The sequence below is a fragment of the Dendrobates tinctorius genome, unplaced genomic scaffold, assembly GCF_039654945.1.
Source record: "Dendrobates tinctorius isolate UK_male_01 unplaced genomic scaffold, ASM3965494v1 ptg000126l, whole genome shotgun sequence".
In the NCBI taxonomy this organism is placed as follows: Eukaryota; Metazoa; Chordata; class Amphibia; order Anura; family Dendrobatidae; genus Dendrobates; species Dendrobates tinctorius.
In genome coordinates, this window is record NW_027361794.1 from 107,327 (window position 1) to 179,415 (window position 72,089).

General features: G+C 47.3%; 1 protein-coding gene across 4 annotated transcripts; it reads left to right on the top strand.

Annotated features, from left to right (window-relative positions):
- Window positions 1-2,390: 2,390 nt before the first annotated feature.
- On the top strand, window positions 2,391-40,998 carry LOC141047028 (uncharacterized). 4 transcript variants are annotated; one of them, XM_073541939.1, is made up of 8 exons: window positions 2,391-2,466; window positions 27,970-28,119; window positions 28,249-28,428; window positions 28,507-28,630; window positions 28,714-28,811; window positions 29,010-29,100; window positions 34,409-34,885; window positions 39,366-40,998. In XM_073541939.1, exons 2-8 carry the CDS (start codon window positions 28,039-28,041, stop codon window positions 40,277-40,279), a joined length of 1,965 nt encoding a protein of 654 aa, XP_073398040.1. In that variant the 5' UTR covers window positions 2,391-2,466; window positions 27,970-28,038; the 3' UTR covers window positions 40,280-40,998. The 4 variants fall into 4 exon arrangements, with proteins under 4 accessions (XP_073398040.1, XP_073398038.1, XP_073398039.1 ...); XM_073541937.1 differs by lacking the exon at window positions 2,391-2,466 and adding an exon at window positions 2,513-2,723; XM_073541938.1 differs by lacking the exon at window positions 2,391-2,466 and adding an exon at window positions 23,448-24,291.
- The last annotated feature ends 31,091 nt before the right edge of the window (window positions 40,999-72,089 follow it).

A 72,089-nucleotide genomic window follows, 5' to 3' on the forward strand; every position in this document is an offset into this window, starting at 1 on the left:
CGACACGTTAACCCCTTGCACACCGCGATCAAACACGATCGCGATGTACCGGGGGTTAAAGGGAAGCATCGGCAGGGAGGGGGCTCCCTCCGTGCTTCCCTGAGCCCCTCACAGCAGCGCAATGTGCAGCGCTGCTGCGGGGGGCTCCATCCTTGCAGGTCCCCGAATCCAAGATGGTGACGGGGACCTTCGGGGGCCTGCAGGGAGCTGGCTTCCTCAGTGCCTGCAAAGTACAGGCACGAGGAAGCCTTATGCAGTGCCTGTGACAGATCGCTGATCTGTCAGTGATCTGTGATGTGACAGATCAGCGATCTGTCATATGACAGTTATGTCCCCCCAGGGACAATGTAATAAAGTTAAAAAAAAAAAAAGTGTAAAAATAATTTTAAAAAATCGCTAAATAAATTAAAAACAAAAAATATTCCCTAATAAATTCATTTTTTGGAAATGAAAAAAAAAAACAATAAAAGTACACATATTTGGTATCGCCACGTCCGTAACGACCCGCCCTATAAAACTGTCCCATTAGTTAACCTCTTTAGCGAACCCCTTAAAAAATAAAAATAAAAAACGAAGCAAAAAATAATGATATATTATCATACCGCCAAACAAAAAGTGTAATAACGCGCGATCAAAAAGACGCATATAAATATCCATGGTACCGCTGAAAACGTCATCTTGTTCCGCAAAAAACAAGCTGCCATACAGCATGATCAGCAAAAAAATAAAGTTATAGCTCGCAGAATAAAGCGATGCAAAAATAATTATTTTTTATATAAAATTGTTTTCATTGCATAAAAGCGCAAAAACATAAAAAATGACATAAATGAGGTATCGCTGTAACCGTACTGACCCGAAGAATAAAAGCGCTTTATCAATTTTACCGCAGGCGGAACGGTGTAAACGCACTCCCCCAAAAGAAATTCATGAAACGCTGGTTTTTGTTCATTCTGCGTTCCAAAAATCGGAATAAAAAGCAATCAAAAGATGTCACGTGCCCGAAAATGATACCAATAAAAACATCAACTCATCCCGCAAAAAATAAGACCTCACATGACTCGGTGGGTCAAAATATGGAAAAATTATAGCTCTCAATATGTGGTGATGCAAAAACTATTTTTACAATAAAAAGCATCTTTTAGCGTGTGACAGCTGCCAAACATAAAAACCGCCATAAATCGTAAATCAAACCCCCCGTTATCACCCCCTTAGGGAAAAATAATAAAATTAAAAAAATGTATTTATTTCCATTTTCCCATTAGGGCTAGGGTTAGGGCTAAGGCTGAGATTAGGGTTAGGGGTGTGTTGGGGTTAGGGTTGGAGTTAGAATTGGGGGTTTCCACTGTTTGGGCACATCAGGTGCTCTCCAAATGCAACATGGCGTCTGATCTCAATTCCAGCCAATTCTGCGTTGAAAAAGTCAAATGGTGCTCCTTCCCTTCCAAGCTCTGCCATGTGCCCAATCAGTGTTTTACTCCCACAAATCGGGTATCAGCCTACTCAGGACAAATTGCAAAACAACTTTTGGGGTCCAATTTCTCCTGTTACCCTTAGGAAAATAAAAAAATTGGGGACAAAAATATCATATTTTCACACCCGGTCGTTATAAACTTCTGTGAAGCCCTTGGGGGTTCAAAGTGCTCACCACACATCTAGATAAGTTCCTTAGGGGGTCTAGTTTCCAAAATGGGGTCACTTGTGGGGGGGGTTCCACTGTTTAGGTACATCAGCGGCTCTCTAAAAGCAACATGACACCCGCAGATCATGCTTTCAAAGTCTGCATTCCAAAACGTCACTACTTCCCTTCCGAGCCCTGACGTGTGCCCATACAGTAGTTTTCTCCCACATATGGGGTATCAGCGTACTCAGGACAAATTGGACAACAACTTTTGGGGTCCAATTTCTCCTGTTACCCTTGGGAAAATAAAAAAATGGGGACTAAAAGATCATGTTTGTTGAAAAAATACGTTTTTTTTATTTTCACACCCGGTCGTTATAAACTTCTGTGAAGCCCTTGGGGTTTCAAAGTGCTCACCACACATCTAGATAAGCTCCGTGGGGGGTCTAGTTTCCAAAATGGGGTCACTTGTGGGGGGTTTTCCACTGTTTAGGTACATCAGGGGCTCTCCAAAAGCAACATGACACCCGCAGACCATTCCATCAAAGTCTGCATTCCAAAACGTCACTACTTCCCTTCCGAGCCCTGACGTCAGGGCCGCCATCAGGGCATGACAGCCCTTACAAGTGTATGGGGCCCCAGTGATTAGGGGGGGCGGGCCCCAGTGATTAGGGGGGGCCCGCCCGGCGCCCGGCGCCCGAGCACACTGGCAGCCCGAGCTCTGTCTGCTGTGTGCGCACAGGACCTGTGATGAGGTCACAAGATGGGAGGAGTCCACTGTCACATGATCAGGGCCCTGGACGTATTCAGGACTCTGCTGTGCTTGTTGTCGTGTACTGCTGGATGAGGTAAAGTTTCTGTGCGGGGACCCCGGTGATTAGGGGGGCCTGGTGCCCGCCTGGCGCCTGAGAACAATGGCAGCCCGGTCCACGCTCAGCCCCGGGCCCCCCTACGTTTTGTTCAGGCTCCTCCAGCTCCGTCTGCTGTGTGCGCACAGGACCTGTGATGAGGTCACAGGAGGGGTGGAGTCAGGGGTCACATGATCAGGGGCCTCATGTCTGCAGGACTCTGCTGTGCTGGTTGTCATGGTGTACTGCTGGATGAGGTAAAGTTTCTGTGTGGGTTCAGGAGGGGTTTACAGGGTGGATGTAGCAGAGCTGTGTGTAAGAGGTGTACGGAGCGGAGCCGTGTGTGTACGAGGTGTACGGAGCGGAGCCGTGTGTGTACGAGGAGTACGGAGCGGAGCCGTGTGTGTACGAGGAGTACGGAGCGGAGCCGCGCGCGTACGAGGTTTACGGAGAGGAGCCGCGCGTGTAAGAGGAGTACAGAGAGGAGCCGCGCGTGTAAGAGGAGTACAGAGAGGAGCCGCGCGTGTAAGAGGAGTACAGAGAGGAGCCGCGCGTGTAAGAGGAGTACAGAGAGGAGCCGCGCGTGTAAGAGGAGTACAGAGAGGAGCCGCGCGTGTAAGACGAGTACAGAGAGGAGCCGCGCGTGTAAGACGAGTACAGAGAGGAGCCGCGCGTGTAAGACGAGTACAGAGAGGAGCCGCGCGTGTAAGACGAGTACAGAGAGGAGCCGCGCGTGTAAGACGAGTACAGAGAGGAGCCGCGCGTGTAAGACGAGTACAGAGAGGAGCCGCGCGTGTAAGACGAGTACAGAGAGGAGCCGCGCGTGTAAGACGAGTACAGAGAGGAGCCGCGCGTGTAAGACGAGTACAGAGAGGAGCCGCGCGTGTAAGACGAGTACAGAGAGGAGCCGCGCGTGTAAGACGAGTACAGAGAGGAGCCGCGCGTGTAAGACGAGTACAGAGAGGAGCCGCGCGTGTAAGACGAGTACAGAGAGGAGCCGCGCGTGTAAGACGAGTACAGAGAGGAGCCGCGCGTGTAAGACGAGTACAGAGAGGAGCCGCGCGTGTAAGACGAGTACAGAGAGGAGCCGCGCGTGTAAGACGAGTACAGAGAGGAGCCGCGCGTGTAAGACGAGTACAGAGAGGAGCCGCGCGTGTAAGACGAGTACAGAGAGGAGCCGCGCGTGTAAGACGAGTACAGAGAGGAGCCGCACGTGTAAGACGAGTACAGAGAGGAGCCGCGCGTGTACGAGGTGTACGGAGCGGAGCCGCGCGTGTACGAGGTGTACGGAGCGGAGCCGTGCGTGTACGAGGTGTACGGAGCGGAGCCGTGCGTGTACGAGGAGTACGGAGCGGAGCCGCGCGCGTACGAGGAGTACGGAGCGGAGCCGCGCGCGTACGAGGTTTACGGAGAGGAGCCGCGCGTGTAAGAGGAGTACAGAGAGGAGCCGCGCGTGTAAGAGGAGTACAGAGAGGAGCCGCGCGTGTAAGAGGAGTACAGAGAGGAGCCGCGCGTGTAAGAGGAGTACAGAGAGGAGCCGCGCGTGTAAGAGGAGTACAGAGAGGAGCCGCGCGTGTAAGAGGAGTACGGAACGAAGCCGCGCGTGTACGAGGTGTACGGAGCGGAGCCGCACGTGTACGATGTGTACGGAGCGGAGCCGCGCGTGTACGAGGTGTACGGAGCGGAGCCGCGCGTGTACGAGGTGTACGGAGCGGAGCCGCGCGTGTACGAGGTGTACGGAGAGGAGCTGCGCGTGTACGAGGAGTACGGAGAGGAGCCGCGCGTGTACGAGGAGTACGGAGAGGAGCCGTGTGTGTATGAGGAGTAAGGAGCGGAGCCGTGTGTACGAGATGTACGGAGCGGAGCCGTGTGTATGAGTTGTGCGGAGAGGAGCCGTGCGTGTAAGACGAGTACAGAGAGGAGCCGTGCGTGTAAGACGAGTACAGAGAGGAGCCGTGCGTGTAAGACGAGTACGGAGAGGAGCCGTTCGTGTACGACGAGTACGGAGAGGAGCCGTGCGTGTACGACGAGTACGGAGAGGACCCGTGCGTGTACGACGAGTACGGAGCGGAGCCGTGTGTACGAGATGTACGGAGTGGAGCCGTGTGTACGAGGAGTAAGGAGCGGAGCCGTGTGTACGAGATGTACGGAGCGGAGCCGTGTGTACGAGGAGTACGGAGCGGAGCCGTGTGTATGAGTTGAGAGGAGCCGTGCGTGTACGACGAGTACGTAGAGGAGCCGTGCGTGTACGACGAGTACGGAGAGGAGCCGTGCGTGTACGAGGTGTACGGAGCGGAGCCGTGTGTACGAGGTGTACGGAGCGGAGCATCGCGTGTATGAGGTGTACGGAGCGGAGCCGCATGTGTACGAGGTGAGCAGAGAGGAGCCGTGCGTGTACGAGGAGTACGGAGCGGAGCCGTGTGTGTACGAGGTGTACGGAGCGGAGCTGTGTGTGTACGAGGTGTACGGAGCGGAGCCGTGTCTGTACGAGGTGTACGGAGCGGAGCCGTGTGTACGAGGTGTACAGAGCGGAGCCGCGTGTGTGCGAGGTGTACGGAGCGGAGCCGTGTGTACGAGGTGTACGGAGCGGAGCCGTGTGTACGAGGTGTACAGAGCCGCTTGTGCATTTTGGCATTGGGGGGCCCATTAGAAAGTTATTATGCAACGTCGGCGGCGGGCGCTTATGGCCGTGTGAAGGGGATAAGGGAAACCGCGCTTCAGATAGGAGTTCTGCAGCAGCTGCGATATGACTGCGGCTCTCATGCTGGGAGAGCAAGGCTCTGTGGGGCAGCGGTTCCGTCCAGCTCAATAAACCTGTCTCCCCCTGAGGGGCTGCAGTGCCATTGTGGGGTTGGGAGCCTTAGGGTACATCCCCGTGTTGTACCCCACAGGGGCAGACTCCCACCCACCTGCCCTATATTCTCTGCTGCAGAGCCGGCTTCTTCCCACTTACCCTACTGTTTCAGGTTGCCCTATGTGCATGAGATGTCATCTTCTAGGGGTCTTTCACTTGTCCCCAGATGACTCCCAATACAGTAAATAAAGCCCCCCGGTCCTCTCCCTCCCCTGCACTAGCTGAAGGGTTCAGAGTCAGACATAGGGGAGGGGGTAATATTATCTAGTCTTTTCTTACCTCAGGGATTTTTTGGGGTCACCTTTTGACAACTCTTATAAAGTCACCTGCTCTATTCTCACAATGTGCAAGGCAGCGGAGAAGTCTGCAGTGTAAAATTGACTGGGGGCTTTATAGTCCCACTGGTTCTCAGTCCACTCTGTGCCATTTTTAGGGTCAGGGCTCTTTTGCAGGGTTTTCACAGAACAGATTTGTGATGGTAATGTAACATAAAGCGCAGTCCTGGGACCATTAGATACTTATAAATATGCATTTCTATTCCTCCAGGAAATGTGTGAGGAAATACAAATGAGTGGGAGATTCCCACTCAAATGTGCATTTTAAAATCCACAGTGTGTCACTTGTATGTGACAAGATCCACACGTGCCACATGATTTTGTTGAGGAAAGTCCACATTGAATGTGCTGCTCGTGCGCTTACTCTTAGGGCTGACCCTCACTACAGGTCTAGTGCTGAACATTGGGGATTTTCCAGTTCCCCTATGTCAATGTCATTCAGGTAAATTGATCTGATTGGCAGTTCACTATCAGATCTGTAGCAGTGGGGACATATTAGTCAGGGACATGGCATCCCCTCCATTCTCATCTTGTCATCTTTGACTGCTGGGACCTCGGATACCAGTGTCAGTGCTGATCACTGGCGATTTGTTAGCACAGTCCGTGTCTACAGAAGCATGTCTGGTCTGAAGTGCTGATATCTGCGATCTCATGTTTTGGGGTGCACATACACCTTACATAGCTGGCAGCCAAAAGCCCTTTTCTGAGAAATTGGGGTCCTAAAGCCATGTTTGAATGGAGCATGAGGGATTTTGTGTGACCATCACCCATAGGCTGTGCCAGCGTGCCACGTGGTGGGACCAGGCTGGGAGCAGAAGATGGTGACCGTGGATGGCAGCGGGACGGTGGATGGCGAGGCGCAGACGGTAGGCACTGGCAGACCAGTCACGAGGCGGCGAGCGAGCAGGGTGAGTAGACTGTCTGTCTCTGACTCTCTCCGATGTCTCCGTCTCCGGTTGCATGGTGGTGGTGCCCAAAGAGCCATGACGGGAGAGGGAACAGAATCTGGGGGTCTCATGGGGGGTACAATTACATTGACTTAATATGTGACCAACCTAATATAAGGTACTGCCTTTGCCACCTTGCTGGAGTATGTTAGAGTTAGATGGGCACTGACTCAGTATCATCTGGTCATTGTCTGAAGATGGATGCACAATAATGGTTAAAAAAAGTTGCCAAATGTTTAATAGGTTAGAGTAGAGTAGGGCCCTGTCAATAGAGTCTACCTTGTCATGGTGGCAGGCTTAAAAAATCTTTTGGTCAAAACTAAAGCTGATGGCTATGTATGTGATATGGTGTTGATGTGAGATTGGTGAGGGTGTGGTGTAGAAGTGAAGTTTTTCCAAGAAAGGGCGGAGGGATTTTGGAAGGTTCGCATGGTGGAGGAGGAGCTAGGGTGGAGGCGGAGCTGGGGGTGGAGCCTGGGCGGAGTCTCAAGGGGGGCCCCATAAATTTTGCCAGTATGGGGCCCCGAAATTCCTAGTGGCAGCCCTGCCTGACGTGTGCCCATACAGTAGTTTTCTCCCACATATGGGGTATCAGCGTACGCAGGACAAATTGGACAACAACTTTTGGGGTCCAATTTCTCCTGGTACCCTTGGGAAAATAAAAAAAAAATGGTGACTAAAAGATCATGTTTGTGGAAAAAATATGATTTTTTTATTTTCACGCCAGGGCGTTATAAACTTCTGTGAAGCACTTGGGGGTCTTATCTAGATAAGTTCCATGGGGGGTCTAGTTTCCAAAATGGTGTCATTTGTGGGGGCTTTCCACTGTTTTGGTACATCAGGGGTTTTCCAATCGCGACATGGTGTCCGATCTCAATTCCAGCCAAAAAAGTCAAATGGCGCTGCTTCCCTTCTGAGCTCTGCCATGCGCCCAAATAGTCATTTACACCCACATATGGGGTATCAGCGTACTCAGGGCAAATTGCACAATAACTATTATTTTCCTGTTACCCTTGGGAAAATAAAAATTGGGGGTGTAAAGATAATTTTTGTGGAAAAAATATGATTTTTTAATTGTACCGCTGTACGTTATAAACTTCTGTGAAGCCCTTGTGGGTTCAAAGTTCTCACCACATATCTAGATAAGTTCCTTGGGGGGTCTAGTTTCCAAAAGGGGGTCACTTGTGGGGGGTTTCCACTGTTTAGGTACATCAGGGGCTCTCCAAAAGTGAGATGGCGTCCGATCTGAATTCCAGCCAATTTTGCATTGAAAAAGTCAAACGGCGCTCCTTCCCTTCTGAGCTCTGCCATGCGCCGAAACAGTGGTTCCCCTCCCACATATCAGGTATCAGCGTACTATGGACAAACTGCACAATAACTTTTGCAGTCCAATTTCTCCTGTTACCCTTGGTAAAATAAAAAAAAACTGAACCTGAAGTATTTTTTTTTGTGAAAAAAAGTTAAATGTTCATTTTTTTTTAAATATTCAAAAAATTCCTGTGAAGCACCTGAAGTGAAGAACTTCTTGAATGTGGTTTTGAGCACCTTAAGGGGTGCAGTTTTTAGAATGGTGTCACTTTTGGGTATTTTCTATCATATATACCCCTCAAAGTGGCTTCAAATGTGATGTGGTCCGTAAAAATAAAATGGTGTTGCAAAAATGAGAAATCGCTGGTCAACTTTTAACAATTATAACTTCCTAACAAAAAAAAATTTTGGCTCCAAAATTGTGCTGATGTAAAGTAAACATGTGGGAAATGTTACTTATTAAGTTTTTTGTGTGCCGTATCTCTGTGATTTAAGGGCATAAAAATTAAAAGTTGGAAAATTGAGAAATTTTAAACATTTTCGCCAAATTTCCATTTTTTTTCACAAATAAACGCAAGTTATTTGAATGAAATTTTACCACTAACATGAAGTACAATATGTCACGAGAAAACCATGTCAGAATCACTGGGATCCATGGAAGCGTTTCAGAGTTATTACCTTATAAAGGGACAGTGGTCAGAATTGTAAAAATTGGCCCGGGAGTTAATGTGCAAACCACCCTTGGTAGTGAAGGGGTTAATGTTCCTAACAAATAAAAACATGAGAATTAGTCAGTATCACAAATAATATTTACATCCAGGTACCTTATAGATGACATCATCTCTGGAGTCGGTCTCCTTTTCTTCTTCTTGTCCAGACCCCATGATGAGTTTTCTCATCCACAGCCGTCTCTGCAGACTTCCATCTTCTCCGGTCTTCTGCAGCAAATCTCCACATGATGCCCTTAAAGATAGAAGTGTCATTATAATGCTCCTAAATAAAAAATATCTGAAATATACTGTCACCTCACACTATTCCACTCCCTCCTCATACTGTCTCCTCTAACATCCCCCTGTTAACTATACTGTCTCCTCATATATTTACCCCCTCACTCTCTATACGGTCTGCTCACACATACCCCACAACTCCTCATACTGTGTCTGCACACATCCCATCACCCTCACTCCCCATACTGTGTCCACATACATTAACCCGTTCGTTCCCCATACTGTCTGCACCCATCCCCCATACTGATTCCTCATACATACTCTTCATTTTGTATCCTCAAATCTCCCCCCCACACATTAAATCCCCCCATCCCCACTCCAAATCCCCCATCCCTCATACACATTAAATAACCCCCATCCCAACTCCAAATCCCTCACACACATTAAATAACCCCCATCCCCACTCATTAAATAACCCCCCAACCCCACTCTAAATCCCCGCACACATTAAATAACCCCCCATCCCCACTCCAAATTCCCCCACACATTAAATAACCCCCCATCCCCCTCAATAACCCCCTATCCCTACTCCCAAATCCCCCCACACATTAACCCCATCCCCACTCCAAATCCCCCCACTCATTAAGTATCCCCCATCCCCTCATTAACCCCCCACACACATTAATAATAATAATCTTTATTTATATAGCGCCAACATATTCCGCAGCGCTTTACAGTTTAACAGTTTCAAAACACAAGTCATAAGTAACAATACAATAAAGCAAAATAAGACAAAATAAGACGACCCTGCTCGTGAGAGCTTACAATCTACCATGAGGTGAGGGAGATATAAAGTACAGGTGTGTATTTACAATTATAATATAAAAACCTCAGTGGCGCTCAAGTATATATAGGGACTCCAGCAGCAAAAGCAGAAAGACACCAGTCACCATAGATGTCAAAGGGAAAGTCTGTATAGATAAATGAATTACTACTGCGCTTAGAGTCACTGGTATCTATTGTCTTACTCAAATGAATTTGAAGAGAAAAAAAAAAAAATAGTGCGCCCTATATAGATTTTTTCACAGGGGCATTTTATCATGTAAATGACACTCTCTGTAGCACAGGTGATGTAGTCATCAATCGTATATTCCTTGTTACCTTTAATAAAGGTTGATTGTTTGCCAGTTTTTGTTTGGCGGCAAATGCAGCAACTTCTGCAGGGAAAAAAACCTTTCAGACTGGCCAAAAAAGGAAGAGTGGATTTTTTTATACTATTTGAGGGCACGCTCGGAGCTATAATACTCTTAAGGTTACGTGCCTTCCTGTACACAAATCTTGGACCCTGTGGAATGATCGATCCCAGAGTTTTATCCTCTCTCAAAAGATTCCAATGTTTCTTCACTATTTTATTTAAAATGTGGGAGTTGGAGTTATACTCTGAAATGATAGGGATGAAGTCGTCCTGCATTTTATGCGGAGGTTTGCTGGTATTACAACTTAGATCGGGTGAATCAGTCCTTAAAAGACTTCTCGCTGTTTTATCCCTCACGGAACATATAGCTTCCTCCAATAAATCATCATTATACCCTTTTTCTAGGAATTGTTTTTTGAGAGTGACTATCCCCATAGATAGCTGTCACCTTCCTAGTTGGCTATTAAACGTACCAAAGAGCCAAATTACAAGGATTCGCCGCAACTGTTCAAAAGTGCAGGATTTTGACTTGGAAGCAGTAACTCCAACTCCCACATTTTAAATAAAATAGTGAAGAAACATTGGAATCTTTTGAGAGAGGATAAAACTCTGGGATCGATCATTCCACAGGGTCCAAGATTTGTGTACAGGAAGGCACGTAACCTTAAGAGTATTATAGCTCCGAGCGTGCCCTCAAATAGTATAAAAAAATCCACTCTTCCTTTTTTGGCCAGTCTGAAAGGTTTTTTTCCCTGCAGAAGTTGCTGCATTTGCCGCCAAACAAAAACTGGCAAACAATCAACCTTTATTAAAGGTAACAAGGAATATACGATTGATGACTACATCACCTGTGCTACAGAGAGTGTCATTTACATGATAAAATGCCCCTGTAAAAAAATCTATATAGGGCGCACTAAACGCCCATTAAAAATAAGGATAAACGAACATATCCGGAATATAAAGAAGAAATTCATGGGCCATCCTCTGTCAAGCCACATTGCTAATTATCATGAAGGTTTGGTGTCTAATATGACAGTTATAGGGATAGAACTCGTTCATAAACAGGCACGCAAAGGAGACCATATAAAACTAATGTCTCGCGCTGAGTCACGCTGGATTTTTATGCTTGATACTCTCATTCCTAAAGGACTCAATAGTGAAATTGAACTATTTGGCTTCCAGTGATGACGGACATTTTTAATTAATTTATTTACTTCTATTGAGTGTGTGCATATATACTACAGAGATTGCAACAGGACCACATCCCTGAGGAAGGAGACAGGAGTCTCTGAAACATGTAGGATAGCTTTTTGGTCCTCATTGCAATCTCTAGGCTGCAGCCCAGTGCATCACGTGTCTCTGACTTCACACAGGTCCTGTGCTGACGAGCATAGTGTGAAGTTCACACAGGTCCTGTGCTGACGAGCATAGTGTGAAGTTCACACAGGTCCTGTGCTGACGAGCATAGTGTGAAGTTCACACAGGTCCTGTGCTGACGAGCATAGTGTGAAGTTCAGGCACCTAGTTCAGTGTGTTTTCCCACCCAGCCTGCCATTGGAGCCACTGCTGCCACCGGCCGGGGTAGCATCGCTAACAGGATTACTGCAGTTCTTAAGCAAGAAGCATTTAACCAGCAACCCACCGGAGGAGTGTTATTACTTACAGAAGGACTTTTGGGATCTCCAATAGTGATGTGTCGTTCATGAACGATCCGATTCAACGAGCCGGCTCCCCGCTGGGAACGAAATGAGCCGGCTCTGCACTGTCAACGAGCCGGTTCTTTTTTTTTTTTTTTTTCTTTTTCTGGCGCCAGGCAGTGGCAGTGATTTATCTGGGAGGAGGCGGAGCTGTCAGGAGACAGAGAGAAATGTGTGCTGTCTGTGCTGGAGTGAGTGGAAATATTTACAGTGATACACTCCTCCTAGCTTCAGACATGCATGCATGGCATACAGTATATGGCATGTGACTGTAGAGGGGTTAAACTCAAGTGACAGCAAATTGGTCTCATGCAGACTCTCACATATACTATAGTATAGCATACTATTAGTTAAAGTCAGCCGACTCAGCTCAGCAGCAGTGCAGCACTGAGTGAGGAGGATACAGGACAGTCACACAGGACAGGAACCCTACAGGGAGAAGCGTCAGTTCTTGCTGAGGGTAGGGTAAAGCTGGAGTCACACATAGCGACTTACCAGCGATACCGACACCGATATCAAGGTGTCAGGATCGCTGGTAAGTCGCTATGTGATCGCTGGTGAGCTGTCACAGACAGCTTCACCAGCGATTAGCACAGCGATGCCGAGCGCCCGGCATCGCTTGCCATCCCTGTAAAAAATAGAATTTAAATAAAAAATATTGTTATTCTCACCTGCCGACGTCCCGCGCAGCATTCCCGCCTCTCTCCACGCTCCGGTCCCAGTAATCCTTTGCGAGAATGACCACGAGACGTCACAGTCTCGCAGGAGCGCGAAGTCTCGCGGTCATTCTTGCAAAGGATCACTGGGACCGGAGCGTGGAGAGAGGCGGGAATGCTGCGCGGGACGTCGGAAGGTGAGAATAACTATATTTTTAATTTTTTTTATTATTTTTTACACCTGATCGCCGGTCTCCCACCTGTCTCACACAGCGATGCGTGCTGGCCAGCGGGAGACCAGCGACCAAAAAATATGTCCAGAGGTTTCTTCCAGCGATCAGCGATACCGGCAGGGGGGCTGCTCGCTGATCGCTGTCACACACAGCGATCTCGCTGGTGAGATCGCTGTTACGTCACAAAAGTTGTGACTCAGCAGCGATCTCGCTAGCGAGATTGCTATGTGTGACTCCCTCTTAAGGGTAAGCAATATACTAAAGTTAGTCCATGAGCCAAGAGCCAATTTTGACGATATTGGTACCACCTGGAGTGACTAATTCTCTTTGGTGTTTTTAGGTAGATGCATGTCTGTAGTTTATGTTTTGATATGATAGCCCTTGCACATCAGTAGCTTAACCCCTTCAGGCCTATTTGTACCCAAATGCCTAGGCCATTTTTTGTAAATCTGACCTGTCACTTCATGCGGTAATAACTTTGGGACGCTATCACCTACCCACGCCATTCTGAGATTGTTTGCTCGTGACATATTGTCCTTCATGGTAGTGCTAATTGTGAGTCAATAGATTTTACCTTTCTGCATAAAAAATTACAAAATACACGAAAATTTGGGAAAAATTTGCTATTTTTGAACTTTGAAATTCTCTACTTTTTACAAAAATGCTGATACCCCCCATAACAGTTATTAGTTTACATTCTCCACATGTCTACTTCACATTGGCATCATTTTGGAAATGAAATTTTATATTTTTCGGATGTGATAAGGCTCATAGTTTTATACGCAATTTTTAAAGTTTACGACTAAATTTCCAAAACCCATTTTTCCAAGGACCAAGTCAGTTCGGACGTCACTTTATGGGTCTTGTATAACAGAACCCACCCATACATTACCCCATTTTGTAAACTACGCCCCTCAAGGTGTCCAAAACGGATTTTCAAAACTTTGTTAACCCCTTAGGTGTTGCACAGAAATTCAAGCAAAATGACAGTGAAATATCAAAATTTCAATTTTTTGGCAGATATTCCATTGTAATCCAATTTTACCTGCAACCCAGCAAGGGTTAACAGCAAACCCAAACCCAAAATTGGTTACCCCAATTCCGCAGTTTATAGAAACACCCCACATGTACACGTAAACTAAATTATGGGCGCGCAAGAGGGCTCAGCACAGAAGGAGAGCTAGGCGGTTTTTGGGATAATAGATTACACTGGAAGAAATCCAGTGGGCCATGTCGTATTGGAGAGACCCTGAGGTACCCCCAGAGTGGAAACCCCCAAAAGGTTACCGCATTTTGGAAACTACACCCCCTAAGGAATGTTTTAGGGGGTATAGTAACCACTTTGACCCAACAAGCGCTCCATTGGAGTTTCATGCACTTGGTTGAGGAAATTGAAAAGTACGTTTTTTTACCGGAAAAAGTCGCTTTAGTCCCACATTTTTCATTTTGAAAAGGGGGCCCAGGAAAAAGTACACCCCACTTTTTATTCCCCATTGTCTCCCGAACACGGCAATACCACAAGTGTTGTCTAAAACCACAGTATTGGCGCATATGGGAGGGGGAGGGGGGGATGTGTAGTGTAGTGTTTTTTGTTTTTTTTTTTAACTTTCTTTTACACTTTTTGCCTGCCTGCCCAGACTTGCTGGGACTTGTGGTACCACAAGTTCCAGCGAGTGCAGGCAGGTCCGGCCAGCCTGCACAGTGCAGCGATCGTCCCTGTATGAGACCCTGTGCTGACAGGATCTCAAACAGGCAGAGGCGACACTGTGTCGGCCCTGCTACATCGCTGCTATGGCTAGAACGATGTTCTAGCCAATCGCAGCACAGGGGGACAAGATCAGACACTGACATCCTCCCCCTGGCCTGTGGAGTGACTGGTAAATGCACCAATCGCTCCACAGGCACGAACCCCTGCAGCGAATCACGCCATGTTTTACAAGGCATGCTGCGATTCGCTGGGCTATATAGCCCAGCGAATCACAGTGATTCTAGCTGCAGGGGGTCGGCGCGATGGCCACACACGGCGAGGGGACAAGCCCTGCTGCCGGTAAGTGCGGCCATCTACCCCCGATCCCCGCGCGATTAGCGGCGGGGACGCTAAAGGGGTTGTGCCGTACTAGTACTGCTCTTGTCCTTTGGTCCAGGTCGAGCGAGCAGTACTCGTACGGCGCTCGGTGCCAAGGGTTTTAATGTTTTTCTTTGTGTTTGCAGGTGTTTCCTGACATATCTAATGGCATGATGGAAGTACCAGCGAGGAAGAAATCACGGATCGACAGTATCATACACTGCTCTAATGATGACAGTGATGATCTGGCATCCCTACAGGATTTGGACTCCTGGAAAACATTGCTTAGGGCTGCAGAGATCAGACAGCATGAATCCGTCCTGGAAGCAGCTAAGGGCCTTGAAGAACGAGAAATACCACACATACAATATCACCGTAAATGTCGTAGTCTCTTTACAATGAAGAAGTCACTGGATTCTATCCTTGCCAAGGGTGTCAATGTCGAAACAGCAAGCGAAATCCCCAGGAGGAGGCTACCGAGGGGTACCCCCAGTGATAGCAGGGTGTATGCCAAAGTATGTATGTTCTGCGAGAAGTCAAGCAAGTATCTCAAAGGAGAAAAAACAAGGGAGCCAATCGTCCAGTGTGTTGAGCTACGAGCAGATGAGATGATCCGCAGAGCAGCGATAAGGAAAGGCACACAGAATCCTTGGTTTACTTAGCAGAGACCTTGTTGCTTCAGAGGGGCACTACCACAAGTCGTGCTACAAACTATTCACAAAAGATGATTCCCAATTGGCCTGTAGGTCTGGTGCAGCAGAAAATCAGGAAGAAAGCAAGGAAGTACGCTACGGAGAGGCAGAGAGAGAAGCCCTTGAGGAACTCTTCTTGTATATAAGGACTGAATTGTTCCCAAACCCAGAAGTACTGCCTATGATAAACCTCACATCTAGGCTTCAGAGATGCATGATGTCCCGTGGTATCATCAAACTGAAACCATCGACAAAGAAACATGTTCGCCGAAAACTTGAAACAGAGTTTGGTGAATCACTCCGCTTTCTCTCCGATGAGAAAGGTAAGCTTCTAGTCTATCCATATAGCATATCAATGGACGACCTTGCCCGGCAAGCACACAGCATGACAAAAGATCTGCAAGAAGCAAGAGCCGCTAACTCTGGAGACGTTGTAAACAAAGCAGCAATGCAGCTGAGGAATGAGATCAAGAAGCAAGATGTGAGTCAGCCATGGCCTCCCGATACAGATCAGAATGTCGTTCCTGCATTAGTCACTCAATTCCTGCAAACCCTGCTTACAGGAGATTGTGAGTGCCAAACTCCCTCTGAAAGAGCTCAACGTCTTGCCACATCCTTCAGCAGTGACTTGGTTTTTGCTGTTACCAATGGAAAGACAAAGCCACCCAAGCACGTACTGCTGTCCTTTGCAATTAAGTCTTTGACCGGCAATACAGAACTGGTTCGAACTCTGAATCGTCTTGGCCACTGTGTGTCATATTCAACAGCTGAGGAGATCGATACAGCCCTTTGTATCCAGAAGTCGGAATGTTCAACGGATGACATCCCAATGCCAGCAAATATCTACCCTGGTGTGTTCACAACCTTGGCCTGGGATAACATTGACAGACTTGAGGAGACACTAAGTGGAGCAGGTACATCTCAGAGAGTCAATGGCATCGCTGTTCAGTCCAATGTTGCATGCTCTGTGACAAAAGTCCTGCCAGATGTAACCAAGTCGAAGAAAAGAAGCATAATTCCGACAGAATTAATGCTACCAATATACAATGTTGGGCGGCAGGGAGGGCCACCCAGGATTGAGACTGCGAATGTTAACACTACCGAGGAGGTCCAGGATTCAAAAACCAAGAACCATATCTGGCTTCTGGCTAGAATGTCAGACCATGAGGATCAGACCATTAGCAGTTGGACTGGGTTCAACATCCAAATCCGCAGCGACATTGTTGTGGCCCAGGACACTGTAAGCTACCTGCCCACTATCAATGCTCCTGCAACAGCCATGTCCACTGTGAATGAAGTCTTGGAGCAAACACATGCCATCATGCAGACCCTGAAGCTTAACAGAATTGTGTGCGTGTTTGATCAAGCACTCTATGCCAAAGCTGCCGAGGTTATCTGGAAACAGGAGAAGTTCAAGAACATTATAATTAGAATGGGTGTCTTCCACACAATCTGTAATCTCCTCTCCATCATAGGTAAGAGATTTCAGGATGCAGGCCTTAGAGATCTGTGTGTTGAATCCGGTGTCATCGCTGAAGGATCAGTGTCTGGAGTGATGGACGGCCGGAGGTACAACAGAGCAGTGAGACTACACAAGCTGGTCTATGAAGCACTTATGAGGCTTGCATGGAGAAACTTCCTTCCATGGCTAGAAGAAAACCATGCAAGGGACCTTCACCATCTGGATGAAACACTGAAGAACATCACAAACCTTCGCATCAGTGTGTCGCAGGGATCCTTCGAAAAGTTCTTGGATAATGAATCTTGCACACTTACCCTGAAGCTCTTTCAAGTTTATCTTGAGACCTTCAGAAATGAACAACTCTCAGCATTCTGGATGTCATACTTGGACATTGTCGAGACCATGCTGGCCCTTGTTCGAGCTTCAAGAGAAGGCAACTGGATGCTTCACCTAGGAGCAATCCGACAGATGATACCGTGGTGTTTTGCCTATGACAAGGTCAACTATGCCCGATACCTAACCTATTACTATGCTACGATGTCTCGGCTGCCCATAGACCACCCAGAGGTCCATGAATACTTCATGAAAGGTGGCTTTTCGGTCCAGATCGGTAGCAAGAATCCTTTTGGACGGATTCCTGTGGACCAGACCATCGAAGAAACAATCAACAAAGACACCCAGACACCAGGGGGCACAAAAGGCTTCAGCCTCAAAGTTGGAGCTGTCGCCAGATTCTACCTGACATCGGAGTACCGCAGCATGTACTTGAGGCAGCTGAGGGCCCTAGTAGGCCAACAATATACTGACTTCAGTCATTCAGACCTACAAGTGTCCAGGATTAGAAGAGATGAAGCCGATGTCCAATCTTTTGTTGAAGTGCTGGAGACTGGTTGGTTGAACCCCTTCAACAAAGAGCATAATGGTGAACTTATCAGTTTATCAACAGCGACTACAGCACCACCAGATGTAGCCAAAGACCTTCTAGGGGCATACAGTATAGGAGAGGATGCATATCACACATTCAAGGATGAGCGTTTGGGTACCGATACGCCAACTACACTGTTTCATGAGAAGATGACGAAGAACAATCTTAAACCGTTCTCTAACATCAGAATGAAGACACACAGACAAGGCCTTGGCAAGGAGGTAATTTTGAAGGCTGACAGGAACCTATTTGGCCAGATGATACTTGTAGCTGAGAACAGAAAGCTACAAATGAGTGATGTTTTGACTTATCCCCTGGGGCCATTGCCATGGGCACTTGCCAACGGTGATGGGTCTATCCGCAAGACCAACAAGGCTGCCCTAGCAAGGGAGTTGGAGAGGAATGCTCCTCCTGCAGAGGTGATCCCTGAGCCCTCTGCAACCATCATTGATGGGATGATCCTGGTTCAGAAACTGAAGGGAAACGATGCAACATTTGCCCAGCTAGCAGGCACAGCAATGAGTCGCGCTATCCATGAGGGTGCTAAGAGCAAGCGCATTGATATTGTCTTTGACGTCTACAAGGAGACATCCATCAAAGATACAGAAAGAGTCAACAGATATGAAGGCACAGGGATCCATTTCAAGAACATTCAACATGGGCACAACATCCAGCAGTGGAGAAAGCTACTAAGTAATTCCTCCAACAAGGCAAGTCTCATAAAGTTTCTGGTAGAAGAATGGAAGGCGAAACACCACAGGGAGAAGCTTGAGGAGAAGGAGATGTATGTCACATGTGAGCAGCTCTGCTTTAAGATCACCAAAGAACAGTGGGAAGAGGCTGCTGACCTTAAGTCAAGTCAAGAAGAAGCAGACACACGCCTCCTTCTCCATGCTCTTCATGCAGCAGAATCTGGTTACAAGTCTGTCATCATCACTTCAGAGGATACTGATGTCATGGTCCTGTGTCTGGGCATGTGCCACAAAATCCCATCCCACCTGTTCCAGAAATGCGGTACACAGAACCGGACAAGATTCCTGGATATCACCACTCTGAGCAGAACATTGGGAGGCAGCGTGTGTGATTCATTGATTGGTATGCATGCATTTACAGGCTGTGACACAGTCAGTGCATTCGCTGGCCGTGGGAAGATGACGACACTCAAGCAGTTGAAGATGAACAAGACATACCAGGATGCCTTTCAGGAAGTTGGTCGTTCATGGGAAGTGTCTCCCGAACTCTTTGAGAAGATACAGGAAATCACCTGCCACATGTACCTGCCAACTACCCAAACAACTGAGGTAAACAGGCTCCGGTATCAGCTGTTCTGTGCCAGACGTGGAGTGGTAGAGTCAAGTCAACTCCCTCCTTGCCAAGACTGCCTTTTCATGCATGCACTGCATGCAAACTACCAGGCTGCGATCTGGAGGAGAAGTCTGCAGAGCCAGCCATTTGTTGCAAACCCAACAGACTGCGGTTGGATGATAGATAATGACGGAAAGCTTGTTGTCAAGTGGATGCGAGGGGCACCAGCACCAGAAGCTATTATCCAGCTACTGTCCTGCAAGTGTGTGCGGTCATGCGAACTTCCTCAGTGTACTTGCCTCAGCAATGGCCTGAAGTGCACGGACATGTGCAGGTTACAGACATGCCAGAACAAGGGTATTGAAGACGAGCCAGTAGAACAACAGTCAGATTCAGAGTCTGATGTTGAAGATATTATGGAGTAACGTTATATAATTATACATACACACACAATATATATATATATATATATATATATATATATATATATATATATATATATATATATACACACACACACCTACACACACACATTAGTATGGACAAGCCCATGACATGTTCAGTGTGTATTTACATAACTTGGATTAAATTTTGTTACAAATACTACATGCATTGTATTGACATTTTGGCATTTCCCCTAAATCGACCTTTAATCATTATTTTTTGGAAATATAGGTAGGATCTATTCAAAAGGTGAAAAATACCATTAACCCCTTCGCGCCGGCCACCGAAGCGGTACGGAGAATCGTACCCGGATCATATGCCGGGCGATCGCCGCGGGTCGGGAGCCGGTTCCCGGTCCAAAGTGGTTACTGTACCTCCTAAAACATTCCTTAGGGGGTGTAGTTTCAAAAATGGGGTCACTTTTTTGGGGTTTCCACTGTGCGGGACCTCAGTGTGTCTCCAAATGTGACATGGCCCCATAGATTTCTTACAGTGAATTTTGCCGCAGCTTCGCATACGAAGCCTGCCGTGCGCCAATATTGTGGTTTTAGACAACACTTGTGGTATTGCCGTGTTCGGGAGACAATGGGGAATAAAAAGTGGGGTGTACTTTTTCCTGGTCCCCCTTTTCAAAATGAAAAATGTGGGCCTAAAGCGACATTTTTCGGTAAAAAACGTACTTTTCAATTTCCTCAACCAAGTGCATGAAACTCCAATGGAGCGCTTGTTGGGTCAAAGTGGTTACTATGCCCCCTAAAACATTCCTTAGGGGGTGTAGTTTCCAAAATGCGGTAACCTTTTGGGGGTTTCCACTCTGGGGGTACCTCAGAGTCTCTCCAATACGACATGGCCCACTGGATTTCTTCCAGTGTAATCTATTATCCCAAAAACCGCCTAGCTCTCCTTCTGTGCTGAGCCCTCTTGCGCGCCCATAATTTAGTTTACATGTACATGTGGGGTGTTTCTATAAACTGCGGAATTGGGGTAACCAATTTTGGGTTTGGGTTTGCTGTTAACCCTTGCTGGGTTGCAGGTAAAATTGGATTACAATGGAATATCTGCCAAAAAATTGAAATTTTGATATTTCACTGTCATTTTGCTTGAATTCCTGTGCAACACCTAAGGGGTTAACAAAGTTTTGAAATTCCGTTTTGGACACCTTGAGGGGTGTAGTTTGCAAAATGGGGTAATGTATGGGTGGGTTCTGTTATACAAGACCCATGAAGTGACGTCCGAACTGACTTGGTCCTTGGAAAAATGGGTTTTGGAAATTTAGTCGTAAACTTTAAAAATTGCGTATAAAACTATGAGCCTTATCACATCCGAAAAATATAAAATTTCATTTCCAAAATGATGCCAATGTGAAGTAGACATGTGGAGAATGTAAACTAATAACTGTTATGGGGGGTATCAGCATTTTTGTAAAAAGTAGAGAATTTCATAGTTCAAAAATAGCGAATTTTTCCCAAATTTTCGTGTATTTTGTAATTTTTTATGCAGAAAGGTAAAATCTATTGACTCACAATTAGCACCTCCATGAAGTACAATATGTCATGAGAAAACATTCTCAGAATGGTGTGGGTAGGTGATAGCATCCCAAAGTTATTACCGCATGAAGTGACAGGTCAGATTTACAAAAAATGGCCTAGGCATTTGGGTACAAATAGGCCTGAAGGGGTTAAGCTACTGATGTGCAAGGGCTATCATATCAAAACATAAACTACAGACATGCATCTACCTAAAAACACCAAAGAGAATTAGTCACTCCGGGTAGTACCGATATCTGGCCCGGCTCATGGACTAAGTGATTTCAGGCAAGACTGTGCAGAGATCTAGGTCCAGCCCCAATAATTAGGCCATGTGCACACATAATTTTTGGTGCTGCGGATTTGGAAAAATCCGCAGGTAAAAAAGATCTGCGGATTAGTCCTTCGGTTTCACACCTCTACAATGGAGGTTTGAAACCGCAGAGGATTCCGCACAAAGAATTGACATGCTGTGGATTTGAACCTGCAGCAAATCCGCGCGGAAAAATCTGCAGCATGTGCACAGCGTTTTTCAGTTTACCATTGAAAACAATGATACTGTACAATGCACCTAAATCTGCTGCAGAGCCTGAAACGCTGCAGATCCGCAGCAGAATCCGCACAGTGTGCACATGGCCTTATGGGGTTAAGCTGGTGTCACAGTTGCATATCTTGGCTGCACACGGATCCGTTTTCGTCTCCATTGACTTTCAGTGGTGACGGATGGGACTGTGCATCCAGATGTCACCGTTTTCCCACAGATCCGCATGTCTGCATATTTTATCAGATGCACAAAAACGCAACTTGTTGCAGTTTTGTGTCATCTAAAAAACACGCAGGCACAGGGAGACGCACGGATCCGCGGCTACACGTCTGGAATTAAAATGGAGCTCTATGGAGCACGGATCCAGGAGAACATGGGTCCATGTGCTTCCGTGTGCAGGAATCCGTGTTGCGGCACTGATGCTCGGAAGTGAGGGATGTGCTGTATGGGAAAGTGATGAAACTGTATGGGAGCAGACTGCAGACATAATATAGACTATGTCCGCATGCTGATCTGTCATACAGTGATCTTTCCCACCTCACTAGAAGGGCTTGTGCCCTGTGTTATAGTGTGGTAATGATAATAACATGTATTGGGTGCATGTATATAACATGGGGGCTCCTGGTTAGGGGCTGCACGAGTGGGGCTGCGCTCACACTAGCGTTGTGGTACGGTGCGTTGTGAAGCGTAGCAATCCTGATCCAGATTACATCCCTATACTTAATATAAGGAGGCACGGAGCTGCGTTTGCATCAGGATCAGGATGCATCAGGATTTTCCATGTTCTCCCAAAACGCAGCTTGTTGTGAATTTTGGGTGTTAAAAAAAATCTGCAGACATCCTGATATGTGTCAGCAAAAACATACGATTGTCAGTGTAGACGCACCTGAATCAGGCTGCCTGCGTCCAGTCTGCATGTGGATTTCATACCGCGCAGGCTCCGAGCCCCATTTTCTTTTTTCTTTCACCAGTCTCTCTCACTCTCCTCTCTCTCCCCCTATCCTCTGCCCCAGAAGTCAGAATTTCACATTTCCAACCAAATCCTGATCAGGCTGCAGTTCCATGCGTTTTCATCCATTTGCAGAAAAAACACGGATGTGAATAAATCGCGTCCAAGAGGGAATGACTCCAGCAATGAAGGTGCGGACTCCTAGTCTGGGGGAATAGACGCCCCGCTGGGCTACTGCTGGTTCATTATCAGATCACCAGTGCCGATAGGAAACGATTCTTACTGCACATGACGTTATTACAATGCAGGAATAGGGGGGTCAGGAGGAAGGGGCCAGTGGGGAACAGAAAGGATCTTTTCAGTGTAATATGGAAACAAAACTGGCCCTAGTCCAAATCATTTTGCAGGCTTCAAATAAGTGCACCCGCGAGGTCGTCCATGACTTTAATGCTGGCTGACCTTAGAATAGGTCAGCAATGTCTGATCAGTGAGGGGGCGACACCGAGCACCCCGGCCAGGCAGCTGCTCTTAGTGTCTGATTTTACTATTCAGTATGCTTTGCTGACATATTTTACATATTTTGCAGTGTGTGTGTTGGCACAGTGCTTCCAACATACCTTTTACGGATTAGGCCAGGGTCACACTAAACGACGCAAAATACGGTCAGTATTATACAGGCATAATACGGATGAATGGCCCCTAAACAGTGCTCCGTATGTCATCCGTAATCAAGGTGTGGTCGCATATTTTGCGCATGTCAGCATCCGTATGGCGAGATTTTCTCGCAGGCTTGCAAAATGGACATATAATGGAGCCCTACGACAGGGTTTATAATAGAAACCAAAGAATAGATATAGACACATAGAATGCATATATATGTATATATATATATATATATGTGTGAACAACAACAAAGCAAAGTCCAGCAATAACGTATATATATATATATATGTGTATTCTATGTGTATATATCGTTTCTTTATTAAACCTGTCAGTGTGAGTTTACTGTATAGCGCACTGAATTGCCGGCTTTGCTAAAAGACACCGGGTGCATATTTCTCACAAGTCACATGTGTGGTCCGTGTGTAATCCGTATTTTTTGCGCACCCATAGACTTGCATTGGCGTACTACGGCCGTAGTACGCTGACAATCGCAGCATGCTGCGATTGGCACGGACCGTAGAATACGGATGAGAAATATACGGCTGGTGCGAGGGACCCCATAGAGAATCATTGGTCCGTGTCTAATGCGTGCTTTTAGCGCCTCTCACTCGGCCGTATTCCTCGCCAGTGTGACCCCGGCCTTATACAGTGCCAACACGGATTTCAGCATTTACTAATCCAGACAGGACATGTACAAAAAACACCACAGATTAGAAAGGAATACATGGTAAGACTGTCTGCAACCAAGGAGCCGGGGCCTGATCACAGGAGCTGACAATCTGAGACAGCAATGCTGAATAACAGTCTACACTGCGTCACTAGATCCTTATATAGGTGGAGAATGAGGCCCTCACTTTACAGGCAAAGACCTGGAACGATGACTGTGGAAAACGGATTAATATTAAAAAAAGAGCCGTTAAAAGAGCCGGCTCTTTAAGGTGAGCGGAGCCGAATGAGCCGGATCGCCAAAAAGAGCCGAACTTCCCATCACTAATCTCCAAACACAGAATCAGCGTTCACTTGTGAGACTGAGCCCTCCCTCCCCCTCTGAGGCTGTTAACCCCTACTGCTTTACAAGGTAATCTTGGTTTTTTGCTCTACAATTGGCATTAAGCATCCAAAGGGATATATATGACTTTTTTAGTGTTACTTATTGTTGCTCTCTGTCCAAACCTGGTTCTTTTATTGTGCTCTGGACTTTGATTTTTTTTTTTTTTCTCTTCAAATTCATTTGAGTAAGACAATAGATACCAGTGACTCTAAGCGCAGTAGTAATTCATTTATCTATACAGTGTATTTACAATTGTATATTTACAATGAAGGTCCAGCCATCTTGAGGAAGTGAAGGATGGATGGAGATAGTGAATGGGCTATACACGCACACTTACACATAAAATGACTGATTAGTGAACGTGATAAGCCGCTCTGAACAAATGTGTTTTGAGGGAGCGCCTAAAACTATGCAAATTGTGGATAGTCCTAATTTCTTGGGGTAGAGCATTCCAGAGGATAGGAGCAGCATGGGAGAAGTCTTGGAGTCGGGAGTGGGAGGTACGGATTAGTGCAGAGGTTAGTCGAAAGTCGTTTGCAGACCGCAGCGATCGGCTAGGCCAATAGACAGAAATGAGGGAGGAGATGTAGGGGAGTGCCGCACCGTGGAGAGCTTTGTGGGTGAGAACAAGTACTTTGAATTGGATCCTGTAATGACTGACGAAGAGTGGACGTGTCCAAGTACCGATTAGTCAGATAGATGACCCTGGCTGCTGCATTAAGTATGGACTGGAGAGGGGAAAGTCGAGTGACGGGGAGGCAAGTTAAATAGAGCGTTGCAGTAATACAGGCGGGAGTGGATCAATGCTACAGTGAGGGTTTTTGTTGTTTCCATGGTGAGAAAAGGGTGGATTCTAGAGATGTTCTTTAGGTGTAAGTGGCAAGAGCGGTCAAGAGATTGTATATGGGATGTGAAGGAGAGATTGGTGTCAAACATAACACCCAGACAGCGCACCTGCTGCCGGAGAGTTATTGTAGTACCACCCATGGAGAGGGAAATGTCAGATTTAGGGAGGATAGTAGACGGCGGGAGCAGAAGTTCAGTTTTGGAGAGGTTGAGTTTCAGATAGAGTGGACATGATATTGGAGACTGTGGACAGACAGTCACTGGCGTTCTGTAGTACAGAGGGGGTAAGGTCAGGGGAAGACGTATATAGTTGTGTGTCATCAGCATAAAGATGGTACCGATGGGTAACCCCCATCCTCACTCATTAACCCCCCCCCACAAATTAACCCCCATCCCCACTCATTAACCCCCATCCCCACTCATTAATCCCCCCCCACAAATTAACCCCCCCACACATTAACCCCCATCCCCACTCATTAACCCCCCACACACATATTAACTCCCATCCCCACTCAATAACCCCCCACATTAACCCCCATCCCCACTCATTAACCCCCCCACACATTAACCCCTATCCCCACTCATTAACCCCCCACACACATTAACCCCCATCCCCACTCAATAACCCCCCCACATTAACCCCCATCCCCACTCATTAACCCCCCATCCCCACTCATTAACCCCCCACACATTAACCCCCTTCCCCACATTGACACTCCCCATCTTCTGTTTCTTCAGCTCCACAGTGGAGCACTTACCACCAGCGTTCGCTCTGGGCACCGGGGAGTGACGTCAGCAGCGTGATCACATGACCTGATCCCGCTGCTGACGTCGCTCTGGCCCGGCGGTCAGAGCTTCAATTGTACTGGCGTCTGTATAGACGTCAGTACAATTCTTCCCTAGGAGCCGGCATGCGCACCTTCTTTGCGCCAGCTGTCAGCTTGACAGCTGACACAGAGAACCACCGACTCTCAGGCCCGGGGGGCGGCAGAACGCAGCCGCCAGGGAGGACACTGCAGACCGCTGCATTAGGCGGCCCGACTGCTCCCCCTGCCGGATACGCCTGAGTGAGCCAAGCACGCAGCGATTATTCTCTCATGCCAAATCGACATGAGAAAATGGCAGATCTGAGCTGCCGCACAGGATAACACTGGGCCGAGTGCTATATGATGTTTTATCACATAGTATTCAGCCATGTTAGGCCGGTTTCACATTTGCGTTGCATGGCCACAGCTAAGCCCCGCCCCCTGCCGCGCTTCCGCTGGTAGCTCCGCCTCCGGGCGCATGACGCTGCATGCATCGCCTATCTTTATCACTGAGGACGCAGGCCGTGCGCAGTATGCGTTTGGCGTCGCCTGCGTCCTTTTGACGGTGCGCCGAGCGCAACCAAATTGCAACAGGTGTACACCTTGTACACACGCGGCTCCGCTCCATACACCTCATACACACACGGCTCCGCTCCGTACACCCGCGGCTCCGCTCCGTACACCTCGTACACCCGCGGCTCCGCTCCGTACACCTCGTACACCCGCGGCTCCGCTCCGTACACCTCGTACACACACGGCTCCGCTCCGTACACCTCGTACACACACAGCTCCGCTCCGTACACCTCGTACACACACGGCTCTGCTACATGCACACTGTAAACCCCTCCTGACCCCACACAGAAACTTTCCCTCCTCCAGCACCATGACAACCAGCACAGCAGAGTCCTGCATACACTGAGGCCCCTGATCATGTGACCCCTGACTCCTCCCCTCCTGTGACCTCATCACAGGTCCTGTGCGCACAGAGCGGCCATATATGTGGAGTGCGGCTCTGCGGGTGGAGGCTCCACACCAGGACTGTAGCAGGTAAAGACCCCAATATCCACAGGTGTCCCTTCTAATTTGGGGGAAACTATCCCCTCTAATAATCCTCGGACAGTTCTGACAAACACGGGAAAGTGCCCCTTTATGGAGGGGACAGAAAGTCTGTTTAGTCACTTTAGCTTCATAGTATCAGCTCTAATCCAATGGTGAGAGAGCGATTTACCCCGAAGAGTCACAGATTGTGGGGTTGGTACAGAAATGTTATATTTAGAGGGTTTTGTGTTGTCTCCTTATAAGAATCTCAATGGTTTTGTTCCTTTTCTGCTAATAGAAACAAACGACCCAACTATGAAAGACGGGAACCAAGGAGACATGTATTACTCTCCTAATATGGGGCCTCCACACAGTATAATGTTCCCACAGTACAGACATCCTCAATATTATTTTTGTAATATTACCACACCGGTTTTTTTGGTGTTTTTCATGTACTAAATCGAAGTCTACATGGAGACATTGGCCTCAGATATCTCCTGTCTTGTTCTTACAATCCATCTTTTCTAAAAGCCTCAAACTTCTGTGTGTGACTCAGACCTGAGATCTAACGTGATAGAAGATTACAGTGCGGAGAAGACGGGAACCTTCATATAGACGGCCGGTGGGGATGGAGTCAGTGACGGACTCTGGCCAAATATGTCTCTAGAGCCGTAGTAGAAGATGAAGATGTCGTCCTCATCATGAAGTAGTTATTTCTCCTGTCCCGTGTAATGAATATCTCCTGCAGTATTGCTAATGCCGATTCCAGTGTCGGGAAATGAGACGAGAATTAGCGTTATGGAAGATGAGTCTATGAGGAACGTATTCAGCTGCCGACTCCGAGGAGGAAACTGCTTGTTGTCTGTGGCCTAAATATATAGGTTTTATTAGTAGATGTAAAGAAGGAAACTAAATACTGTAAAATAATAAATCTCATATTTCCCTTATTATCTCCAGTAATTGTATTATCACACAGGAATTTTATGATGTTACATTGGCTCATCTTCTCATTCAGGTCCCTACAATATCGGATCCTCTCAGTGAAGATCTTCTATAGAAGAGAATTTTCCTGATTTACCCATCAATGATGGATATGGACAGAGACAAGATGGCGGAAAGGATATTACACCTCACCCTAGAGATCATCTTCCGGCTTACTGGAGAGGTGAGAGATTCTGATGACGTCACATTACATCATTCTTATCTATGGGAATAACAGATGGACAGAACTGGAGAGGTGAGGACTCTGGAAATGTCTGTAGTGAGATTTATTAATGTGTCTCTCCATTACCAGGATTACACAGTAGTGAAGAAGACCTCTAGTGAGCGCTGTCAGGTCCCAGTGTCTGTGGGATGGGGAAGAACCCTGAGCCCAATCACAAGACCTACACCTCACCTCCTGATACATGAGGACATCAATGACCAGAAGATTCTAGAACTCACCTACAAGATGATTGAGCTGCTGACTGGAGAGGTGACACTGCTGGGAATGCTAGGATACACTAAAGCTATGATGGGATAAGGAGGATGACAATATAATTGTATATTGCAGGTTCCTATAAGGTGTCAGGATGTCGCCGTCTATTTCTCCATGGAGGAGTGGGAGTATTTAGTAGGACACAAAGATCTGTACAAGGACGTCATGATGGAGGTTCCCCAGCCCCTCACATCACCAGGTAATAGACAGGACTAAATACACACAGCCTATAATTATCTGTATGTTAGCAATGAATTCAGTCCCTGTATATGTTTCCTCCAGATCTATCCAGTATGATGACAACACCAGAGAGATGTCCCCGTCCTCTTCTTCCACAGGACTGTAAACAAGAAGATCCTAATGTTCCTCAGGATCATCAGGTAGATGGAGAGAAGGTGTCATGAGATCTCCCCTATGATGTGTAGACGGCTGTGAAGGTCTTGTACTCAGTCTTGTTTTATCCACCAGTATTATATGTTTTATACTTGTGTAATGAGAACGGTGGAGATGGCAGGATTAGAGCTGATCATAGATGTGACTTCTCCACCTGTCTGTGACTTTTACAATATTTGTTTCAGGGTGAAGATCTGACCCATATTAATACTACAGAGACATATGTGAGGGGTGATGTGCGGTGTAAAGAGGAGATTCCTACATATGACTACCCAGGTGAGTAGAAGCCACTAAATGCAGAGGAGTCACAAATTCTTTTCGGTCCCCAGCTGTGGCAGCTTTATCAGTGGTGTAGTACGGCCATATCACAATCGGGTGATCACCATTTTGTCTCTAGACCACAACATTCTCCTCCATTTGGAATTGTTGAAATTACTTTGTGAAATCCTTTTTCCCTTCACCCATGACAGCACACCTGAGAGAGGGATCTGCCCAGTCAGGACATGAAACCTGATACTTCCTGCTTGAGCCAGGCAGACCATGATCTTACATTACACAAAGCTTATTTAGCTGAAGAGAAGGCGAGTGGACATTCCAACAGGGAGAAAGAGGGGGGAGCAGCTCCGAGGGAGGAATGCAGCATTAAGAGATCAGTGTCAACTCCACAAACCAAGTGGGGTTGGGGCAGCATGTCATTCACAAACCAGGTAGATGCAACGCAGCTCTGGCTGGGTGCTTCGGGTATTTACGCAATAACTCATATTTTCCTGACAGTAATATATATTGTAAGGTAGCGCTGTCATTCGGGTAGGGGATACTCGCTTGGCGGCCAAATAATCACGTCCGGCATGGGTTTCAATAAAACAATAACAATCCATGCGGTTTATTCAGGCATCATAAACCCACAGCAGCAACATAAAGTTCATATAATTAGCATAGCGTTCATGACAGAGCTTCCCTCTAGTTATGCTGTGGTCACACAGGTTACGCAATGTCCAGTACTCAGGCTCTTCAGCCTCACAGATATCTCACCCCGTCAGGATTTACCTCATGGCTGCTTCAGCTCACTACAGACATTCATTCACTCCAGGGAACTATCAGACGCTTGCAGTCATCACTCACAGCATTCACGTGCTGTCAGGCAGGAAGCCCCATCTTCCCAGTGGGACCCTCCACAACGGACCAACCGGGTCCCAGCATTCACTAATGTGACCTACCCTGGCCACCTTATATGTTCCGTAGCCATGCCCACCAGGTCACATGGCTATGACCTCATCACAGGTTCTACAAGCATTTATACATTCTTTACAATGGTGTTCTAGCCACACCCCTGGGTGGATTTGTAGGTAGCTCTCCCTAAGCCATTGGCACGAAACCTCAGCAGTATCACTTACTGATCAACACATACACAAGTCTTTATCTCAAGCCCACCCACCCCGAGATACATCACGATCATTCAGCATCCTACACCTATCAGGACACTGGAAATGCTTATATGCCTGTCCTGAGACACCCACACAGCGCCCCCTAGCGGACACAGTGGTCAGTACACCACATACCTCCCCCCTCTGTTCAAACTTGTGGGGTTGAACACACAACATTACCCTGGGATCTCGAGACCGGGCACTCATTACACCTTGCCCCACAGGTCAAGAGAACCTTCTCCGTCTGTCATCCAGCCTCATATCTACGTTAGGCCTCACCCGCCCCCAGCGGTCAGAATAACGGCCTTGGTCTTTGGCCTTCCCGTCAGTGTCTGCGTCATCAGACACTGTTTAGTCACCACACTCCTTTCTCTCACTGACCGGCTCTCCCGGTTGGTGCGGTCATAAGTCTTAATTGAGCCTACTGTCTGGCCTGAGTCTGACCCATGCAGCGTCTCACAGGAACTAAGGTCTCTCAGCCTTGTACGGCCCGTTGAACTGCCACTTGCTGACATTCTTCGGCCACCTGCCATGTCACTACTTGGAGGAACCCTTCGGGTCCTTACATCTTGGGTTGAAGGTGGCCGCCACCTGGTGTTCCGTACCTCTTTATTGATCCGCCGACGGTCCAGCCTCAACTGCTCAATCTCTTGCAGGTACCCCACTTGATACTCCCAAGAGCATCCGAAAGCTTCTCAGGCTTTCCACGGAGCCTACCACCATGATGGTTATCCTACCCTCGTCCCTGGATACCTGGACTTCATCATCAGGAGCGATCCTCACCACACCGGAGATATTCACAAGGTCTTGCATTACCTTCCCGAATCTTCCAGTGATTCTCCCAATCAGACCTTTGGGTACCGGAACTACATCTTTCCGCAAACCCAGCCGATCCATAGCCTCCCTTGCTAACTCTAGGCGTTGAGCAGCTTTCATATTGCTCCGCGTGACCAACTGTTTGGCGTGAAGACATTGCAGATGCATGTTTTTCGGGACAGCTACCCACTTTGCTGTGTCTTCCCTGGCTGATACTATCACCAGCTGCCAAGTCTCAGGTGTCCAGTGCACCTTACATGCCTTGACCGCCTCTTTAAAAGCCACATGCACACCTTCCTCAGCACAGGCTTCTTGCATGTCCACGGGCACGTCAATCACAGACTTTAAGGTCGTGGCCTTGCTCTCTTCCTGGCCAGGAGACTCTGGCTTTACCACGGACACTTCCCTCACTACAGTTGACCTGACCGGGTGACTGTCTTCTTCAGTTCTTAGCTCCCCAACTTCACGAGATCTCATCTCTTCACGACCCTCTGCCAAGATGGGCACCGGCAGCTCCGTCCCACCACCAGTCGGACCCGGCCGCTGTACATCTCTGTCCAAGCTCTTCTCCCGCAGAAGACCTTTTACTACTCCTCTGAGTACTTCCATCTCTTCCCTAAGGGTCTTGTTCACGTTTTGCCACGTTGACAAGTGACCTTTGAGCTCAGAGACTTCTCTCTCTAGCTCTTCTATTCTGTGCTCCTTTTCTCTCTCAGAGCCACAGTCACCCCCAGAGTCTGAGTTACCCCGACCTGCCGAGTCATCCCTCCAGTTACCCATTAACCGTATGAATACTTCAGCCGTCTTATCAATCAGGTCAACGTCAGTCCTGTCGCGAGACGTCAGGTCTGTCCGTTGGGCAGCCGTACCCCTTCTTCCGGTCAGTTCTACCTCTGACCTGTCCACTTCAGGAGTCATCACCGTCTCAGTGTCTGCTGGCCCAACAGTAGAAACGTCTCCAACCTCCTGCCATATATCATCAAACACAATAAAGTCCCGGCCCCTCTCCAAGGCATACACTAAGTCAGGTGGTATCCCGCCACCTTGGCACTCACCACTTGTGGACCCCTCAAACATTACTCTGTCTACCACATAGTTCACAGTGACCCCATGTTTACAGCGAACCTGGACCATTTTCTCGGCCAGACAGAAAGTGAGAGGAGTTCCTGTCAGTCACCTGACTCTTTGAGTCCAGCCGACCCGAGACTCCTTCTCGGTGCAGCATTACGGTACACACCTGTGGCCCTTCGTTATCTGGAAATAATATCCCACATACTGAAAAAGTCATACACGAACATTGCTGTTCCTCTTTTGACACACCAGCCCCTCTCTGGACCACCCCGATTTGGGTCACCGCCCCCCCTCTGGGACTCCACCCCCTTTTGGGATGGTTTTAGGAAGTTTCGCCCCCAGGTACACTTCGCCCCCGAACATTTCGCCCCCGGATGTTTCGCCCCCAGCAGTTCGCCCCCGGATGTTTCGCCCCCAGCAGTTCGCCCCCGGATGTTTCGCCCCCAGCAGTTCGCCCCCGGATGTTTCGCCCCCAGCAGTTTGCCCCCGGATGTTTCGCCCCCAGCAGTTCGCCCCCTGCTTTTTGCCCTCAGATGTTTCGGCCCCAAATTAGGCAGGGAATTTCGGCCTTGTGTTTTAGCCCTAAGACCGCTTTCACAGTAGCCACTTTCCCAAGTGCTAAGCACTGGAAAATCGCTAAGAAGATTGCCAATTTTGAATATACTAGATGGTGGCCCGATTCTAACGTATCGGGTATTCTAGAAGGCACAGCCACGTGGTATGTTGCACAGGTTATGTAGTATATTGGACAGTCCACGTAGTACATTGCACAGCCGACGTAGTATTTTGGACAGCGCACGTAGTAAATTGCACAGTTCACGTAGTAAATTGCACAGCGCACGTAGTATATTGGCCAGCCAACGTAGTATATTGCACTGGTCACGTAGTATATTGCACTGTCCACGTAGTCTAGGAATGTGGGCACTATATTCTTGTTTAAGAAGAGGCCCTGAAGTCCTCGCGCCTCTCTGCAGTGCTGGCGGTGTCTTCCGGTCTGAGCGTAGGACCTGCGATGACGTCGCGGTCACATGACCGTGACATCATCGCAGGTCCTGGATGCATAGCATCGTTCGGACCGGAAGGTACGGCGTGCATCGGAGAGAGGCGCGGAGGACAGCGCGACGTTGGAGGGGGTGAGAATAACTTTTTTTTTTTTTTTTATTATTATTTTTAACATTACATCTTTTCACTATTGATGCTGCATAGGCCCCATCAATAGCGAAAAGTTGGTCACACAGGGTTAATAGCAGCGTTAACGGAGTGCGGTACACCGCGATCCGTTAACGCTGGCATTAACCCTGTGTGAGCGGTCAGCGGTGAGTGCAGGGCAGTGAAGCAGCGGCCATTTTTATGGCAGACTGTGACCATCGCTGATTGGTCGTGGGCGTTTTGCCACGACCAATCAGCGACTTGGATTTACATGACAGACAGACGCCGCGACTGAATATACGAATAAAACGTTACAGACAGAAAGACGAAAGTGACCCTTAGACAATTATATAGTAGATAAGTCAATGGCTAGAAAAGCGAGATGTTGCTTCGGCCAGCTCTTTTTATTTTATTACAGGAGCTATTTTTGAGCACTTAGCGTTCATCAATAGCCTGTATCTTATGGGTCATTACCGAGAGCGCTCACAAAAGCGCTCTGAAAAATGCAAGTAAAGCACGTGCTTTTGAGTTCTAAAACAGTGGCAGCATAAGGGTGCTTTCACACTTCCGCTACATATGCTCTACAGGCCGCCCGTTCGCTTCTGTAATGCCGCATTCCGCTAACCTGCAGCGGAAAGAAAAGAAGAAAATGCTCTTCTGTTTGTTCTGACACTGATAGCGGAATGCGGCATTACGAAAGCGAATGGGCGTCTGCAGATCGCGGAACCCAGCCGTTCACTTCTATGGGCAATGCAAGCGGAATGCCAGCATTCAGTCAGCATTGCCCCGGGGTCAGCTGGATGTCAGATCCAGAGCCGATCGACCTCTGGCGGCCACAAACACAAATGTGAAACCGCTCTAAAATTACAGTGTGCAAGAGGCCTAAAATCTAAACAATTTTGAACTTTTACCTGACCCAGCACTGACCTGCTTTGTTGCAAGTTTTGTTGCAGATGTAACAAGTAGCATGGTCACATGTCCTGCAAGTTACATTAGACTAGCTTTTATTCCATCTGTACATCAGAATATAGCAGTGTCTGAAATCTCCACAAAGAGAGAAGTGTACTGCCACAAAAAATCAGTCAGCTTCCACAGCAATTCACTTTCTACAACTATGAATTCAGTTCTGTCCAAAGGTGAAAGGAGGAAGTTGGTCCATGAGAATCACATTTACTTATTTTCCAAACGAACCGCTGATGATGTCCATTCCATCTGGGTATGTGAAAAACGGTCGACTTGCAAGGGACGTGTTTGGACCAATGAAGAATCTGGCGAAGTTGTGAAAGTAGTCAATCTTCACAATCACGCAGCACAAGCTGCAAGACCTGAAGCAATCCGACTTGTTAATGAGGCTGCGACCAGGGCAAGGACAACACAGGAGACACCACAACAGATTCTCACAGACGTCGTTTCAGAAGCCCATTCTAATGTTGCAGCACTTCTCCCAAGGAAAGCATCACTGAAGAGGACAATACGATTAGCAAGGCAACTTGGCAATATCCCAAGGTTACCTCAAACCCTTGATCAACTTGTTATCCCCCTGGAGTTCCAGGAGATCAGTATTGATGGTGTCCAGCAGCAGTTCCTTCTGCATGACTCTGGTAAGCTACTTAACCATTTAACATTGTATTAAAACAATTCCATTATGCATAATTATTGCAAAGTTTATTTTGCACAAATGTGAAAAATGCTACACTATAAGGTGCTGATATAAAATACTATGTGATTTTTGCCTTCAAGGGAAACTTTGAGGGTAATATAATGTAGTGAGGCCTACTGATTCCAACTAGTGTTGGCCGATCACTGGAAAGATAGGATCAGATCGGGCTGATCATACCGAAAGATTGGAATTAATTCAGATCCAATCTCCAGAGCTAGATGTAGATATATGCACACTGTACGCCCGAACAGTGTGTGTGTGTGTGTGTGTGTGTATGTGTGTGTATATATATATATATATATATATATATATATATATATATATATATATATATATATATATATATATATATATGTGGGTGGGTGATGGTGGTCTGGCACTTTGAAATGCAATAAAGGATTTGTATAGGACTTCAGCAGCGCGGAGGTCTTTCTTCATGGATGCATGTTAAGTACGGGCAGAAGCCAACCCCTGCTCTAGCAGCACACTGAGTCCTCAGCAACAATCTCAGTTGAGCCACTCTTCTTCCAGCTTTCTTGCATATATATAAAATGGCCCCAAGCTGCGCTGTTAAAAAATAAACAAACCCAGTTATTCAACTCTCTCTCCGGTGTCCAGCGCTGTCTCCGGTGGTGCAGGGAATTCCGAAATCCCAACGCTATGCATTCTGGGTTGTGCATCACCACCTCTGCACATGTGCCGGGCTGTTCTGTGACGTGATGTGGTGCTTTCCCAGGACCGTCTAGTGAGCGGTCCTGGGATCACTCTCCACTGTAGTTATAGTACGGCAGGCACAGAGGCGGCGATGCGCCGCCCGGATTTCGGGATTCCCTGCACTGCTGGGCTAGGAGCCGGAGCCAGTACTGGACACTGGAGAAAGAGGTGAGTAACTGGGTTTGTTTATTTTTTAACAGCGCAGCCTGGAGCCATTTACTAAAGCTAAATATGCACACACGCTGTACACCCGTATAGTGTGTGTGTGTGTGTGTGTGTGTGTGTGTATATATATATATATATATATATATATATATATATATATATATATATATACACACACAGTGGGGCAAAAAAGTATTTAGTCAGTCAGCAATAGTGCAAGTTCCACCACTTAAAAAGATGAGAGGCGTCTGTAATTTACATCATAGGTAGACCTCAACTATGGGAGACAAACTGAGAAAAAAAAATCCAGAAAATCACATTGTCTGTTTTTTTTTTCATTTTATTTGCATATTATGGTGGAAAATAAGTATTTGGTCAGAAACAAAATTTCATCTCAATACTTTGTGATATATCCTTTGATGGCAATGACAGAGGTCAAACGTTTTCTGTAAGTCTTCACAAGGTTGCCACACACTGTTGTTGGTATGTTGGTCCATTCCTCCATGCAGATCTCCTCTAGAGCAGTGATGTTTTTGGCTTTTCGCTTGGCAACACGGACTTTCAACTCCCTCCAAAGGTTTTCTATAGGGTTGAGATCTGGAGACTGGCTAGGCCACTCCAGGACCTTGAAATGCTTCTTACGAAGCCACTCCTTCGTTGCCCTGGCGGTGTGCTTTGGATCATTGTCATGTTGAAAGACCCAGCCACGTTTCATCATCAATGCCCTTGCTGATGGAAGGAGGTTTGCACTCAAAATCTCACGATACATGGCCCCATTCATTCTTTCATGTACCCGTATCAGTCGTCCTGGCCCCTTTGCAGAGAAACAGCCCCAAAGCATGATGTTTCCACCACCATGCTTTACAGTAGGTATGGTGTTTGATGGATGCAACTCAGTATTCTTTTTCCTCCAAACACGACAAGTTGTGTTTCTACCAAACAGTTCCAGTTTGGTTTCATCAGACCATAGGACATTCTCCCAAAACTCCTCTGGATCATCCAAATGCTCTCTAGCAAACTTCAGACGGGCCCGGACATGTACAGGCTTAAGCAGTGGGACACGTCTGGCACTGCAGGATCTGAGTCCATGGTGGCGTAGTGTGTTACTTATGGTAGGCCTTGTTACATTGGTCCCAGCTCTCTGCAGTTCATTCACTAGGTCCCCCCGCGTGGTTCTGGGATTTTTGCTCACCGTTTTTGTGATCATTCTGACCCCACGGGGTGGGATTTTGCGTGGAGCACCAGATCGAGGGAGATTATCAGTGGTCTTGTATGTCTTCCATTTTCTAATTATTGCTCCCACAGTTGATTTCTTCACTCCAAGCTGGTTGGCTATTGCAGATTCAGTCTTCCCAGCCTGGTGCAGGGCTACAATTTTGTTTCTGGTGTCCTTTGACAGCTCTTTGGTCTTCACCATAGTGGAGTTTGGAGTCAGACTGTTTGAGGGTGTGCACAGGTGTCTTTTTATACTGATAACAAGTTTAAACAGGTGCCATTACTACAGGTAATGAGTGGAGGAAAGAGGAGACTCTTAAAGAAGTTACAGGTCTGTGAGAGCCAGAAATCTTGATTGCTTGTTTCTAACCAAATACTTATTTTCCACCATAATATGCAAATAAACTGAAAAAAAAACAGACAATGTGATTTTCTGGATTTTTTTTTTCTCAGTTTGCCTCCCATAGTTGAGGTCTACCTATGATGTAAATTACAGACGCCTCTCATCTTTTTAAGTGGTGGAACTTGCACTATTGCTGACTGACTAAATACTTTTTTGCCCCACTGTGTGTGTATGTGTATATATATATATATATATATATATATATATATATATATATATATATATATATATATATATATATATATATATATATATATATATATACACACACACACACACTGTTCGGGAGTGTATGCCCGGACAGTGTTTTCAGATTCGGAGGATTCCGATTTCTAATTCAGATCATCATCATGATCTGGCTACAAATCGGATCGTAATTTAAACTAACGATCAGCCTGAAAATCGTAATAAATTACGATCTTCAGTGATCGGACCGGCCAACACTAATTCCAAATATGCAGCATTGTATTGGCCATACCTGTCCTGGATGCTGCCCCGGAGTTCAGCCTCGCCTGTCTGCGGCATGCACGGGCTGAACTGCCATCGCCGGCTGATTCCTCGGCTCTCGTAGTTCAGTCCTGCAGATCCGTGGACAGATCGGGCTGAACTCCGGAGCTCAGGTGAGATACGCCAGGATTTGCAGATGCGTTTTGCCTGCTGCTTGCAAGCGCTTTGGCAAAACGCTTCTGCAAATAGGGGACGTGGCCAAGCTCTGCTATGGCCTAAACCGAGCGTATTTGGCGTGGTTTGCAAGCATTTTTCGGGAGGTTTCCCTCTTGCCCATTCCCATTCCTTCCAGGATCCACCGGAAAATAGCTTCGAAGCTTTGAAGCTATTTTAGCTTTGAAGCTATTTTCCGGTGGGGCGATTTCCGGTCCCGGCCGGAATCCGCCCGTAACCTGCACCATAGACATGAAAGGGCGGGTTTCAGGCAGGAAACGCAGCACGGAATACGCCTGTAAATCCAGCTTGTCTGGATAAAGCCTGAGGCCTCGTGCCCACTGACGGAAGGGGATTGCGGAGCGGCATCTCCGCAGCGGCTGTAATTGCGGTAGCAATTGCAGATCCCACAGGAATCTATTTGTGCCTGCAATTGTGGCCACTATTGTGGTACCCTAATTCTATGTCAAAATCTTCACTTAACTCTATGGATTTAGGTGCAGGTTTTAGTGCAGGATTTCAGCCCCTTGACTGAATGGCTGGAGTTTTGTTTGTATAATGGCAGCATACATTGACATGCTGCACTGCATGTTTTTTTTTTGTAAACAAAATTTTGTCATCAGCATGTGGATGGGATTTACACATTAATGCTGCATATGACCCCAGCCTAATGGACCATTCAGTTATGCCTTAGGCCAAAAGCACACTGGTGATTTTACTGGCGTTTTTTGCGTCCTGCACAATCCTCTCAATGAGACAGCATAGGCAGCGCGGACGTCACGAACGTCCACGCTGCCCACCCGATGACTAGCGCTCCCTTCCGCCTGAATGGAACACCCCATTCAGGCGGGCGGCCCGCCCAGTCGTTCATTCAGACGTCCAGCCGCACGCCGCGTCTGGATGCGGCTGTCAACTACACGGCCGTTCAGCATGGCGGCGATCGGCCGTGCTGAACGGCCGTCTAGTTGAAGGGTCTATTTCAAGTTTGGAAGTAATTTTAATTTTAAACAAAAATATATAATTTTCCACTGGGACAATATATGTTGTAAAAAACTATTGGTTGGCCCCTTCACACTAGATTTTGCTTCAGTTTTTTTTATTATGAAATCAGAAAATCTGGAGCAAAATGTGAGTATTTAATGTGAGATATGAACAGAGGCTTCTGATTAGGATATTTTTTTTGTGAATTTATCCCAAAACTCTGTCTGCTGCTTGTTACACTTTTTCTGTTATTTCCTCTACTAATACTTTCATTTTAAATTAGGAAATGGACACAGCCGTATGTTGATATTTGGAACAAGAGACAATCTCCATCTACTGGCACAAAGTAAAGAGTGGTTTGCTGATGGCATGTTTTTCACTACACCAGCCTTGTTTAAGCAACTTTACACAATCCATGTAGTCCACAGCGGCCTTGTTGTTCCTGTAGTGTACACCTTGCTGACAGACAAGAGCCGTTCTACATACCAGAGGTTGCTGCAAGAGCTGAAGAACTTGCAGCCTGGACTGCAGCCAGACAACCTGATGTTGGATTTTGAACTAGCTGCAATACAGGCATTTGAAAGTGAATTCCCCAACCTTGTGAAGACTGGTTGCTTTTTCCACCTATCACAGTCGGTTTGGCGTAAAGTTCAAAATGAAGGACTCAAGATGCGATACCAAGGTGACCATGAATTTGCCCGTTGGATACGCATGATACCTGCCCTGGCCTTTCTACCACCACAGAATGTTGTGCAATCATTTGAAGAATTGGTGGAAGATCCTGACTTTCCACAAGAAGCAATACCTATTGCCAACTATTTTGAAGACCGCTATATCGGTCGAATGAATCGCAGAGGACGTCAAGCACCTTCGTTTCCAGTTCAATTCTGGAATGTGTATGAACGAACATTGAATGATCAACAGCGAACAAATAATGATGTCGAAGGATGGCACCGTAGCTTTCGAGAAACATGTGGTACTCTTTTCCAAAATATATACCGGTTCATTAACTGTCTGAAACATCAGCAAGAGCGCCATAGTTTTGAAATTATTCAGATAATAGCAGGAAATCCCATCGCTGCAAGAAACAAAAAGTATGCTGCAATTTCAGCAAGGGTTAAACGTATCGTGCAAGATTTCAATAATAGAAGATTGATGGATTATCTGAGAGGCATTGCCTACAGCTTTGATTTTTAGTTCATGGTCACATATTGTATGTTTTGAGAGCAGTGTTTTTAGCTGTAAAATAATTCAAGCATTATAACCTGTAATTTGTATTTTCTCTTTTTCTCTAATCCTTCCCCTCTATACCTTTTTATGTTTCTTGTTAAAACAGTTTTGATATATACAGTTAAAGAATAACTCTACAAAAAACATGTTATGTTATAGTACCTGTGCCCATGATATTCATTTCCAAAGGAGACCTTCCAGCAGCTTCACTTCTGTGTGAAAAGTCTCATCCAAGTTAAAGCTCCATGTGCTGCAGGATTTCAGTGGTTGCTAAAGAGGTTGTTTCTCCTTAGTAGCAGTACTTGTGGATGGATTCTAGAGGGCGTGGCTGCACAGGAGCATGCAGCTAACAATATGTTCCCTATGATGTATAAAGGGCTGCTGGTTTACAGCCCTCTGCAAAGCCCCCCCCCCATGTGTTCCATCCTGTAACGGCTTTACACAGGCAAGGGGGAGCCCTCCTCTTGTCCAGGACAGAGCACATGAGTGGAGGGTGAAGGGGAGCTTTGCAGAGGGCCGTGAACAAGCAGCCCTGAATGTATCATAGGGAGCCAGGATCCGTTCTGCTCCCAAGGGGGCACGACCTCCTTAGTAACCAATGAAATCCTACTATTTTCCTGTCTGTTTGTAAAATTACTCATCTAGAAAACAAAGTTTGAGAATAAAAAAAACTAATTTGATCAGAATTCTATATCTTAGACTCATATGGTGTATTATTAGTGATAAGCAAACCTGCCAATGTTCAGTTCAGGTAGGTCTTTCCCGGATGCGAAAGATCCAGGAGCAAATTGCTAGAGGCAAAACATCCGAGGGCGAACTGCTGGGGGCGAAACATCCGGGGGCGAACTGCTGGGGGCGAAACATCCGGGGGCGAACTGCTGGGGGCGAAACATCCGGGGGCGAACTGCTGGGGGCGAAACATCCGGGGGCGAACTGCTGGGGGTGAAACATTCGGGGGCGAAGTGTACCTGGGGGCGAAACTTCCAACTCCCTTTTGGGATACCACCCCGATTTGGTTCACCGCCCCCTTTCGGGATTTTCCCATGTCCGTTCTACAGGTCTTCTTAGACCACAGTTCACACAACACAATTTATGTCTCTTACAATACCGCACAAGTTCTTGTTGGCACCACCACAGCTCCTGCTGTCACCGATCTCCGACACCTCCGGCTGCCGTTCACACACAGCTGCTGGTGTCACCTTCGTAACCCCGCCGAGTTACAGGAAGCCGCTTGTGTCACGTGGACCCGTCCTGTGTGACACGACCCGCAGGCCGGTAACTAAAATAACAAGACACGGCACGTGTAACTGTCCTGTGTGACACGACCCGCAGGCCGGTAACTAAAACAACAAGACACGGGGGAAGGGAAAACAGTTACAATGGTGGGCCCTGCGATAGGGAACGGGGACGTGGAGACCTCCTGCACTCCCCTGAGTCAGTGTCCCTCACACTCCTAACGTTCCCTAGGCCGGTTCCGCACCGTGCGCCGATCAGGATATCTGTCACCCTAGCACACCCTGCACCTATCCCTTGCTAGGGAGCTGGGTGGTGCAGGCACTGGCCCCACCGCTGTACTACACCAGGGAAAAATGCAAACAGGGAAACACCACTTAGCTTTGCTCTGTTGCTATTACTCCCAGCAACAGAGTCCACCACCAGAATGCAGCTTTCCTCCAGAATAGCTGCTACCTCTCCAAGCTTTGTCAGAGCTGCAAGGAACATCTCTCTGTAGTTCCTTCCTTCACCAGTCTTGGTAGGAAATGAGCAATCTCACCAACACCTGCTCATAGACCATGTGACCCTATATAGGAAAAGGGAATGGTCAAGTGATCAGGGGCCAAAAGCTGCTATAACCCCACTGACCACCGGGGGCAAAAGGCAAAGCAAATAAAACATCAAGTGCAATGACCCTAACGGCCACCAGGGGCAAAACTAGAACTGAAACCACCACAGTGCAATGACCCTAATGGCCACCGGGGGCAAAACCATCATTAAGCACAATGCTTAAGGAAAAAAAAAGGTTACTAGTGCTTTTTATCTGTCATGATCCAGCATGGATCATGACAGCTTGTCCCCTTCGTTACCCCACCGAGTTACAGCAAGCCACTTGTCACCTTCGTAACCCCGCCGAGTTACAGCAAGCCGCTTGTCACCTTCTTGACCCCCACTGAGCCACTGCAGGCTGACTTAAAAGGGAGAAGGAAAAAAAACACACATGCAACACAAAACTCACGTGTCCTGTCTGTGTGCTCTTCAGGACGTCTGTCTCCTCTCCTGAGACCGTCCAACACACAGGGCGCACTGGGTGCTATTCAGGGAGCCGACCCGCCTCCCAGATTTTCCCAACACACTGGCCTCACCAGGTCTCCCAACACTGACCCAGGACCTTTGCTCACTGAACCCTCCAGGTACAGTCTTTCTCACTGACCCAGGTCAGTACAACATGAACACCTGTCCATTACCTGTGTCGGCCACACAGGTCCTCGGGTACCTCATATCCACAGAGGCACCCTATTACAATCACCAGTCTCTTTCTCTGTCCCCGGTCAGCACATCACACAGTTTTTCACGACCTTCAGCCCTCCTGGCTCAGCGTTGCCAGCACTGCACCATGTGCCTTTGGAAACCGTTGCCCTTAGCAACCGAATTTTGCAGTCCTCTTCCGTTGCTCCTAGCAACCAGGCTACAATACTGCCCTTTGCATTCTCCACCAATTGTAAGGTAGCGCTGTCATTCGGGTAGGGGATACTCGCTTGGCAGCCAAATAATCACATCCGGCACGGGTTTTTCTTAAAACAATAACAATCCATGCGGTTTATTCAGGCATCATAAACCCACAGCAGCAACATAAAGTTCATATAATCAGCATAGCGTTCATGAAAGAGCTTCCCTCTGGTTATCCTGTGGTCACACAGGTTACGCAATGTCCAGTACTCAGGCTCTTCAGCCTCACAGATATCTCGCCCCTTCAGGGTTTACCTCATGGCTGCTTCAGCTCACTGCAGACGTTCATTCCCACCAGGGAACGATCAGACGCTTGCAGCCATCACTTACAGCATTCACGTGCTGTCAGGCAGGAAGCCCCATCTTCCCAACGGGACCTTCCACAATGGACCAACCGGGTCCCAGCATTCACTCATGTGACCTACCCTGGCCACCTTATATGGTCCGTAGCCATGCCCACCGGGTCACATGGCTATGACCTCATCACATTTCCCCAGCGGGACCTTCCACAACGGACCAACCGGGTCCCAGCATTCACTCATGTGACCTACCCTGGCCACCTTATATGGTCCGTAGCCATGCCCACCGGGTCACATGGCTATGACCTCATCACAGGTCCTACAAGCATTCATACATTCTTTACTATGGCGTTCTAGCCACACACCTGGGTGGATTTGTAGGTAACTCTCCCTAACCCATTGGCACGAAACCTCAGCAGTATCACTGCTGATCAACACATACACAAGTCTTGATCACAAGGTCACCCACCCCGAGATACACCACGATCATTCAGCATCCTACACCTATCAGGACACTGGAAATGCTTATACGCCTGTCCTGGGACACACACACAGCGCCCGCTAGCGGACACAGTGGTCACTACACCACATAATCTTTGAAAAAAATCCATGTGAAAATGACGCCGGCTGCGTAGTAGCAGCTATCGTTGATCTAGCTGCTATTGTGCTGTCTCCTTCAGCGCCATCTTGGAGCAGAATTTTTTTTTATCTAGTAACATGGCAATAGTAGCTATCAGATCACAGATAGCTGCTTTTGCGCCGGCATAGTCGGGGCCATTTTCAAACAGATTTTTTTTTTTTAGGAACTTCAGGAAAAAAGCAACGAAATGTACCGTATTTTTCGGACTATAAGACGCACCGGACCATAAGACGCCCCCCTATTTTCAGAAGGAAAATAGGGAAAAAAATAATAATGTGTCAAATGGGGGTCCGTCTTACAGTCCGAATTCAGCTTACCTGGGAAGGGATCCGGCACAGGTGGAGAAGTAGTCACAGGGGTCATTCAGTGGTCCAGGCTCGTGCGGTGGCGGCGGCTCTGTGCTGGGGCAGCTGCACTGGGGCTGGGGCGGGTGGGCTGTGCTGGGGCAGCTGTGCTGGGGCAGGGGGCAGCTGGGGCTGGGGCAGCTGTGCTGGGGCAGGTGGGCTGGGGCAGCTGTGGCAGGGGCAGGGGCAGCTGTACTGGGGCAGCTGTGCTGGGGCAGGTGGGCTCTGCGGTGGTGGCAGCGGGCGGCGCTCTGTGGTGCGGTGGTGGCAGCGGGCTGTGCTCTGGTGCAGGGGCGGCAGCTCTGTCGGCGTTTCTTCTCAGCCCGGAGGCCCCCGCACACCCCTTGCTGGGCGCCGCCATGTTGCGGTGGCCTCCGGGAGCATGGACGCCGGCAAGATGGCCGCCGGTCCGGGGACGTGCATGCGCAGCTTCAGATTCAAATCTCGGCAACGAGATCTCGTCCCCCGAGATCTCGGGACAAGATCTGAAGCTGCGCATGCGCCGTCCCCGGACCGGCGGCCATCTTGCCGGCGTCCATGCTCCCGGAGGCCACCGCAACATGGCGACGCCCAGCAAGGGGTGTGCGGGGGCCTCCGGGCTGCGAAGAAACGCCGGCGGAGCCGCCGCCCCTGCACCGGAGCACGGCCCGCTGCCACCACCGCACCACAGAGCGCCGCCCGCTGCCACCACCGCACCGCAGAGCCTCGCCCGCTGCCACCAGCGCACCAGGTACCGTGCACTGCGACCATAAGACGCACCCCCCACTTTCCCCCCAATTTTTGGGGAAAAAAGTGCGTCTTATGGTCCGAAAAATACGGTATATAATTAATTACATATGTGATTTATGGTGCAGTGCAGGTGCCACAGCTCACACCTGCCTGCAGAAGAGTTTTATTTTTTTGGGGATGCTAAATGTGGTTTGAGCACACTGCAAGGCTCAGAAACGTGGAGGAAATTTCACTTTGGGAGAGCGGATATTGCTGGATTGGTTTATGGAAACCATGTTGCTTTTCAATAACCTTTGAGCCACTAATAATGTGGAAACCTCTGTTTTTCCACCGACAAATGATGGACCTGAGTGGGGGGCTTTTTTTGTGCGATGAATAGAAGTTTTTAGTGGTATTATGTTCGTCTACATAACATTGCTTGGTGGCTTTTTATTCCATATTTTGGAGGCAGAATGAACAAACAGTTGAATACCACGGTCCACTAGTTCATCCTATGAGGTTTTATATTAGACTGTGAACTGTAATTGTCTTTGTGAATAATGCAATATTTTTATATAATTTGCCATTTTTACAGACAGTTTAAATAGAAATGTTAAATGACATTCAAAAACAATAATTGGTTTTATTCTTAGCAGATGACTGTACCAGGAGATCAGAGGGACAGCTGACATCTTCAATTTTTAAATCAGATGATCTTGAGATCCCACAGGATACAATTGCAGTGAATGCCATTACTCCAGATATAATGTCATGCATTCACAGCAAACCTCTATCGTCTGATCCTTTGAAACAAGTCCTGTCTTCTGATTCATTAGCGACAACTAAGGAAAATCAGAGTCACAAAATAAGCATTAAAAACGGAAATACTCCGAATTCAAAGAAGCCATTTTCATGTTCAGAATATGGAAACAGTTTTCCCATCGAAAAGTCTTTTCTTAAACATCCAAAAATTCACACAGTGGAGAAAAGATTTTCTTGTTCCAAGTGTGGGAAATGTTTTAAGCTCAAATCACATCTTGTTAGACACCAGAGAAGTCACACAGGGGAGAAACCTTTTTCATGTTCAGAATGTGGGAAATGTTTTATACAAAAATCAGATTTGGTCAAGCACCAGAGAACCCACACAGGTGAGAAACCTTTTTCATGTTCAGAATGTGGGAAATGTTTTATCCAGAAATCAGATCTTCTTCTACACCAAAGAATCCACATAGGAGGGAAGCCTTTTTCATGTTCAGAATGTAATAAATGTTTTATCCGAAAAGCGCACCTTAATGACCACCAGAGAACCCACACAGGGGAGAAGCCTTTTTCATGTTCAGAATGTGGGAAATGTTTTTACCGGAAATCGCATCTTGATAGCCACCACAGAACCCACACAGAGGAGAAGCCTTTTTCATGTTCAGTATGTATGAAATGTTTTAAACTAAAATCAGGTTTGGTTAGGCACCAGAGAATCCACTCAGGGGAGAAGCCTTTTTCCTGTTCAGAATGTGGGAAATGTTTTAACCAGAAATGCAATCTTGTTATACACCAAAGAACCCACTCAGGGGAGAAGCCTTTTTCATGTTCAGAATAATGGAAAGGTTTTAACCAAAATTTGTATTTCTTAATGGGGTTGTCCATTACTAGGACAACCCCTTATCATTCCTCATGCGTGGCATATTTCAAATAAAAACGCTCATACTCACTTTCTGTGTCATCGCTGTTCCAGTGGTCTTGGCACTCATGTTCCCAGAGCTCATGCGAGGTTGCTACATAACACGAGCCTTGCACCCAATCAGTGCTGGCTTCACTCTTCCTGCCTTTGGATGTATTGAACATCAACAGGAAGCTAGGGCCACTGCTGCTCTCTGACTTACTTTTATTGTTTGATATGTCCAAAAGTGGAGACAGCGAACCAAGCTTAAGTACGCACTTGCTTTCGAAACGCATTTGGTATTCATTTTCCCTATGATCCTTAAATACATTTTTCCTACATGTTTCAACGAAGAGAGAAAATAGACTTTTTGATATGACTATATTTTAACATTGAAAAAATTAAGAATTCATCATTGTAAACATGTTTTAGAATTGCGGAGTAGAAGCTGGATAAATCTTCTCCTTTCCAATGAGAAGCAGTTGTCCAAGTAGTGGACATCCCCTTTTAAACATAAACTCACACACAGAGAAACCATTATCATTAGTGATGAGCAAGCATAGTCCTTAATGCTCGGTACTCACCCGAGCATCGCTGTACTCGCGGTGCTCTGGGAGCGCCAAGCATTTCCGGGATTATTCGGCGGGAGCTCGGGTCCCCACCCTGCAAGTTTGGCACTCTTTAGAGTGCCAATCAACATGCAGGGATTGTCTGCCACGCACTGTAATGCCGCAGCCATGTCGGTTTCTGGCATTACAGTGATTGGCTGGCTGCACAGCATCAGCAGGTCTATATCAGACCTGGCGCTGCCCTGCAAGGCACAATCAGCTCCGGAATCACCAGTGTAGGGAGAGTTGCTGCAGCGATAGGGACAGATTAGGTGAGGTATACAGTTACTGTGGGTATACCATAATTGAATACACAAATCCAGCTAAACCAACAGTTCTTCTAAGGACAAATTTTGGGGTATGTAGATTGCAGTGCTAGGTAGGCAGGCAGTGTATGTGGGTATATAGATATCAGTGCTAGTCAGGCAGGCATTGTATGTGGCATACTTCACTGCACATATCAAGAGGGTCCATCCCATTACTTTCTGCTGCTGCCTATTAGGGTAGCTATATTGACTCAGTGAACAGGAATACTTTTTTTGGCATCTTAATACAGATTATTTTATTCAAAAGCAACGCGGAGCACACATTTTTTTTTTTCATATTCTTGTCGGCACTACAGAATAAAGCTAGATCCTTTTCATAGTACAGTGTGAAAATCCAGCTATTTTCAACAGGTTTGCCCATCCCAGCCATCACGTCTGAGTGCGCATAAAATTCTGCCATTTTTGTGGTACTGTAAAAAAATTTTTGCGTGTCTTATACAAGATGTTGACACTATTTTGCTGCCCAAAAAATATTTAGCTGCCAAAAAAAATTTAGCTGCAGTGCAGATATTTTCCATGGGGTTTTGTCCGCCACACGGATCGCATATCATTTCGGTCAAAATTGTGCCATTTCATGCCTCCATAGAATTGTTTTTGTTGTGTCTTAGCCTACTTTTTGACACAATTTTACTGCCCCCCAAAAAATACAGTCCAGATATTTGTAGCCCATCTATCTGTGCGCTACAAATTGTGGCATTTGAGTTCACCATTCAACTGTTTTTGCTGTGTGCTACTCCTAGTTCTTGACACTATTTTCCTGCAAAAAAATAAAAATACAGGCCACATATTTTACAGTGTAGTATCCCCATCACACGCCTTATCTATCTGTGGGGTAAAAATTGTGGCATTTCAGGCCTCCATTCAACTGTTTTTGCTCTGTGTTACCCTAGTGAGTGACACTATTTTGCTGTAAGAAAAAAAAATACAGGCCACATATTTTACAGTGTAGTATCTCTGTCACACGTCTCCTCTATCCGTGGGCTACAAATTGTGGCATTTGAGGCCTCCATTCAACTATTTTTCCTTTGTCTTAGCCTAGTTATTGACACCAGTTTGCTGAAAGAAAAAATTGTTAGCTACAGGCCAGATATTTTAAACTGTGGTTTTCCCGCACACGGATCACATATAAGTTCGCTCCAAATTCAGCCATTTGTAGTGAATGTGGAAAATATTGTAGTCCATTTAAAATGGGCAAGGCGCGTGGCAAGGGACGGGGAAGTGGACGTGATGGTGATGATGCATGCAGAGGCCGTGGGCAAGCTGAAATTGTACTACAACAAACACCCACATCTTCTCGCTGACCTTCCTGTCTGAATTTCTAGGGGATCGCAGAACACCACTATTGAACCCAGAGCAGTGTCAAAAGGTTGTTGGTTGGATAGCAGGTAATACTTCCAGTCACTTTGCCACCACCACCACCCTGTCTTCCACATGGTCAAGTCTGAGTAGTGTGAGGCAGTGACCCCTGTTTCAGCTAGGGGGCATTGTATGTTCTCCCCAGGATATGCACAGAGGTGTATTGAGGCTATGGGAATGCATTGTGGTCACAGACATAGCTGGGATTGCAATGGTGAAGCAGTGACCGATGTCACAGGTAGGGGGTCGCTGTGTAGTCTCCCCATTATATGCATGGAGGTGTATGAAGGACATGGGTGTGCATGGCAGTCACGGCTGTAGCTGTGACTGCAACTCAGACTGATAATAAAACTGTTAGTCTTGGACATGATAGTGTCCAAGGCAGAAGTATGGAAAGCCTGCCCTGGATGTTGTTTTTGAAGCAGACTGCAGTTAGCAGTTTGTGCAGTCTGTTCCATTCCGAACCCAGGTTTCCATTTGGCTAAAAGTCACAGGTTGCTATATTAAAACCCTGCAGGAAAGGGTTAGTGAGTCTCAGGCATGTCAGGGCCAGAGAGAGGCCTGGCAACCCACAGAATACACAGTGGTGCTGCTGTCCACGATGACTGGTCATGGATGTGGACAGGTATTGTGCCCGGAGGTAGACTGTACTTTGCCCCAAAGAAGGACTGGTGTTATGAATGGGTCACCGAGGAGGAGAGCAAGCCCAAGCTAAGCCACAGAAAACCTGAGAGGTTGGTAACTAAGCGGATTGCAGACCCCTAATAATATCCACACAACTAGAGGTAGCTGTGGAGCGTGCCTACGATGATCCTAGACGCCTCGGCACAGCTGGAGAGCTAAGTAAGCCTAAAGCAAGAAAGGGGAAATCTAAACAGCCCCAGAGCAGACCCCAAAGGAATAGATAGCCCCCAAACATATATTGTCAGTGAAACAAGATGAAAACACAAACACAGGTAGGAAAATAGACTGAACAAACGATGGGGCCCACACTGACTAGACAGGATAGGAAAGGAAAGACACTGCAATCACACAAAAAAACCTGCAAAATGGTCCACGTCTGATGCAAAAAATACTGAAGTCGCACGACTTCGCCCACTATATCAGCACTCTGGTATATTCTGAAAGTAGAGCAAAAAGAGGCCAATCTAATAAGGGACAAAAACAAACTGGCACAAGCAGTAACATATGGATGGTGTTTCAGCACAGCCCCAGCCGGAGCTGGCTGACCCACACAAAACTGAAATAGACAAAACCAGATCAAATGTAAACAGAATAGCAAATGAACACTTAGCTGAACATGCAGGGACTGAGCAGGAAACTAAGACCTCAGGAGGCAGGAAGAAAATCACCAGCAGGGATAGAGGGAGTCGGCTGTCTTAAATCCCAGTCTGAAACCCCAGATCTCCAATTGTCGTCCTCATTATCAGGTGGCAAGCCTCTGTTAATCAGATCAGCTCCATTACATCCAGTAACCACCAGAGGGAGCTCAGAAAGAGAACTCGCAACCCCTCTGTCAATTTGATCAGCTCCACTACCTTCAGTAGTAACCAGAGGTAGGCCAGAAAGTAAATTCGCAACAGACTGGTGTGTGTCACTGCTGTAGACAGGAGGATGTCAATGTCTGTGTACAGCTGTGAGTAGAGACTGTGATACAGCAATGCAGGACACCCATGGGAACTAGTCAGAGGAGGACTAGCGTGTGTAGTGACTGCAATCTAAAGGATGCTGTGTACTATGAAGTGCTTTGAACTGGTGTGAACTGAACACTAATATTAGTTGCACTTGTTTGAACTTGGACTTTTATATGTGAAGATAACACATTAAAAAGACTTTTGTGTATGAATTTTGTGGGTCACTGTCTCTTTACTGCGTACGGTGCTACCGCTGCCTTACGGTAGCGATGAGTCTGGACTGCATATTCCTCACCCTGCTCATCCTTCCTCCCACCATGCCGAGTGCCTGGAGACAGCTGATCCTACACTTGGACACTCCGAAGAGCTGTTCACTTTTCCATTTATAGGTTCGGGCCCCTTACCAGGTCCACTTGAAGCAGGCCAAAATGAGATCGTATGTAGCAATGCCCAGATATTTGAGCAGTCACGGTCACACGAAGGCGGCAGTGGGAACGTGTCACAAGAGGTGGACGATGATGTGACAATTGCCAGAAAGTCAGGAGGAGGACCAGGATGTGGAAGTGGAAGACGAGGTGGTAGATGATATAGTAACTGACCCAAACTGGCAGACATGCAGAACAAGGACAGCAGCACACAGGGGGAGGGAGGCATAGCACCCCAACAGGCAGGAAGATGCAGTGTGGGGCCGCAGGCAGAAGGTGGGCATCCGTTCCTCGTAACACCAATACAATGGAAGTTATCAGTACAACTGTTAGGTCTCCTGAGTCTGGTTGTTTTTTGAAGACTCGATAACCCCAAACAGACCATTTGCACCAACTGCCATGCCCGCATCAGCAGGGTAGCAAAACTACCAGCCTGACCACCACCAGCATAATCAGACACATGGCAGAAAAGCACACGACTTTGTGGGTCGAACCCCAGGGTCCAGGGACACTGTCTGCAGGTGACACCACTGCTTCCGCTGTTGTAAGTGGAAGCCAATCCCCTGTCAATGGTGCCTGCGAAGATGCCTCCTGCCCTGCACCTGTCGTTGCACACACTCAACTAGCACCATCATCAAGCATGATCACGTCCTTGTCCCAGCGCTGCGTTCAGTTGAACATACCCCAGTCCTTGGAACGCAAGTGCAAATACGCAGCAAACGCCCCACAGGCCACAGTACTAAATTCACATATTTCTCATCTGCTTGCGCTCGAAATGTTGCCTTTTAGGCTCGTGGAGACGGCAGCTTTCCATAATCTGATGGCGGTGCCTGTCCCAAGGTACTCGGTCCCCAGCTGCCACCCACTATTTCTCCAGGTGTGCCCTCCCACCATTACACAAGCACGTGTCGCACAACATTAGCGGTGCCATCAACAATGCTTTTACTGGGAAAGTCCACCTAACCACGGACACGTGGACAAGTGCTTGTGGGCAGGGATGGTACATCTCGCTGATGGCATACTGGGTTAACATAGTGGAAGCTGGGACCCAGTTGGACCTTGGGATGGAACACATCCTCCCGACATCGAGGATTGTGGGCCCTATGTCAGACAGGGTTGCCCCCACAGTCTACAGCTCCTGCACCTCCTCCTCTTCAGCCTCCATCTCCGAAATAACCACATCAGTCACAAGCTGGAAGCACTGCAGCAATGCCTCAGCCAAGCAGCAACAGGCTGTGCTGAAGCTAGTATGCTTAGGTGACAAACCGCACAATGCTGAAGAGTTGTGAACAGCTCTGAAAGAGCAGGCAGATCTGTGGCTGACACCGCTGAACCTACAGCCAGGCATGGTTGTGTGTGACAATGGCCGGACCCCGGCTCTGAGGCGAGGTGAGCTCACACACGTATCATGCCTGGCCCAGGTGCTTAACCTCATTGTTCAACGGTTTCTAAAAAGCAACCCGGAGCTTCCGGATCGGCTTGTGAAAGTACGCCACCTGTGTGCCCATTTTTGAAAGTCAGCTACAACTTCTGCCACCCTTGCCATGCTTCAGCAGTGTTTGCAGCTTCCAGCTCACTGACTGGTGTGTGGTGTCCATATGCATTGGAACTCTACACTGCAGATGTTGGAAAGGATTTGTGAGCAGTAGAGGGAAGTTGTTGACTACCAGCATCAACAAGGTTATCGGTATTCAGTTCAGTCCCCACACATAAGACCTCAGGAGTGGACATTGATGTCAGATATATGTACCATCCTCCAAAACTTGGAAGATCCCCCCAGATGGTGAGCAGCGATGATGCCATAGTTAGCATCACCATCTCACTTCTCTGTATTCTGAAAAGCTCTCTGCTCACAATGAAAAAGGATACATTGCAGGCGGAGCACGAAGAGATGGAGCAAGGAACCATACAGGGTGATTACACACAGCCCAGCCTCATGTCATCCCAACATTGATTGGTTGACAATGAGGAAGAGGAGGAGGAAGAAGAACAGGAGCTACTTTCATGTGCTATAGATGGTACTACAAGCAAAGCTGTCATACCATCTGTTCAGCATGGATGGCCTGAGGACAGGGAGGAGGAGGAGAGCATGGTCAGCCGTTCTCCTGGACACGGAAGTCTTGCCTGTTAGCAGTCTGGCACGCATGGCTGACTTTATGTTGCGCTACCTTTTCCGTGACCCTTGTATTCTCCAAATTTTGGGGGAAAGTCATTACTGGTTGTTGACACTTCTAGACCCATGCTACAAGGAGAACTTTCAATCTCTTCTTCCAGAGGAAGACAGGTGTTCTAAAATGGTGCAGTACCAGAAGGCCTTTGTTGCGTAATTATTAAAAAAATTCCCATCTGAAAACGCTGGCTGCAAAGGTCACAGTTCATTGGCCAACCAAGGAGTACAGGCGAGAGAGACACAACTCCAATCCAGCAGAGGCAGGGGAACACTGGCAAGGTTCTGGGAGAGTTTTCTCAGACCCTCCTATTGCACTTACCCTGAGGTGCGGGATACTCTTAAAAGGAGTGCAAAGTTTTGGAAGATGCTGAGGGATTACCTTGCTGACCGTACCAACATCCTCCGTGATTCCTCTGTGCCTTTTAATTATTGGGTATCCAAGCTGGACACGTGGCATGAACTGGCTTTCTATGCCTTGGAGATCCTGGCCTGCCCTGCCATTAGCATTTTGTCAGAGCGGATTTTTAGTGCCGCTGGTGGAATTATAACTGATAAGCGCATCTGCCTGTTAACTGAATATGCTGACAGGCTGTCTTATAAAAATGACTGGATTGGGCCAGACTTCTCTACACCACCGAATGATAACAGCGAAACCTAACCTCAAATCCAGTGTCATTTTTTGGGAGGTCTATTGCCATGCACCTCTTCACACCCACACATGGGTATACGCATACTGATTTTGCCTATTTGCTGTTATCCTCCTCCTCATCATCTTCATCAGCCACCACCACTAGATCACCATGGTGACCGTGGTCCATGATGTAACAGCCACGTTATTGTGTTAAAGAATGTTTTTGATGCCCGTAAAAAAAATGTTTACACATTATGTTGATATGTATACCCCAGGGGGAAATGTTTGGCAGCCCATACACTTAATGTATGGACATTACAAGTATAAGAGACCTGCTCTTTAAACTGGGAAAACATTTTTAGGAGGCCATCCTCCATGTCTCTTCTGACACCACCACTAAATCATCAGGGTGAACGTGTTCCATGATTTAACAGCCAAGTTATTTTTTTCAAAGGTGTTTATGATGCCCGTACAAAAAATGTTTACACAGTATGTTAAGGTGTACCCCCCCGGGGGAAATGTTTGTCAGCCCATACACTTACTGCATGGGCATTACACATATAAGAGACCCGCTTCTTTAAACTGGGAAAAAAAAATTTCAGAGGCCATCGTCCACATTTATTCCAAGGGGTATTGGGGTGCGTGTAAATTAGGGTCAGGCCTTGCATTCACTTCTTCACTTCATGGGCAAACATTATGAGAGTACCAAATGACTAATAATGGGAACTTTGTTTTCATGTGGCCATTCATGACATTGGTGGTCATTTGTGGAGCGCATCGTCCGTAGCCCGGAAGTGGTATGTGGAGACATGCGTTCCACATATCGGAAAAATGATGTTGACAAACCTCCTTTGCGTTCCAGCAGACCGGAAATGAATGCCGGGGGCACTACAGGAGAAACTACACGTGGGTAACGACCGCGGTATGGGCCTGAAAGAATTTGAACAGGTGAGAGTTATTATTGGGACAAAATTTCTCATGCGTATAGCCAACTTTTACAAGCTGTGTTTAGGATCTGAAACAGCTGTGGGATCAATTAAATGTTCTTTGAACTTTTTTCATTAGAAACCACATATAAGAGGGAAGGTGACTAATGTGGACACCATTGCCTCATTGTTGTCCTGGTGGAGGTATATGTTGCCCATTTCTTTTCGATAAGGACTTTTTGTGTCAAATCCCCTGATGAATCATTATGATGAAGAAACGCGTCGGGGTGCACATAGGGTCAGTCCAGGGCTGTCTAGTGAAAGGGTTAGCTGTGGACTGCCCTTGTAAGGGCGGGAGCTCTGGGGTACCAGGGTCAATATGTAATAGGGACTGACAGGGACTTTACACTGGAATCCAGGTGCCATGATTAATGGTTAAAGGAGAAATCCAAAAGAAAATTGGTGAGATTGTTCCTTTGTCTATTCTCCATAACCTTTTATAGATTGTTTTTGTGAAATATATGTGAACAATATATATAATTAGCTCTTTTGGACTGCCCATTATAGGGTTTTGAGCTTTAATGTTGTCGCATAATTATTGAAAATGTGAAAAGGTTCTAAATGGATGTATTTTGCTCTTTTTATGGAGCTAAGATATTAACAATATATTCCCAAACAGGGAGTTGGAATCTATGTTTATCTGTATGTGCAACCTATGTGATGGTTAATCATTTACATTTTAATAGGGGTCATTGACCTCCTTTTTAGGAGCTAACAAGTAAAAGTTCAGTTTTAAAACCACATTTTTTTCTGATAGCAATTCAGATTTATACAACCAACTGTCTGGGGCTAAGTGGTTTTTTAAATTGGATCTTCTGGGGCTTTACAGTCTCATCCGTATATGGGAGGGGGATGAGTGGAAAACTGTGTTTCTCACCTATGAAGGACTTCGAATATTTGGTTATGCCCTTTGAGTTGACTAAAGCGCCTGCTGTTTTTCTAAATTTTATCAACAATGTATTTTCTGACATTATTGGGCGCTTTATGGTAGTGTATCTTAATGATATTCTGGTGTACTCTGTGGAGAAGCAGGCCCACCTAGGTTATCTGCATGTAGTTCTCCAGAGATTCCGGAAAAACTGTCTCTGCTAAACCGGAGAAATGTTTGTTTTTGGTCCAGGAGTTGTCCTTACTGGTGTTTGTCTTGTCAGCTGAGGGATTTCATATGGACCCCAGAAAGGTTCAGGCCATTGTAGACTCGGTTCAACCCAGGGATCTTAAAGGTCTTCAGCGTTTCTTGGGGTTCACTAATTATTATAGAAAATTTATAAGGGGGTTTTCTCAAATTGTTATGCCACTCACTGGTTTGACCAGAAAAGGGTCTGATATCAAGAATTGGCCTGCTCCAGTCGCAGCAGCATTTTGGGTGTTAAAGAAGTGTTTCATGTCTGCCCCTGTATTGATTCAACCGGATCCATCTGAACCGTTTATTGTAGAGGTGGATGCCTCAGAGGTGGGGGTGGGGGCGGTATTCTCCCAGGGACCTGCCACTTTGACCAATTTAAGACCTTGTGCCTTCTTCTCAAACAAATTATCTTCTGCAGAAAAGAAATATGATGTAGGTAACAGAGAGTTATTGGCCATTAAACTGGCATTTGAAGAATGGAGGCATTTTTTGGAGGGGGCGGTCCATTGAATCACTGTGAATACAGATCATAAGAATATGGCTTACATCGAGTCTGCCAAGAGGTAGACAATGAGACAGGTGAGATGGTCACTTTTTTTCACGGTTTTAATTCTCTATTACCTTTCGGCCTGGTTCTAAAAATGTCAAGGCTGATGCCTTATCCTGTAGTCTGGACCCGATATCACCTCCCGAACCTCCTTCCTCCATTCTTCAGCATGGTGTGCTTGTGGTGTCCTCGGTGTTGGAGCCGGAGATTCACAGGGCTCAGTCTCTTGCCCCTCCATCATTGCCGGTTAATAAGTTCTTTGTGCCAATTCAATTTCGCCTCAGGATACTTCAGGAGTTTCATGATTCAGCCCTGAGTGGACACCCTGGAATCTCGGCTACCCGTAAAGTTGTTTCTAGGTTGTTTTGGTGGTCCTCGTTGGCTTCGTTGGTTAAGTTTGTGTCATCCGGTGATGTATGTGCTCTTGCTAAAAGTTTCCATAAATGGCCAGCCGGGAAATTGGTGCTTTTGCCAATTCCTGATAGACCATGGACTCATCTGTCCATGGAGTTTATCTCTGATATTCCTTCTTCTAGTGGTAAAACGGTCATTTGGGTGGTGGTGGACAGATTTAATAAGCAGGCGCATTTTGTACCTTTGACTGGTCTGCCTAATGCAGAAACATTAGCTAAATTGTTTGTTGAACATGTGGCACGGCTGCATGGTGTGCCTGTGAGTGTGGTTTCGGACAGGGGAGTGCAGTTTGTGTCCAAGTTTTGGAGGGCTTTTTGTAAAAGATCTGGTATCTGTTTGACCTTTTCTTCAGCATACCATCCTGAAACTAATGGTCAGACAGAGAGAACCAATCAGTCTTTGGAACAAATCTTGGACAATTGGTGTTCCTCTTTGCCTGTGGCTGAATTTGCTTTTAATAAACACATTAATCAGTCCATGGGTGCCTCCCCTGTTCCATAATGCTCTTTTGAGACCGTTGAGGTCTTCCTCTGCAGAATATCCATCTCTTCCGACACCCATTTTGGTGGATAGCCAGAATGAGTATGAGATAGAACGGAGCATGGACTCTTGCATGGTCTGTCGCTCACTCCAGTATCTGGTCCATTGGAGGGGCTACCGTCCAGAGGACTGGTCCTGGGTTCCGGCGCGATCGGTCCATACGGATCGATTGGTCCAGGCCTTTCCTGCTCAGTATCCTGGGAAGCCTGGGGGTCCGGTGGTCCCCCTTGAGAGGAGGGTACTGTCATGATCCAGGTCGGGGTTTGATTCTTGCTTTTCTTTCCCTTGCCTGGTCATGGAGTGGTTAACTTTTCCTGCCTCTTTTTGTTTCGTGGGTGGCTGTTTATTGGTACTCTTTTTGGTAGCCGATGTCAGCGATAGTTCTTGTCCTTGGCTTGAGCAGCTGATCCGTATACCCTAGTAATCTTTTTGCCTCTGACTTCCCGTGTGTGTGTCTGACCAGTTCCCTATCCCTGACCTTGTGTACATTTGGTGATTTCCTTACAATGTATGACTCGGCTTGAACTCTGAACTCTGCCTCCGATTTCTCTGTCTCTGGTACTACGTTCCCCTACTGGCTTTTGACCCACTGGCTTGTACCTCAACCCCTCCTCTTTTCATCTCACTTTTTTTGATACCACGCTCCTGTTTGGTTTTGACTTTTGGCTTGTCCCTGACCTCGTGCATTGCTGTGACCTCTTGAACGTCGTCTTCCTGTTTGTTGCTGACTCCGGCCTGTCTGACTACTCTGCGGTCTCCAAGTGGCGGCTTGCACTTCTGCACCAAGGTGCTACACAGTAAGTGCAATCCTTTTTTCCCGCAGCAGCGCCCCCTGGCGGTGGCTGCGCCAAATGCTCCCCAGTTGCATTACACGGACATCTTGTTTTCGCTCCATTTTGTCACTGTAACAGCGCAGAGAAGCTGCGCCTGATGCTGGGACTGTTTGCTGATAGATTTTAACTAGCTAGCAAGGTGGTAATTTCTAAGTTAGATAGTTTAGATAACTAGTGTCCTGTCTGGCTGTGAAATCGACCTTCCAGCACATTTTTTTTTCTTGTGCCATTAGTGAGGTCCACAGACAAAGACAGCAGGGCACATTTCATAGAAGTGTGTTGTGCACCGCTGGTATTGTGCTCCATGCACTAGTAAACCTTTAAAAATCTATTTTTTTAGTTGCTAATGTGATTCAGCACACCATATCTCACCTTATCATTTAGTGGTGATGAAAATCATCTTTCTGCAGAGCTCAGGCAGAGAAAAAAAAATTTATGTGACAAATGTGATACATCAGGCTAAATCTGAGTTTGAAATTGTTTGGAGCATTTCTTCTATAGTGTACAGACCTCATCCACACTAAAAAAAAATACTTCTGTTACTAACGTGATACAGTTGGGGAGATCTCAGTTTGAAGTTGTTTGGAGCATATAGTTTATATTATACAGGCCTCATCCAGAGTAAAAAAAAATACTTTCTTCCGTTAGTAATGTCATACAGCAGGCCAGATGTCAGTTTTACATTTTTGGGTGCTGATATTGATCCCCATACAGGGGTACACATGATAAAATCAAAATTGTTTTTCTCACTGTCCTAAAGCAGGCTTCATTTCATCTTTTCATTCTGTGGTGTAGATATTGTTCTCCATACAGGGGTACACAGGATAAAATATTAATTTGTTCTGTTACTACTGTGCTCTAAAAAGTAGGCCATATCTGACATTGTAAATCTTTTATGCTGAGATTCTGCTGCATCCAAGGCTCATGTACAGTAAAAAAAAATCAAATTTTTTCTGTTTCTACCATGCTACATAAAGCAGGCCACATTTTATCTTTTAATTATTTTGGGCTGGTATTGTTCTCCAGCCAGGAGTCCACATTTCACAAGATAAATTATTTGTGCTAATATCGTGGTCTTTAAACGAAGCCACATTTAAGCATTGGACTGGGCTTGGAGCAGTATTTCTTGCTTAGGGCTCATACTCACATGCGAGAAACTCGGATGAGTCTCGCACATCAATACCCGACACTGCCACTGGCACTCAGATCGGAGCATTCAGCTGCATGTATTTCTATGCAGCTGAACGCTCTGATCCAAGTGCTGGGTATTGACGTGGGAGACTCATCCGAGTTTCTTACATGTGAGTATGAGCCCTTAAAGTTTTATCAGTAGCTGGTGGATGAATGACAGGTGTATGCCTGGTGCTCTGAGAGCTCTACCAAATTCAGGCAACACAAATGAAATAAACCCAACTTGGAGACCAAACATTTCCAGAATTATGGGCAGATACCACTAAAAAGTGGCATCAATTTCTATTTATTTATTTATTTTTACTCACTTATATAGCGCCAATAATTCCACAGCACTTTACATACATTTACAGACATTAGTGACAATGTCCTCATTCTGTTTCACAATCTAAATTTCCTTTCAGTAAGTCTTTGGAGTGTGGGAAGAAAAACAAGTACTGGGAGAATCCCGCGCAAACAAGGGAAGAACACACAAACTTTTTGCAGATTCTGTCCTTGGGGGGTGGGGGGTTGGAGCACAGGACTCTAGCACTGCAAGGCTGCTCATGTTTGTTCGTTGACGACTCAATGTTCTCAGCGTTGGAAGTCTATCACTGCGATGCACACTCTGTGCCTCACTGCTGTCTTGGGGAAAACTACTGTCAAAATTTGTCTTCAAGCATGTTTTGATACTGCAGCATGGGTGCGTCCCTTTCCAAGGGACAAGCATCTGGCAAAATGTTTTTTTGTATCATGGACCGAACAGACTGGCCACCCAGTAGTCAACACTATTTTGAATCCTAACAATACAGGCAAAAATCATGTTGCAGATAGTCCTGCAAGGAGACGCTCATGGATTGGTCTCTTTCATGAGGTCCAAGTCCATAAATAGTGTGTTGATGGTGGGATAACACTCAGGCTTGCTTCCTCCATCCCCTCCTGGCAAGCATGGACAACAGAGAGGGAATCATTATCCTCTTCTTCCCCCGGGACTACCACCACCTCCTCCTCCCTCAGACTATTCAAAGTGTGCTCCAGCATGGATATAACAGTAATAGTGATGCTGATGACAGCTTTGTTGTGCTAACCATCTTAGTAGCCATGTTGAAAACGTGCAGAAGTGTGCAGAGATCCTTCATCTGTGTCCACTCCGCAAGTGTGAATTTCACCACGTCTATACTGCGTTGGGCCAGACTGTGCAAAATGTCATACTGCACCAGGTCTCGGCTCTACAACATGTGCAGAGTTAAATTCCATGGTGTGATCACGTCGCATATTAACTGGTTAACCGCTAGGCCGAAAGATCTCTATACCAATGTAAGTGGAATGTTGAAAGTGAGCACCCAACGACAGTGGTTTATGTAGTAGCATATTTAGATTGGGACAGTGGTGAAGGAATTGATGTACCATGACGTTGAAGATGTGAGGCATGCAAGGCACGTGAGTGAGGTTGCCACAGTGTAGGGCCGCCACCAGGTTTGAACTGTTATCGCACACTGCTTTCCCTGGTTCCAGGTTCAGTGGAGACAGCCATTGCTCAAACTTAAAAAAATAACTAGGAGGAAAAAGACAGCGCGATAGGGTTTTATCCATGGGAGATAAAGCTGTATCCTAACCTGATTTAGTGGTGTATACTAGAGTTGAGCGACTTTTGGTTTTTTAGGGTCGCGTTTCGTTTCGTGAAACCCGACTTTTCCAAAAGTCGGGTCGAGCAAGATCGTCCGATTATAGGGAAAAGTCGGGGTCGTCCCGAAACACGAAACCCAATGTAAGTCAATGGGGAATAAAAGTCGGCAGTGAGAAGAGGACAGGAAACACACCTACAGTGGCCATTTGAATGCCAAAAGCATCAATTCTTCTTACTTAAGCTTGTCAACCTTAATTAACTTCATAATACAAGTTACGCACTGAAAAATGGGGGTTATTTGGCTAAAGTTGTGGGGGGGAGGGCTGGCTGCAGGTTTTCATGTGCCCTGGGCAAAAGAGCGCCCCTTTAACACATACCACAACTCATCATGCTCCGATACGGCAGATAAATAGCGGTATAGTACAATGAAAAATACCTCACTTTTTACATCTCATGACGAGGCCCATCTATTTCTCCATACAGAATCATTGGTCCCATATAATGTTTGAAACAGTATATGATGAGCTCCACATAATGCTACAGTATATGTTGGTCCCCATGGATGAAGCTCCACTGTCTTATGGGCCCAAATAATGCTCCAAACATAATGGGCCCCATTTCTAAAGCTCTAGTGTATAATGGGCCCTGTAAATGCTGCTCCAGTGTCTGATGTCCACCTTTGGAATGTTCCAGTGTATGGTGGGCCCCATCTATCATTCTCCAGAGTATAGTGCTCCCCAAAAATTGCTGTCCCAACATTGAAAACAATCAAATAAGTCTCCTCGCTAGGGAATCCCTGTACTTGTCTGGACAGGTGCTGTAGCTTGCTTAACAGCTCGCCAGCCGTTCTCACGCCCAGTATGGATTGCACGTGATTGCACAAAGGTTAGAAAGGGTACCGTATCCCTGGATAACATGTATGGATAGCGTACACATTCAAAATATATGTCTCAGGAGGCAGGCTCAGACGGTGTCAGGCCCAGTATGGATTGCACGTGATTGCACAAAGGTTAGAAAGGGTACCGTATCCCTGGATAACATGTATGGATAGCGTACACATTCAAAATATATGTCTCAGGAGGCAGGCTCAGACGGTGTTAGGCCCAGTATGGATTGCACGTGATTGCACAAAGGTTAGAAAGGGTACCGTATCCCCGGATAACATGTATGGATAGCGTACACATTCAAAATATATGTCTCAGGAGGCAGGCTCAGACGGTGTTAGGCCCAGTATGGATTGCACGTGATTGCACAAAGGTTAGAAAGGGTACCGTATCCCCGGATAACATGTGTGGATAGCGTACACATTCAAAATATATGTCTCAGGAGGCAGGCTCAGACGGTGTTAGGCCCAGTATGGATTGCACGTGATTGCACAAAGGTTAGAAAGGGTACCGTATCCCCGGATAACATGTATGGATAGCGTACACATTCAAAATATATGTCTCAGGAGGCAGGCTCAGACGGTGTTAGGCCCAGTATGGATTGCACAAAGGTTAGAAAGGGTACCGTATCCCCGGATAACATGTATGGATAGCGTACACATTCAAAATATATGTCTCAGGAGGCAGGCTCAGACGGTGTTAGGCCCAGTATGGATTGCACGTGATTGCACAAAGGTTAGAAAGGGTACCGTATCCCCGGATAACATGTATGGATAGCGTACACATTCAAAATATATGTCTCAGGAGGCAGGTTTCAGACGGTGTTAGGCCCAGTATGGATTGCACGTGATTGCACAAAGGTTAGAAAGGGTACCGTATCCCCGGATAACATGTATGGATAGCGTACACATTCAAAATATGTCTCAGGAGGCAGGCTCAGACGGTGTCAGGCACAGTATGGATTTGACGGCCCAGATTACACAGCGGAGGAGCAGGGAGAGGTAAAGATTGCAAATGCTGGGGCCCTGCCCAAGCAAGGGGGGCCCACTCGTGGGCGTCGGTACTGGCACTGGGCCCCTCATAGTACAGCGGTGTGTCTGACGGCGGGTGTGCACCACCACCGTCAGAGACACTTGATTGCACTATGAGGGACCCTGTGCCAGTGCCCGCGCCCAAGAGTCGGCCTACCCACCTGTCCAGGGCAACGGCACTCGCACGGTGTCGTGCGGTAGGTGGTGACCCCGGCCATGGGGGGGGAGGCAGCACAGTTAGGGAGTTTTAGAAAGTGGCATATGTTGATGTTGGACATTCAGCTGATGCAAAAGGCGAAATAGGTGAAGTACCAGGAAGAGGTGGACCAAAGCAAGCCATTTTTCTGTCACCCTATGTGTCATCAGGGGAAGGTGGGACAAAATCCTTGGAAACCCATGCGTGGTTCATTTTAATGAAGGTTAGATCATCCACATTTTGGGTTGACAGACGGGTCCTTTTTTCTGTCAGGATTGATCCAGCTGCACTGAAGACTCTTTCCGATAGCACACTTGCAGCTGGGCAAGCGAGCTCCTGTAAGGCATATTGGGCCAATTCAGGCCAGGTGTCCAGTTTAGCGGCCCAATAGTCAAAGGGGAATGACCTGTGTGGGAGAACATCGATATGGGAGGAAAAGTAGTTTGTAACCATAGTTGACAAATGCTGTCTCCTGTCACTTTCCATCGATGCAGTATTACCAGTTGTGTGAGCGGTATTTGAAAAATCAGTCCACAACATTGTCATGAAACCCCTGTCTCCAACGCCACTTCTGCTGTGTGCACCACGAACACCTCTGCCAAGCTGCCCCGGCCCGTACGGCTCGTGTGAGAACCATCACCGCTGCTGTGTGCTGGGAATGCCTCAAGCAACCGATTTACCAGAGTTGCTTGTTTATTAGCCAATATTAGGTCAAGGTTCTCCTGTGGCATGATGTTTTGTAATTTGCCTTTATAGCGTGGATCCAGGATGCTGGCCAACCAGTAGTCATCATCGTTCATCATTTTGGCAATGCGGGGGTCCCTTTTTAGGATCCGCAAGGCATAATCTGACATGTGGGCCAATGTTCCCGGTGTCAATGATGCACTGCGAGTGCTGGGTGGAGGAGCACTTTCTGGCAAATCCACATCCCTCCAGTCACGCACAAACCCTGTACCAGACCTTGCCACGCCAACATTTTCACTTGCCCCACGAGATGCATCCTCCTCCCCTAAGTAATCATCCCCATCATCCTCCTCCTCCTCCTCCTCTTCTTCCTCCACCTCGTCCAGGAGAGGTCCCTGAGCAGACAATGGCTGAATGTCATCAAGGATTCCCTCCTCCTCTTCCTCCTCATCAACATTGGCTGCAGACGCCTGCTCCTTAAGGTGCGTCAAAGTTTGCATGAGCAGACGCATAAGTGGGATGCTCATGCTTAGGATGGCGTCGTCTGCGCTTACCAGCCGTGTGCATTCCTCAAAACACTGAAGGACTTTACAAAGGTCTTTCAGCTTCGACCACTGCACGCCTGTCAACTCCATGTCTGCTCTCAAAGTGCCTGGCCGTGTATCCTCCCACAAATGCATTATGGCCTGCCTCTGCTCGCACAGCCGCTCCACCATGTGCAGGGTGGAGTTCCACCTTGTTGCAATGTCGATAATGAGGCGGTGGTAGGGAAGGTGGAGCAATCGCTGCAGCTTCTGCATACGAACGGAGTGTACAGGTGACCGGCGGATGTGCGCGCACAGTCTTCGCACCTTCTGGAGCAGGGCTGTTAACTCCGGATAATTTTTGAGGAAGCACTGCACCACCAGGTTCAAGGTGTGAGCCAAGCAAGGTATGTGGCTGAGTTTTGAAAGGGCTATGGCTGCCACAAAATTACGGCCGTTATCACTAACTACCTTGCCTGCCTCAAGATGTACACTGCCCAGCCATGACTCAGTTTGTCGCTTCAAGTACTCGGCCAGCACCTCGGCGGTGTGTCTGTCGCCCAAACACATCATCTGCAACACAGCCTGCTGACGCTTTCCACTAGCTGCTCGATAGGGGGACACATCGTGTGCAACAGTGGCAGCTGCAGATGGAGTGCTCGTACGACTGCGCTCTGTGGATGAGCTTTCGCTTCTGGAGGAGGAGGAGGAGGAGGAGGAGGAGGGTCGAACGCCTACAGCCAACTGTTTCCTATACCGTGGGCTAGGCAGCACTGTCCCACCACCGCTGTCCCCTGTGGACCCTGCATCCACCACATTAACCCAGTGCGCAGTGATGGACACGTAACGGCCCTGGCCATGCCGACTGGACCATGCATCAGTTGTGAGGTGCACCTTTCCGCTCACTGACTGCTTGAGTGCATGGACAATGCGGTCTTTCACATGATGGTGGAGGGCTGGGATGGCTTTGCGAGAGAAGTGGCGACTGGGTAGGTCATAGCGTGGTACTGCATAGGCCATGAGTTCGCGGAAAGCTGTGCTTTCCACCAACCGAAAGGGCATCATCTCAAACGAGATTAGTTTGGCAATGTGGGCGTTCAAACCCAGTGTATGCGGATGAGAGACTGAGTACTTTCTTGACCTACTCATAGTGTCTGGGAGGGTGAGCTGGACTTGAGAGCTGCATATGGTGGAAGTAGCGGTGGACAGGGCGGACTGAGAGAGGGTTGATGATGGTGATGGAGTTGGTGTTCTTTTTGATGGCCTAGAATCAGTCTTTCGTTGATATAACAGTGGGATTCCCTGACTGCTGTGGTCTTGCAACGACACCTCAACATTTGCTGCTGTGCTAACCGGTGGGCTTACAGTGGGGGAAACAATGTAGCGTTGCTGACTACCTTCGTTGTGATCAGTTGCACATGTGGCACTTGAGGTTTGGTGTTGTGTCCACGCTTGCAAGTGCATGCTGGTTAAATGTCTAAGCATGCAACTGGTATTCAAATTTTTCAGATTTTTCCCTCGGCTAAAGGTCTTTGCGCACTTCTTACAGATAACCTTGGCCTGATCATGAGGATTTTGTTCAAAAAAGTGCCACACTGCACTCTTCCTACTTTGGCAGACATTTTGCGGCCTAGCACGCTGTGATCTTTTGACCCTCTGGACAAGCTGTCCAGCATCTCTTTTGATGTTTGGAACCTGTCTTTGGAGTTCTCCGGGCCTGCCAGATAACAGCTGTTGCGATGTCGATGTCTGCTGTGGATGCTCCTCATCTGAGCTATTGGAAGCAGCACCCTCTTCCCCCAATGGATGCCAATCTGGGTCAACAACTGGGTCATCCATCACCTCCTCTTCTATGTCATGTGCACCTTTCTCTGTGTCACCGTGTATGGTGGTATAGTGTGCGGGAAGGGGCACCTGAGTCTCATCAGGGTCAAAATCTGGCTCTGTACACTGCGAGGACAATCTAGTGCTCTGAGTGAATGTACCAGCAGAATCATCCATCAGCGGCTGTGCATCAGTGCACTCCATGTCAGATTCATCTTGGCCTGGGTAATTCACCATTTCACTTGATAATCCAGGCATGGTATGTGAAAACAGCTCCATGGAGTAATCAGTAGTATGGCCTGCGTCATCCTTCAATCTTGGTTGGGGTGAAGGACACAAGGAAAGGTGTGGTTCATGAACATGAGCCTCCAATGACGACTCAGTGCTTTTACTTTTTACAACTGAAGAAGAGGAGGCGATAGAGCTGGAGGCTGAGTCAGCAATGTAAGACAAAACTTTTTCCTGATGCTCTGGCTTTAAAAGCGGTTTGCCAACTCCTAGAAAACTAAGCGTTCGAGGCCTTATGTAGACAGACGATGACGCAGGGTCAGCACCTCCTGCATTCGGTCCTATTTTGCTCTTGCCACTACCATCAGATCCACCACCAACACCATCATTACCAGCTGCCAACCCCCGCCCAATTCCACGGCCTTTTCCACCAGCCTTCCTCATTTTTGGTAGAAATGTAGACAATATAGTAATGTAAAACAAGGTACATGGTGTATATAGGACAGGGGAGATTTAGAATTTCTGCACACACTTGTGGACAGTGGACACTTTTGGATTGTGTGAGGCCCACTGATATCTGAGCGCTATGTGACAGGCTCGATGGCACAGCTGCCTGTGACCAAAGTGACGAGAGGATAATGGAGATTTTGAATCTCTGCGCACACTTTTGGACACTGGACACTTGTGGATTGTGTGAGGCCCACTGATATCTGAGCGCTATGTGACAGGCTCGATGGCACAGCTGCCTGTGACCAAAGTGACGAGAGGATAATGGAGATTTTGAATCTCTGCGCACACTTTTGGACACTGGACACTTGTGGATTGTGTGAGGCCCACTGATATCTGAGCGCTATGTGACACGCTCGATGGCACAGCTGCCTGTGACCAAAGTGACGAGAGGATAATGGAGATTTTGAATCTCTGCGCACACTTTTGGACACTGGACACTTGTGGATTGTGTGAGGCCCACTGATATCTGAGCGCTATGTGACACGCTCGATGGCACAGCTGCCTGTGACCAAAGTGACGAGAGGATAATGGAGATTTTGAATCTCTGCGCACACTTTTGGACACTTGTGGATTGTGTGAGGCCCACTGATATCTGAGCGCTATGTGACATGCTCGATGGCACAGCTGCCTGTGACCAAAGTGACGAGAGGATAATGGAGATTTTGAATCTCTGCGCACACTTTTGGACACTGGACACTTGTGGATTGTGTGAGGCCCACTGATATCTGAGCGCTATGTGACACGCTCGATGGCACAGCTGCCTGTGACCAAAGTGACGAGAGGATAATGGAGATTTTGAATCTCTGCGCACACTTTTGGACACTGGACACTTGTGGATTGTGTGAGGCCCACTGATATCTGAGCGCTATGTGACACGCTCGATGGCACAGCTGCCTGTGACCAAAGTGACGAGAGGATAATGGAGATTTTGAATCTCTGCGCACACTTTTGGACACTGGACACTTGTGGATTGTGTGAGGCCCACTGATATCTGAGCGCTATGTGACAGGCTCGATGGCACAGCTGCCTGTGACCAAAGTGACGAGAGGATAATGGAGATTTTGAATCTCTGCGCACACTTTTGGACACTGGACACTTGTGGATTGTGTGAGGCCCACTGATATCTGAGCGCTATGTGACAGGCTCGATGCAACAGCTGTGACCAAAGTGACGAGAGGATAATGGAGATTTTGAATCTCTGCGCACACTTTTGGACACTGGACACTTGTGGATTGTGTGAGGCCCACTGATATCTGAGCGCTATGTGACACGCTCGATGGCACAGCTGCCTGTGACCAAAGTGACGAGAGGATAATGGAGATTTTGAATCTCTGCGCACACTTTTGGACACAGGACACTTGTGGATTGTGTGAGGCCCACTGATATCTGAGCGCTATGTGACAGGCTCGATGGCACAGCTGCCTGTGACCAAAGTGACGAGAGGATAATGGAGATTTTGAATCTCTGCGCACACTTTTGGACACTGGACACTTGTGGATTGTGTGAGGCCCACTGATATCTGAGCGCTATGTGACACGCTCGATGGCACAGCTGCCTGTGACCAAAGTGACTAGAGGATAATGGAGATTTTGAATCTCTGCGCACACTTTTGGACACTGGACACTTGTGGATTGTGTGAGGCCCACTGATATCTGAGCGCTATGTGACACGCTCGATGGCACAGCTGCCTGTGACCAAAGTGACGAGAGGATAATGGAGATTTTGAATCTCTGCGCACACTTTTGGACACTGGACACTTGTGGATTGTGTGAGGCCCACTGATATCTGAGCGCTATGTGACAGGCTCGATGGCACAGCTGTGACAAAAGTGACTAGAGGATATGGGAGATTGGATTGCTTTTAAAAAAGCAGTTTGCGGAGCAGTGGGTAAACAGCAATGCCAGCGTGTCAGGAAGCCTTAAAAGGCAGCCCAACAACCAACACCACTGATACACCACAATATAGCCTCCCCTTGCACTGCACACACAGTGACTTGTGTGTTGTGCAGGCCAAATCGCTAGCAGCAGAAGCAGTTTTTTTGTCTTCTTCCCTGCCTAACGCTCTCCCTACAGAATCAGCAGCAACCTCTCCCTATACTAAGATCGGCAGAAGTAAGATGGTGGTCGGCGTGCACGCCCTTTTATACCCCCTGTGACGCCCACCAAAGCAAGCCAATCACTTGCATGCCCTTCTGAAAGATGGTGGTGACCCGTGCCTAGGTCATCACGTTGCCCACAGTGTCCGTGGATCCTGGTTGGCTGAAAAAGAGCGCAAAACAAACTTTTGAAACGCGACTTTGGCGCGTAAGTCGCCGACCTCGTGGCCGACCTCATCCTAGGGTCGGGTTTCGTTTCATGAAACCCGACTTTGCCAAAAGTCGGCGACTTTTGAATTTTTTCGACCCGTTTCGCTCAACTCTAGTGTATACACAACATTTCAATCACTTAAACATCCAGCTGCTGCAAGTGCAACGGGTCTTCAAACTGCGAAAACACAGACAAAGAGGGTTTGTGGATAATCTGCACTGCTGGCATCCCATATAATAAATTCAAATCCAGACAGAAAGTACATACTTTATTTAGTCTACGCATTTTGAAGTACTACAGACTTCTTCATCAGGACAAGAAAAGCCAAGCTCACACCACGATGCAGTTACATTTATGGTGATAAAAGTTAAAATCTTGGAGCCAAATAGACCCATGATGGACACCTGATGTGTCAAAGTTCATCAGGGGGAAAAAAAAAGAAATAAAAAAGGATTCTTTACAGGTTGGTAGTATAAACTTGTACTTTCGTTTTGTATTTATTTCTAACTGAAGAAGACACAAAGAAGAAAAAGGAAAAACAAATTTTATATATATATATTTAAAAGGTAAAAATATATATTTATGTGATTTATTTAAGGAGTTAACTTTAGGACATGAAAATGTTCTAATATTATGATGCACTGAACTCGGGGGGGCGCTGTGGGGGTTTCCCAGGACGGACAGATAGCCATGTCCAGAGTGGTAACAGGAGCAGGGTGCTAAAGGATCGTTATGTATCCCAAGGTGAGTGGCCTTGGGATAAAGGCTTGATTATGTGCTGATCAGCAGAGCTGATCTTTCGTGCCAATGTATTAGGGAGAAGCATCCAGGTAGCTGGTGAGACGGGCAGGACCAGCTACCTACAAATCCACCCAGGGATGTGTGTTTAAAAATGCCTATAGTAAAGACTATGTGAGTGTGCTTGTAGGACCTGTGATGTGGTCATAGCCATGTGATCTGGTGGGCGTGGCTACAGACCATATAAGGTGGCCAGGGTAGGTCACATGAGTGGATGCTTGGACCCGGTTGGTCCGTTTGGAAGGTCTCCCTGGAAGATGTGTCTGCCTTCCTGAAGTGCCTGCGTGTAAGGGCTGCACATGTCTGAGAGTTCCCAGAGGAGGGAATGGACATCTGCAGTGTTGTGAAGCAACCATGAGGTAACCCTGATGGGGTGAGATAACTGTGAGGCTAGAGAGCCTGCGTATTGGACATTGCATAAACCTGTGTGACTACAGGGTTAACAGAGTGGAGCTCTGTCATGGATGCTATGCTGTTTGATATGAACTTTCTATTGCTTTGGGTTAATGATGCCTGGATAAACAGCATGGACTGTTATTGTTTTATGGAAAACCCGTGCGTTTAACAAGGCCAGCGTTTCTGTATTTATTTGTTAAAAGGTTTTCTGTGCGTGAACAGAGCCGGCCTTAGCTGCTCTGGTGACGTTAACCCGAGCGCACTACTTCACTAATTGGAGTATCTGCCATTGTCCAGCAGCGGTCTTGTCATCTACCGCACGGTGGACCCCGGGCGGCGAACGCACCTGGTATTATTTTTATTAGGTGCGTTCCACCGACCATAACACCGGAGGTGTCGGAGATCGGTGACAGCAGGAGCTGTGGTGGTGCCAACAATAACTTGTATGGTATCGTTAAAGACATAAACTGTTTTGGTGTGAACTGTGGTCTAAGGAGACCTGTAGAAAGGACATGGTGATATCCCAAAAGGGGGCGGTGACCCAAATTGGGGTGGTAACCCAAGAAGGGATGGAGTCTCAGAGGGAGGTGATGACCCAAATGGGGGTGGTAACCCAAAAAGGGGTGGAGTCCCAAAAGGGGATAGTCGCCCAAAAGGGTGTGGAGTCCCGGGGAATGGGGCAGAGCATCCCAATGTGAAAAGGCTGGTACAGATGAACTGTTGTCAGGAGTAAATGTCCTATGTCTGTCCTATCTGCCTGGTGAACTACCAAGCAGGCACGATGCCAAGAGGATGTGGTCTCCAGATAGATAATGAAGATATAGTTGGTCTGGTCGACCCTGGGAGCCCGGTGATTCTAGTGCGGGTTGCTCCTGAGATACCCGGCAGAAAAGTGGGGGTTACTTGCCACCATGGGCACACTAAGAATTACCCGGTCGCCAGGGTAGTCTTTGAGACAGGTTGGGACATCGAGGGACAGGATGTAGCGATAGTCTCAAATCGGTTCTGTCCAGTGGTTATAGGCCGCGACTCTAGACTGTTCTCTGGCTTGTGGGAGAGGGGAGTTCCTCTACAGCAAGGGGATGGAGACGTTTCTACTGTTGGGCTAGCAGACATTGAGACGGTGACGCCTCCTAATGTGGACAGGTCTGATGTAGAAGTGACCGGAAGAAGGGGTACATCTGCCCAACTGACAGACCTGACGTCTCATGACATGACTGATAGTGACTTGATTGATAAGACGGCAGAAGTATTAACACGGTTAGTCGGTAATGGGAGGGTTCACTTGGCTGACGGGACTGACCCAGTGGTACCCTTTGACAATATAATTAAAGAAGTAGTGGTGCGACACGTGATGGCCAAAAGGGAACAGGATCATGAGATACAGCTGATAAAAGAGACAGTGGAAGAACATGTCAAACGAGAAAGAGTCCTGAGACAAATGGCCGAGCACCGGGTCGGGGAGCTTGAGAAAGAAGTCTTGGAGCTCAAAGAAACTGTAAGAGGTCTTCTGCGGGAGAAGAAGTTGGACAAAGATTTACAGCGGCCGAGCACGAGTGATAACAAGACGGAACTGCCAGTAACCATCTTGCCAAAGGGTCGTGAAGAGATATAATCTCATGAAGTTTGTG

What these genes read in the sequence shown, in the direction of transcription:
- LOC141047028 (XM_073541939.1), top strand. Translation starts at nt 28,039, where the DNA reads ATGATGGATATGGACAGAGACAAGATGGCGGAAAGGATATTACACCTC. An exon ending in TCCTACATATGACTACCCAG is followed by an intron (nt 29,101 to 34,408) that starts GTGAGTAGAAGC and finishes CTATGAATTCAG; the next exon opens with TTCTGTCCAAAGGTGAAAGG. An exon ending in GTTCCTTCTGCATGACTCTG is followed by an intron (nt 34,886 to 39,365) that starts GTAAGCTACTTA and finishes ATTTTAAATTAG; the next exon opens with GAAATGGACACAGCCGTATG.